This window comes from Malaya genurostris, chromosome 2, assembly GCF_030247185.1.
Source record: "Malaya genurostris strain Urasoe2022 chromosome 2, Malgen_1.1, whole genome shotgun sequence".
Lineage (NCBI taxonomy): Eukaryota > Metazoa > Arthropoda > Insecta > Diptera > Culicidae > Malaya > Malaya genurostris.
Window position 1 is genome coordinate 347,533,934 of NC_080571.1, and position 60,948 is coordinate 347,594,881.

A 60,948-nucleotide genomic window follows, 5' to 3' on the forward strand; every position below is an offset into this window, starting at 1 on the left:
ACCTCATGAAGGCTGCGTGAAAGGCAGCTCCTTCCTTTCACGAATAAATCTGGTGTTCCTCAGGGTAGTAACCGAGAACCATTACTGTTTGTGCTGTTCTTTAACGACGCTACTTTACTACTTGGCGTTGGATGCAGACTGGTTTACGCTGATGACCCGAAGCTGTATCTGGCAGTCCGGTATATTGAGAATGGTGCTCGTCTCCAGAAACTTTTAGATATTTTCGTTGGCTGGTGTAGCAGAAACTTTTTTATTATTATTAATACCGTGAAATGTCAAGTTATAACATTTCATCGCCAAACCAACCCCATAATATTCGACTATCAAATCGATGGACAAACGGCATTGGCAGAGTCGATGTTGTCAATGACCAATGATTTCCGAAGCAACACGACAACTCGGATTTATAGTAAAAATTAACCGAGACTTCAAAGACCCGTACTGTCGAAAAGCGCTGTACTGTACGTGTACAGAAAAAGGTTCGTCCGGTTCGCTTTACCAACGTATCCTGACCGCTGTAGTTTGATTGGCCTGGAATCGTTAGAGCGACGAAGAAAGATGCAGCAAGCGTTACTTGTGGCTAACGTAATCAATGACGATATTGATTCCCCAAAAAAGTTATCTTTCCTTGACTTCCGTGCTTCTCAGCGGTCTCTACGCTTTGACGAATTAGACTACAACAACAGAATATTATTCTCAACATTTGCTACTTAGCCATTGTAGACTAGCGGGCGCACCTTCTTGCGAACGTTCCTCATTAAATTCCGTACAGACTTTTTTCCAATCTTTTTCGACCTGTTGAATGGTTTCGGCTGCCGAGACATGTTTCCTAAGATGTGCCTTCGTCAATGCTCAAAATTCCTCAATTGGTCGAAGTTGTGGGCATTCTACCGTTGATTTCGAGTAGTGGCAAGAAGCAAGATCTTACCAGAAGACAACAGGATCCTTGTGGCTTCGAATCATGGGTAGAAGTCGTTTTTGTAAACATTCCTTGATGTATATTTCGCTGTTCATTGCAGCAGTGGTGATGGAGGGTTACGAAATCTTACCGCAGCTACAAATTGCTTGCCAGACCATAGCTTTCATACCAAATTTTTCGACTTCAATCGATGTCTCGGACTGGGTTAACACTTGTCCTTCTCGCACCGTATAATATTGTGGTCCCGGCAAGGATTTGTAATCGACTTTCACGTAGGTTTCGTCGTCCATGATTATGCAGTTCAAATTTCCAGCAAGAATCGTATTGTACAGCTTTTGAACCCTGTTTCTGCTTCTTATAGGTTCGAGATTCAAACGTTCTTTAGTACGAAGAACATTTGACTTCGAAGTGTCCACTTTTTTGGCCACATCCCGAACTGAAACCTCCTTCTTTTGCTCCAACGCCTTCAGTATACGTTTATCCAACTGAGGGTTAGCAGGACCTTTTTTTCGACCCGTTTTCGGTTTATCCTCAGAGGTGTTATCCTCACCGAACTTCCTGATTGCATTTCGCACGGCTTTTTCACTTACTCCATCCATTTTTGCTATCTTTCTTGGTGACAGTCCGCGTTCTATGCACCATTTGTACACAATTTTTCGACGTTGTTCTGCTGAAAAACAAACTAATGAAAACGAATAAACAACTGCACAAGTGGTTAGAGAAGAGTGTAAACAACAGGACGCAGCCATAAAAATTGACAGATTCTGAACCATTGCGAAATGGTAGCGGTTTTTGGTTGCGTCCATGCTTTCTGGGACAGTCTTTACAGCATTAAAATCATCGTGAATCATCAACAGCCTGTACTGAAAAAGCTAATAAAGTTACAAAAATTCGTTCAAGACATGAGATGGGCGTCTTTTCATTAGCTTTCAAAAAAGCGATCCCAAAAAACTACCTTATTGTTAATTCAATAAAAAAAGTTAATAGCTCATAAACAAATTTAAAAAAATCAAATTTGGGTCTTTTTTTCGTTTTTTGGTTGAAAAAGCGCACCGCAGCGCTATTTGCTCGGACTTGAGCAGTTTTACGTTCCTTGGCATTCCGACTACCAAGCCTCAAAAACAGTCGGAACAGTATTGGTAATTTTGGGTAATTTTGATATAGATGGATTTTGTTGAAGAATTTAGATTAAAAGTGACTGACTTGGATTTAGGCATAGATCACTTTTGAAAACTCAAAATGTCTGAGTAAGTACTGTAAAACGACCTATGCATCGTAACAATTGTTGAGAAACTTAACATCCATCGTGATAACCTACGTTTTTTATTGATACTAGTGATATGTTATCAAATCGGATAATTTTGACAATGACTTCGCAACGACTCACTACTGCCTAACCACCTAGAACTGAGATAGTTTATTTGTTTATTTGATTCTACTATTTACTATGGAAAGGTTATCTTTAAATTCGTGAAGCGGTAGTGCCCAAAACATTGGGCCCCTTTAAAAAGTCCATGTGTACAGTTGAAGCTAAATCGGATATGAGTTAGTGGTGCTGCATGGCGATCATCAATAAGGGAGTAAAATGAAATTTTCGAAATAAAGAAAGGTGATGCAAAATATCCTAAGATTGTAATTGTAAGTACCTACCACAGGTATTGAGTCAGTAGTAGTGCAGTAAAAATGGCTGTTACTTACGGTTCCGATGATATAGTGGTATAAGTGGCATAAACGACAAAACTCATTACCGCTCATTTTTCTCGGATATGGATGAACCAATTGCAATAATTTTTGGCTCGTTCGGGGCAAATATTGAGTTTTAGATCGAGTTCGAAGATCATGTGGCTCGCGGAGATATAATCGTACAAATGACGTAACCGACAAGTTTTTTTTCTATCCGCACATTTTTTTCAGAAAGCGTTCAACTATCAAGTTCAAATGTATTATTGCTAATACATTTAGTTTGAGGAATGTTGTCGAATATGTAACGGAACCGTATGCTTTTTGAATTACCCGAAACAATCTGAATGTATTTGTATCAAAAATTTATGTCAGAAATTATCCTAATAAAAACGGTAAACAATGTTTTACTGAGACTATGTCAATAACAAGAGACATGCATTATCACACCACTAGGTAGATTAAGATTGGTTTTTTCCTGGTTTCACATTTCTCCGTCGAATTATTATCATTGCGTTGAATTCGAAATGTCAGTAAATACATTGCACTTTGGTGCAAAATAAGTGGTTTGTAATTGGTATTAACATTACGTCTGCTGAGCGGTTTAAATTTAATCGCGAAGTGGCATTAGCAGTTCAAAATAAACTGTTAATGCACTAGTGAATCCAAGACGAAACGTAGAAGTAAATAAATAATCATGTTTGCCAGACAGACAGACCAGTTTAAGAAAGATACCACTAGAAAAGTTTTGCAATACAAGAAAAGAATGGTAATCGTTTGCTTGCCAGGTCCGGTTCATATGCGTAAACAGTCATGCTCTAAGAGTTTTTGATGGGTCACGAATCATGATAAACGCTAGATCATTCTTCTGATATAACTTGAAACCTCTTTTGAACCAGAATCTCAGAGTTTCCAAAAGGCAAACGTTTTCCAGGCGTTGATAGGTTTGCATTTAGTGTTTGGCCATGGAAGTAACTCTTGATTAAAGATCTTTTTGCAATCCCACTGAATTCCAAGTAGAATCTTCACCGCGCAACGTTTTTGTACAATATCATCCGCATGAGAAATGGCTCGATTTTTTTCTGGTTGGTCAGGATTTCGCAAATAAAAATTTTACCTGTTTTGTGGCATTTTTGTTGTGATTGCTTTACGATTCATCCCTCCGTAGCCAGAAACGTGCGCGTTTTTCTTATTTCCAACGGTAAATCGGTCGAGTATGAAGAATAACTATTACTTGCAAAATTACCTGCAATAGATTGAGTACAGCCTAATACATTCTAGCATTGCATAAGGCAACTACGGCCTAGTTCAAATCTACAGTTTAGTTGACTTTGTTCGCCTTGCAAAGCTTTTCTCATTGAACTTTAGTATCAGTATTCTTTAGTATTTCAAATTAAATTGATCATTTTCATATGTTATTGAATTAACATAATTTAGAAGAATTTCCAGTGAAAGGTGTAAAAGAGTCGCAATTTGCAGCATCGAAGGGTTAAGTAGGTCAGGTCAGCGAAAAGATCACTCAAAACAATTACACACACACAGAAATATCTGTTTGTATTGACATAATGAACCGCAGCAGTGTGTGTGTAAGCGGCATAACTAGCGACCAAACAAACTGAGCCAGTGAATGAATCACTATTAGCGCTTAAATTATATGCCCTAGTGTTTGTTTTTGTACACCGAGCGTACTGCAGCCGGCAGCAGCATCCAAAACGTAACCATAAAGACAGCTGCTCGGTCCGTCCGTTCCAATGAAAAACGATCGCTGGATGAATCTCGCTTAAGTGTAGCATCTTTCCAGTGCATGAATGACGGTCGTGACACTGCTGTCTGGCCTGAATAGCTGTTGATGAGAGGAGTGAGGCAGATTACCATGCCATTTAGGCTAAAGTGGAGCATGTTTTCTGATATGCCTCCAATCGCACGAATAAAACTGGTGTGTGGTTTGGTTATACAGATCCAATTTACATAACCCCATTAAGACCGAAGCCGAACTAATGTGGCCGTGGATTTCACTCGCCCCTCCCGTGTGTCCGACATTTCAAGTGTGCGAGTGTTTCAACTTTTTCATCCGGTAATTCTCGTTTGTCTTCGAACTGATATTTCTTATCAAAATCCCGAAACCAGTAGCTTAGCATTTTCTTTTGACTGTTTGATGCTCAAGTGGCCTGAAAATCCCACTTTCCTCACTATTTAGTGTTTCAATATCTTTCATCATTCTATTTATACAATTTTATTTTCATGACCCAATTAAAGAAGAAGTGTTTGTCAGGTATATGCACGGGCCTTGCACACAAAGTCAGCAAACATTATTAAATAATCATCAATATTCACTCTGCAGGCCCACTCTTACGTTCCGAAATCACCGTTGACAATCGACTGCACTCTAAAGATTGCGTAATTAATTATGTATTTGACCGTATCTCTTTCTCTTTCTCTTCCTCTACTTTCAGATGGGTGACGTTGATCCGGAAACATTGCTAGAATGGCTTTCGATGGGCCAGGGCGACGAGCGGGACATGCAGCTGATCGCCCTGGAACAACTTTGCATGTTGCTGCTCATGTCCGACAACGTGGATCGGTGTTTCGAAAGGTAAGTGTTGCATGCGGTGCGATGTTGTTTGAACGGTAATGTAATGGAATCGGAATGTTCAGAAGAAGTGAACTAAATTATTCAATTAAATTTAAAGCTTTTTGTTTTGGAAAATACGCTTGTTTAAAGTTACACTAGACAAATAATTGTAACGATTTTACCTTTCTCATATAGTGACTGCATACTGTGAAAAATGACTTAGGTTCTTGTGATCCCATACAAAATTTCTGAATTTCGTTCAGATGCGATTTACGGCTCCGGAATTAAGGGTTAAAAATCGAATTTCAGAGATGCTTTTATAAGTAGCCATGCAAAATAAAACTGATTTCCAAAATTGGTTAGAAAAATATTATAATTTACAGATCTTGTTAGTTGATAGTGGTTCCGGGAAATTTGCTGGTTGTGCACTGAGTATATCTGATTCTGCACGGAGAACTCTTAGATCACAAAATTACAATATTGCAATTGTTGTTTTACGCCCTGGTTGTTTCAACTAAAATGTTTCATATTGAAAATTTTCAATGGAAAATGAACGTCATTTATGTCAGTTACGTAGTTGCCATTTCATATAGGTGAAAGTATGCAGAAGAACATAAGAGTTAATTGTAAAACAAGTTTTTCCTGTACTGAACAGACTGTACTACAGTATAAATGTTTTAATTTCATCTGCGGGTATTGCATTTTCGGACAGTTCGTGTCAATGTAATTGAAAATGCGTAACGCTTAAAAATTGCTGCTAAAGTGATATTATTTGTATTTTCTTGAAAGTGCATCTATTGCGCAAGGCTTATCAGCAACTTTCTTGAAACCGGAATCCAGAAACCTCTTCTGGCGAACTATTCTGCAAGTGGAGGAAAAATTTCCTAATGCTATGTGAACATTTTGGTGGTGAACTCCTTCTTGGGAATTATAATAATTGTTACATTTCTATATCGGTCGGTTGCACGAGTGACACCTCATTGAAGCGTTTCATTTCCCGATTAGAGAACTCATTTGTAGTGCGTGTCTTCGCTAAACTGCCAGCACGATAAATCAAAAATTACAGTTTAGCTAAATGAACAATCGATTAGTTGTACCAAATTTCAACCAATCAAATCAGAAAAACAACTATTATTTTAGTTGTTTTGCGATCGCTGGCTTTTCCGTGTGAACAGTTCGTTGTAAGAGAAAACTAAAGATTAAGAAATTGATATTCGCTTGTGCCTTTCAATACAATGAAATATCGATATACTTTTGGATGATATTCTTCTATTAAAATAATTTCGTATCATTGATACAACAAAAGAAATCTGTGCGCTGCACGTCAAGCAAATCTGTCAATAATATCATTAATAAAACCGCTTCCCTAGCATTTTGAAAACTTTTAGGGGCTCATTGTCAGTTTATGATTGATTTCAGAGATCTGTGAAAATCTGTGTCATTTTTTAAATTCTGTGCAGCATATTCAAAATCTGTGAAACTAAAATTAATCTGTGAACCTGACATCTCTGGAGAGAGCAATTTGTTTTCAACTGCCATAAACATAAGTCACTGAAGCCTCTCCTGAAAGTGTGCATACAAGTTCTCACAGAGCCAAATGTAGCAGAGAACAACAAATCTCAGAGCTGAGCAATTCCCTCTCTTCTTGAATCTGTGTAGAAACAAATGTGCATGGACACAACGACTAGGGATACTTGAGTTGGACGCAGAGTTGCACTGAGTCGTGATCATCATCCACACGTCAAATCATACGAAGTAGTTCCGTCACGAACCAAAATGATCGTCATTCAACGTTGATCGAATTCATGCCATGGGTAGCGTACGGCGAACACAAACAACAGTGACGCGAGAGTGGCAACACGCAGAGAGTAAAATATTTCGAATGAGAGAACAGATCGGTCATTCTCTGTTTGTTTTTAAAATGGTCTGTTTATAGTTTTATAGTGAATTGAAAATGATAATACTTTGATTTTCATTATCATTTTCTGACATCACATCATTGCGAATGCACTTTTATTTTCCTTCTAAGAACTAAGTCAAACCGAGAAAACGTTGTCCTTGCAATTGATGATCACCACGGAAATTTTAAAAATTGATCGTCATTCTAAGATTTCAGTCATGTTGATTCGTCTCCAAGTGAGCATCAGTCTCAATTATATTGAGGTATGCGAGAAAAAAAAAGTGAGCATCAGACTGAACTGACGGAATATCTCTCTCAGTGAAACTCATACATTATTAATGACAGTACATGCAGCTTCTTAGTGAGAGAGCTTGCAAGAGAAACGATGCCTGTTGGAACGCTTGTGTCCGTCAGTGAATATTCTCTGTTTACGGATACTGGATGCAACACTGGTTGGACGTATAAGAGATGTTTGTAATTACACGTAATTTCGGAGCACAAGACAAAGTGCTCGAGTTCAAAGCGCCACGTGTTGGCTACGGCAATGTGATATGGAAAGATCGTTTGCCTTTCATTGACCAGCAAACGGAAGCAACTTATAATTAATTTGAGCATATTGTGCTGTGATCAAAATCGCTGATTATTTTCTATTCGACCTGATTTCATCGAATAAATAAAGAGTAACAATAATAGAATGCGGATTAGGAAGCAGTTATTATTTTCAATTGGACCGAGGCAGTGCATGAGGTGCACAAAAGGACCAGATGTCATGTACTCCGATTTTCACTAAGATTCAAATTAAAGACCAATCAACAATCTAACAGCTATAGGCTTGGGGTGTCCTTTGCTGTATCAAGCATACGTCTCCACATAACTCGGTCCATGGCTGCTCGTCGCCAGCCACTCAAGGCACGGACGCTTCTGAGATCACCCTCCACTTGATCGATCCACCTTGCTCGCTGCGCTCCTCTTCTTGTACCAGTCGGATTAGATTCAAGAACTATTTTCACTGGGCTGTCGTCCGACATCCTTATGACATGCCCAGCCCATCGTAGACGTCCGATTTTAGCTGTCCGTACGATAGGTGGTTCTCCTAGCAGCTGTTGTAATTCGTGATTCATACGCCGCACAGTGGTTCGAATCAATAAAAACGTGGACATAAATCAGTAGCTGCCAAACCGTTCTTTTAATGCATATAGTTGCTTTGAAGAAATTATTTACAAATATATACCGCGTAATTTGATCCTATCAATAATTGTTCATGGCCTACTTTGACAAAAAATGTAACCATAACTTTTTTTTCTGAAGAGATAGAAATTTTTTTTCTTCTGCAAAGTTTTAGAACTATTAAAAATAATTTACTTTGTCAAATATACCAAAAGTCTAGGTCGCACCGTTTCGGATATACAAAGCGTTTTTATGGCAACCCCCTTAAAATCAGTTTTTTATTTATAACTTGTTTCGAGTTAGTTTTTTATGCATACTTTCTTTGGAATAATTGAAGAAAATAAAAAATCCCATATTTTTGTTGAAGGTAGTGCATAGGTTTCTTGTTTCCTGGCAAAGTTATACAACATTTTACCTTTTTTTCACCTATCATAAAACCTTACACAGAAGCGAAATATGCAACTTTATGCAGCTGATTTTTACAAAATTTGTAGGAAAAGATGTGCCCAATATCATAAAAAAAAATCTAAGTGGAACTCGGTGGAACTTTTTTTTTAGGTCTTTTCAAAGTTAGTTTTAATTACTGAATTATGGCAACCCCCTTAAAACTAGTTTTCTAGTCATAACTAGTTTCGTGTTATTTTTTTATGCATACTTCGTTTGGATTAATTGTAGAAAATATAAAATTTCATAATTTTGTAGAAACTAATACATAAGTTTATTCTTTTCTGGAAAATTTATGCATAATTTTACTTCTTACCTAGAAAACCTTGTGCCGAAGCGAAATATGCAACTTAATGCAGCAAACTTTTATAATACTTATAGGAGAACATGTACCTTATCCAATTTATTTTCCAATGAGAATATCTTGAGTACTCTTCGTGTGACTCATTTTCACTATGGCCATGCTGAAACCATGAATGGTTAAGAAACAGAGGGCGTCACGCGTCTGCTATTTCTGTAACTCACTTTTGCAGTCGCCCGATAAACATCTCGTCTTAAAAATCGTGTTGCTTCGCGATAACTCAATTTATTTACACGTTTAAACATGAAATCTCTTCGTAAAGGTTTGTACTTTAACAATACTTTATCATATTTAGTCTAGAAAATATTTTTCCATTTTTGAAATATGTTTTGAAGTTTTGATAATTTTTCGGATTTTCAATAATTAAAACTAAATTTGAAAAGGCCTAAAATTGCATCTAGTTCCACTTAGATTTATTCTAATATTGTCAATTGTAAAAAGTAACAAAAAATTCAATTGTAAAAAGTAACAAAGTAATAATCCATGGGGTATTTCACACAAAGCCTTTTTTCAACAGCCTGTAAAATATAACAAAGATACAAAAATTCGTCCAAGGCATGAATGTACGGTTTTTTCTTAGGTTTCAAATAAGCCATTCCATAAAACAACCTTTATAGTTTATTGAATGAAAAAAGTTAAAAATTAATAAACAAATAAAAAAAATCCAAACTTGGGCACGAGGAAAAACAGCCGTGAAAAAACGATGACAAATTTTTTTTCGACTCCTAGTAGCGTCTGACCTACTGATTTCGAATATTTATTACAAACCTATCAAAACTGGAAAGAAATTGTCACTGGAAGCAATTGATATGCTAGAACTTACAACAGAACAAGAAATTAGCGATATGGAAAACTCGGACGATAGCGTGACTGATACTGATTGATCGAATGCAATGCGACTAAGTGACATATTGTAATAATTTATTAGGTAACATTAACTACCTAGTTGATTGATTAGGTTGTGAAAAGTATTGGGAAAAGTTACTCATTTAAATGCTAACTTTGAAGTAGATACTTAGGTAATGGAGATAAATTCTGTTTTTGAAATAAAGCGAATATCTCAAAAAATATTTTTTTTATATTATTCATATCTTCAGCAAAAATACTTGAAATGTTTTTTTCTTTGAAATGAGATAGAAAAAAAAAATTTTTTCGTCAAAAACAAAATTATTTTTTTTCGAAATCGGTATTACCCCCTTAACAAAAATTAAGGTGCTACTTTCAAAAGAAGCGTTATATAATTTTGTAAAACTTCTTCGAAGACACGTTAGCTCTTAAAAATCAGTGAAAGGTACAGACTTGTGACCGTCTTTTTCCAGTTTTGGACCACTGTGCGCCCTCTGTTTCTTAACCATTTATGGTTTCAGCATGGCCATAGTGAAAATGAGTCACACGAAGAGTACTCAAGATATTCTCATTGGAAAATAAATTGGATAAGGTACATGTTCTCCTATAAGTATTATAAAAGTTTGCTGCATTAAGTTGCATATTTCGTTTCGGCACAAGGTATTCTAGGTAAGAAGTAAAATTATGCATAAAATTTCCAGAAAAGAATAAACTTATGCATTAGTTTCTACAAAATTATGAAATTTTATATTTTTTACAATTAATCCAAACGAAGTATGCATAAAAAATAACATGAAACAAGTTATGACTAGGAAACTAGTTTTAAGGGGGTTGCCATAATTCAGTAATTAAAACTAACTTTGAAAAGACCTAAAAAAAAAGTTCCACCGAGTTCCACTTAGATTTTTTTTATGATATTGGGCACATCTTTTCCTACAAATTTTGTAAAAATCAGCTGCATAAAGTTGCATATTTCGCTTCTGTGTAAGGTTTTATGAGAGGTGAAAAAAAGGTAAAATGTTGTATAACTTTGCCAGGAAACAAGAAACCTATGCACTACCTTCAACAAAAATATGGGATTTTTTATTTTCTTCAATTATTCCAAAGAAAGTATGCATAAAAAACTAACTCGAAACAAGTTATAAATAAAAAACTGATTTTAAGGGGGTTGCCATAAAAACGCTTTGTATATCCGAAACGGTGCGACCTAGACTTTTGGATATTTGACAAAGTAAATTATTTTTAATAGTTCTAAAACTTTGCAGAAGAAAAAAAATTTCTATCTCTTCAGAAAAAAAAGTTATGGTTACATTTTTTGTCAAAGTAGGCCATGAACAATTATTGATAGGATCAAATTACGCGGTATATATTTGTAAATAATTTCTTCAAAGCAACTATATGCATTAAAAGAACGGTTTGGCAGCTACTGATTTATGTCCACGTTTTTATTGATTCGAACCACTGTGCGCCGTCTCCACGTTCCGCCTTCCATCTGCACTCCGCCATAGATGGTCCTCAGTACCTTTCTTTCGAAAACACTGAGTACCTTTCTTTCGAAAACACTGACGTCTCCGTCTATCAATATTCGTGGTGGTAGGCGTAGTGTTTCTTCTCTAGAGCCTCTTCCTCTCATGTATTTTGTTTTCGACGCATTCATGGCCAGTCCGATACGCCTAGCTTCAGCTTTCAGTCCGATGTAGGTTTCCGTCATCTTCTCAAGGTTACGTGTTACAATATCAATATCGTCAGCGAAGCCAAAAAGTTGTACGGACTTTCGGAAGATCGTGCCACTCGTGTCGATCCTCGCTCTTCGAATCACACCTTACAAGGCAATATTGAACAAGATACAAGAGAGTCCATCACCTTGCCGTAGCCCTCTCCGAGATTCGAAGGGACTCGAGAGCGTCCCAGATACTCGGACGTAGCACATCACTCTATCCATCGTTGCTTTGACCAATCGCGTCAGTTTATCCGGGAAACCGCATTCGTGCATGATCTGCCATAGCTGTTCTCGATCGATTGTGTCGTATGCCGCTTTGAAGTCAATGCATAGGTGATGCGTGGGTACGTTGTATTCATGACACTTCTGGAGTACTTGTCTTATTGCGAATATGTGATCCGTAGTGGCGCGGGCTCTAGTAAATTCCGCTTGGTACGGCCCTACGAATTCCTTAGCTATTGGTGATAGTCGACGGCAAAGGATTTGGGAGAGTACCTTGTATGCGGCGTTCAGCAATGTGATTGCGCGGTAATTGCAACAGTCTAGCTTATCGCCCTTTTTGTAGACGGGACATACCACTCCATCCATCCATTCCTGCGGTAGAATCTCCTCCTCCCAAATCTTGGAAATCATCCAGTGCAGCGCTTTAGCCAGTGCCTCACCTCCATGTTTGAGCAGCTCGCCTGGTAACTGGTCATTGCCCGCTGCTTTGTTGTTCCTCAGCTTGCCGATCTCCTCACTTATCTCCGACAGATCAGGGGCTGGGAATCTGTCGTCGACTGAGCGTGCACCCAGATTGATTCCTGTACCGTTCTCTGTATCTTGTGCTTCGCCATTCAGATCCTCGTCATAGTACTGCTTCCACCTGTCGATCGAAGTTTACCACTGATATCTCTGCACATTTCGGCCTGTGGCGTGAAGCCTCTACGTGAGCGGTTCAACTTCTCATAGAATTTCCGTGTATCATTTACGCGGTATAGCTGTTCCATCGCTTCGCGATCTTGGTCTTCCTGGTGGCGCTTTTTCCTCCGGAAAACCGTGTTCTGTCTGTTCCGTGCCTGTCTGTATCGTTCCTCGTTCGCTCTAGTGAGGTGTTGCAGCATCCTCGCTCTTGCTGCATTCTTCTCTTCGACCAACTGCTGACATTCGCCGTCAAACCAGTCATTTCCTCGATTCAATAACCTCGTACCTAGTACGGTTGAAGCAGTGCTACTCACGGCGGATCTAATATTCCTCCAGCCGTCTTCAAGAGTCGCCGCGCCAAGCTGCTCTTCCGTTAGTAGCACTTGCTCCAGTTGTTGCGCGTATTCCTCTGCAGTACGAATGCTACGTAGCTGCTTGAGATTGAGTCCCGGCGTTCCTGTGCGACGAGTATTGTGCACCGTCGATAGTTTTGAGCGCATACAAACCGCGACAAGGTAGTGGTCAGAATCAATGTTGGCACTGCGGTAAGTGCGGACATTGATGACGTCGGAGAAAAATCGCCCGTCGATGAGAACGTGGTCGATTTGATTTTCCGTATGTTGATCAGGTGATCTCCAGGTGGCTTTGTGGATATCTTTGCGGGGGAAGAAGGTGCTTCGAACTACCATTCCTCGGGAGGCTGCAAAGTTTACGCATCGTTGACCGTTATCGTTTGTTACCGCGTGCAGGCTCTCCAGCCCGATCAAGGGCCTGTACATTGCCTCCCGGCCTACCTGAGCATTCATGTCGCCGATGACGAGTTTTACATCCCTCCGTGTACAGCTGTCGTAGGTTCGTTCCAGCTGAGCGTAAAATGCTCCCTTCTCGTCATCGGGTTTCGTCTCATGTGGGCAGTGCACGTTGATGATGCTGTAATTGAAGAAACGGCCCTTGATCTTCAATACGCACATTCTATCACTGATTGGCTGCCACCCAATCACGCGCTGGCGCATCTTGCCCAACACTACAAATCCCGTTCCCAGAACGTTGGTTGTGCCACAGCTCTGATAGAAGGTAGCCGCTCGATGCCCACTTTTCCACACCTTCTGTCCCGTCCAACAAAGTTCCTGCAGTGCTACGACATCGAAGCCGCGGATTTGAAGCTCATCATGCAGCATTCGGTCGTATCCTGGGAAGCCAAGCAATTTGCAGTTCCATGTTGCCTAGTTGAGTTGAGTTACGTTGCAACAATGATCTCATCGAATTGCATATAATTTAAATCATATCAAGTTTCGTTTTTTCAGCAAATAGCTTTTAACTTCACATCTGCTTAGCGGTTCATGTTGAACCGTTCGGTGGCATTATCAGTTCAATATAAACTGCTAATGCACAGATAAGTCGAAAACGACATAAGAAGACATGTGTTGATGAGTTAATGAAAGATACTTAGGGAATAGAAATGGTAAATACTTTAGATTTAACTTATGTCAAATCAAGATCCTATCGAACCACTCTTCATTTTTATAACATAAGGTTAGAAAAGTAGACACAACCAAATCTCATATAGAATAGAAAGTATATAATACCGTTTTCGTTTTTGAACCTAGACTCGGGCTACTCTGACTCCGAGTAAAACGAACACGTGGTACGCGCCCTAAACAACAACTCATGAAAAAAAGGAAAAATAAACAAACTCGACTGGATGCGTGGTGCGACCCGAGAAAATTTTCAGAGCGAAACTACGCGATTGGAGTCCGATCTAGAGCGACCTCAGGTTGCTAAAACAAACATATCAAACGTTGTTTGGGCGACTCTGGGCCTGCTCTCGGGCTGCTCTGATCAATAAACGAAAACGGTATAAGATTGGTGTAGGGAAACGACGAGCTTGATTAGTTCAATTGACAAAACGGTTTTTATTTTTCATTTCAACAGTCATTTTTCTTCTCGATGAGTAATGCTGAAGTCTAGCATTCGGTGTGTTTTTTTTCGCAAAGCTCGCCATACTCAAAAATGTATATTTTTTCTGAATACATAAGTGATCAGTTGAGATAGTTTTTATACAGGGCTTGATCTAGAAAGGCTGACAGTATACAACACTTCAAAACATGATGAAGATGAATGAAAACTTGTCATAATTATTAATTGTGTTCTAAATACGCATAGAGAAAACGAAAATATTTTTTTCGGTCTACTGAAAGAAACAAATTGTTCAATGAAACGTCTCAAACAATTATTCTTTCAAAACCAACGAACTTTCATCTGTAGTAACAATCGCTAAGACCCTGAACTCTCCAGAACTTGAAGAATATTAAACTTGTTACACTGACAATTCTTTGCAGTGAAATGAGATCAGAGTATTCTCTTTCATTAGCAAATTTCTGCACCGTATTCCAGACTAACATTTTTGCGATTCTCGGCTGAATACAGTCATCTCTCCATCTAGCTGTAATGAACGAATTTAGTTCTGTTCGGAAAACCAGGCAGTTTAAAAGCACTTATCTAGTAATTACTTGCAATAGTGATCACTTTTTAACTCAAATCGAAGAATTTGCAAACCACCTTGATTCACCCAGTTCGAAGGACAGGATCTGGAGTTCTGGGAAAATAAGTGAGAATCTTTCATTTCTAAGTCTAAGTCTATTTGTTCAAAACGAATAAAGTAGGTCACATAAAATTCGATGTTGCTTAATATGGATGCGACGTATAAAAAAAACATTATCCAAAATGAAGATATTTTATTGTACTTTCATTAAAAAAATAGAAAAATTACTCCGAATGTGTTCGGATTATTTCTCGAAGGTTCTTTATTGTTCCGTTCCGGTCATCATCTACCGCAAATTGAACTGGTCAATCTCAGGTCACCGAGTCATCAACTTGCCCAAGTAACAATTAGAACTTGTTATAATTGGCATGTTGCACAATTGCTTCATATCGGTTATTTTTGTTAGGTATGCTACACAGCTGATTCAACACGTTTTTGTAAGGGATGCAAAATTCAATAAAATTACTGCTTGTAAAACCAACTCCGAAACCTGAATGGATTAAGTTCCACATCCGGTTTTCAACTGACTGTATGACAAGATCATTTGAGCAGTTTCAAATCCGATTTCCACTTAGCAAATATTACTGTTATGAAACATATGAAACAAGAAACTTGTTGCACATCATACAAGAAAAGTGCGCTTTACCATTCGCATAATCGTTGCGATAAGAGTTAATAAATTCAGTACTAGAACAATGTTTGCTACTTGGGTACTAAGTCATCTATTTAATTCCGATTTCTTCGCGTTTCGCCTTCGGCTCATCAGTGCTTAAAGCATTTCAAATTGAACCGCCATCTCCGGCTAACAGTTCAATTTGAGCCGCTAAGCAGACGCAAAGTCAGTACTTTAAGCACTGATGAGCCGAAGGCGAAACGCGAAGGGATCGAAACTAAATGTGTACTTTTTGTACAAACCAAAAAACCTCTAAATGTTCGAATCTATTTAATTGTTGTTAACTTACGTTTCATAGTTAGTAAATATTTTTAGTTTGGACGATAGTACGGGTTGGTTGAAAATCTTATCTACGAAATGCACCGATAGCTTCGAGCAGTAAAATAATTCTTGTTTAACACTCCAAATACCAAGCCCGAAAAAAAGTTGGAACGGTAACTTTGAGCATTTATAGCTCAGCTGTTTTTCAAAGGAAATCAATAAATTTTACACCCTCGAATTTTGTACAGTTCGTAGATTATTTTAAGTATATCATTATTGACAATCGGTTAGAAAAAATCAATGAAAATGTGATGTTTCCCGTTCCAGGTTTTTTTCAGGCGCAAAAAATGCCCTATCTGCTATCTAATTTTGTTCCCTTTGGCATCAACGTCGCGACTGAATATTGAGAGCTCCAACTTTATCGAGTCATAACTTTGTTGATAGTCAACCAATTTTCAAAATTTGTTCACCATGGGAATGGTACTAGTTTCAGAAATAAAATTCACTAAAACATACGTAAAATAGAGTTGTCTACCTAAAGTTATAGAGAAAACTGTAAACAGAAGACCACAAAAAAGATTGGATTTTTTATAATGGCAGTAAATATCTCTGAATTCAAAGCGATGACCTATATATTACAAATACGGCTAAAATAGCATTTTTTCTATATTCAAAAACATCTAAAAATAAATGACAAACACTAAAAAATGTCAAATTTTAGTTATTTTTACAAAATGCTTAGAAATTAAAGCGGTGACATACACTTTTTATACACTTAATTATTGTTATTAATACTCACGATTATTTATAACAAATTAAAATCAATGTTCTTAAGAAGAATCTAAAAACAAACGACATAAATACAGAAATTTTCAAAACTTTTTGCCTTTCTCATATGAAAAGTTTATGCAATCACTGTGAAAACCGACTTTTGAACCGACTGTAACCCCGTATAAAGTTCCTGAATTTTATTCGAATCCGACTTCCGGTTCCGGAATTACAGGATGATATGTGCAAAAAAATGAAAATAAGTGCACTAACTTTTCTCAGAGATAGCTGAACCGATTCTTACAAACTTAGATTCAAATGAATGGTATGAATGTCTTATACAAAGTTCCTGAATTTCATTTCGATTCAACTTCCGGTTCCGGAATTACAAGGTGATTAGTATAAAAATTACAATTTATTTCAAAATTATTTCATCACTTTGCTCAGAAATGGCGTGGCTGATTTAAAATTAGGTTCAAATGAAAGGTCTCATAGTCCTATATAAAACTCCAAAGTTTCATCAGAATGCGACTTCCGGTTCTTGAATTATAGGGTGTAGTCTGTTGGGAATTAATACAGTTACTCAAAGTGGCGAATCAATAAAACATAAATAAAATTCTAGACTAACCGCGTGACTATTCCAATCGGTAGTAATTATCATTGGACAAATAAAATAAACCGGTTCTGGCTATCCCGGTTTCCGATTCCGAAAGCACCGGAAAAAGTGTTCATTTATTTCAAAATGGATCTCACTCACTTTCCTCAGCTATGGATTGACAAATTTTCACAAATGAATATAAGTTCAAATGAAAAGTCTCGTGGTCCCATATTGAATTCCTGAATTTCAGCCGACACCAATTCCGGACAACCGGTTGCGGAATTACAGGGTGAAGATTATTAAAATATTTATAATATTTGCTTTACTCTGTAGGTTATACTAGTTGATGATGAGAAAGGCATCATTACACCACGAGTTCAAGTTCTACTTTCTTATTGTACAAAGCCATCGCAAAAATTAAGAATTTCCGTTTTACCTAAAAACTAAAAATCTGTTGGTGGAATTCAAATGATAAGTCTCTAAGAATCATAGTTTCTATTGATTGCAAACGATAGAAGTATGAAAACATATTTTGATACAATAAAATCTCAATTTACGCAAAATTTAATTCACGCACCCACGACCTTGCGCGTAAATTGAGGTTAGAGTGTATACTGAAACGTTGAAGGCATAACAGAAATTTTAAAATTTCCGATCCTGCACCGTTGTTTTTTAGATTCTACGGAAATGTTGGACAAGTTCAAAATTGTAGATATCAATTGAGTTTGTTTTATATGTACATAAAAATTATTTGGATCTATGTGTTCATTCTTTAGTACAGCACAAAAATCGAAAAATAATCGAAGCCTCCATTTTTGAGTAAATTGTAAATAAATTGATTTCAAAATATAAAAAATTGTATATTATATTAATCAATAACGTAACTGTTCTGGCTTGAAATTTTTAGGCAAAATATTTCTACCAATTTTTTTAGTTGTTTTTAGAGAATATATAATTTTATTCATCAAAACAATCTTTACGATAATGATTCTAACAATTTAGAGCAAAAATGTCATGGCTTTCATTTTTTATACATATATTAAAAAAAAATTTTGTAATATTTGTCAATATTTACATTTACACTGTATATTTTCAGGTTGTTTTTGATGGTGCAAAAACGTCAGCTTAGCATAAATTGTAGCTTATGGTTGACTAGCAATCGAATAATGTATAAAAACATATAGGTCATCGCTTTGAATTCAGAGATATTTACGACCATTGTAAAAAATCCCATCTCTTTTGTGGTCTTCTGTTTACAGTTTTCTCTATAACTTTAGGTAGACAACTCTATTTTGCGTATATTTTAGTGCATTTTATTTCTGAAACTAGTACCATTCCAATGGTGAACAAATTTCGAAGATCGGTTGACTAACAACAAAGTTATGACGCGAGAAAGTTGAAGTTCTCCAAATTCTATTCACAATGCTGGTGCCGCATAAATGCAGATAGGGCATATTTTGTGCGTGAAAAAAAACTTGGAACGGGAAAAATCACATTTTCATTGATTTTTCCTAACCGATTGTCAATAATGATATTCTTAAAATAATCTGCGAACTGTACAAAATTCGAGGGTGTATAATTTATTGAGATTCGTTGAAAAACAGCTGAGCTATGACAGCTCAAAGTTACCGTTCCAACTTTTTTTGAGGCTTGGTGCTTCGCGTAACTTTTTGAGGCTTGGTATTAGGAGTGTTAATAAATGTATGCTACAATAATAATTTATAATTTGATGAAATAAAAATGTTTGAAGGTGAAGACTTCTCATTCGTGAACATTTCCTTTCCAGCTGCCCCCCGCGGACGTTTCTGCCTGCGCTATGTAAAATCTTCCTGGACGAGCTCGCGCCGGAAAACGTGTTGGAAGTGACGGCCCGTGCCATAACCTACTATCTGGACGTATCATCGGAGTGCACGCGGCGTATCGTAGCGATCGATGGTGCTATCAAAGCGATCTGCAACCGGCTGGTGGTGGCGGACCTTGAAAGTCGTACCAGTCGGGATCTGGCGGAACAGTGCATCAAAGTGCTGGAACTAATATGCACCCGCGAAGCCGGAGCCGTGTTCGAAGGTGGTGGACTGAACTGTGTCCTTTCGTTCATCCGCGATAACGGATCTCAAATTCACAAGGACACACTACACTCGGCGATGGCCGTGGTGTCAAGGCTGTGTACCAAGGTTGAACCGCAAGGAGTGAATGTGCAAACATGTGTAGAAAGTTTGAGTACGCTGCTTCAACACGAAGACCCACTGGTGGCAGATGGAGCACTTAAATGTTTTGCTTCGGTAGCAGATCGCTTCACCAGAAAGGGAGTAGATCCAGCACCTTTGGCAGAGTACGGTCTAGTTACGGAACTTCTGAATCGTTTAAGTAATGCCGCAGGAACACAAGCAGCCATGGCTAATGCGGGTTCAAGTTCCGCACCTACTCCGGCTAACCAGTTGAACAGTCAAGATGTCACATCGACAACACAACTCTCGTCATCAGCTCCAAAGACACAGGGTGCAGCAGAGGCTGGTCGCTCCAGTCAGTCGATTGCTACGACTATTTCCCTGCTGTCAACGTTATGTCGAGGGTCACCTTCCATCACCCATGATTTGCTAAGGTCTAATCTACCGGAAGCAATGGAACGGGCTTTTAAAGGAGACGAACGATGCGTACTGGATTGTATGAGGCTAGCGGATCTCATTTTGTTGCTGCTGTTCGAAGGCCGTCAGGCACTTGGTAAAGTTGGTGGATCCAGTGGTCAGTTGGCACCACGTGTACGGAGAGCTGATTCCAGTACGGAGCGAACACATCGGCAGCTGATCGACTGCATCAGAAGTAAGGACACGGAAGCACTCATCGAAGCTATCGAGTCGGGTGGAATCGACGTCAACTGTATGGACGACGTTGGACAAACCCTACTGAATTGGGCTTCAGCTTTCGGTACTTTAGAAATGGTAGAATTCTTATGTGATAAAGGTGCTGACGTAAACAAGGGCCAGCGAAGTTCCTCTCTGCATTACGCAGCATGTTTTGGCCGACCTGGTATTGCCAAAGTACTGCTCAAACACGGGGCTAACCCAGATCTACGTGATGAAGACGGTAAAACACCGCTGGATAAGGCACGCGAACGACCGGACGAAGGACATCGTGAAGTGGCAACAATTCTACAGTCCCCTGGCGAGTGGATGACCGCCGCTACACGGTCAGATCTGAAGAGTGACGCCGATAATGGTGATAGCGAACCACGAGGTGATCCAGAGATGGCTCCAGTGTATTTGAAATTCTTTCTGCCAATATTCTGTAAAACGTTCCAAAGCACAATGCTGGCTAGTGTTCGGCGATCTAGTTTAGGTGAGACAATATTCATCGGTGTTTTCTTTTTTTTGTGATGCACGATTTTTAATTACTTTTTATCGCTTTTAGGTCTGATAAAGAAAATGATACAATATGTTCAGCCTGATATGCTTTCGAGGCTTTGCTCTTCCGAGGGCCTCCAAAGTCACGAACAAAGCCTCGGAACCCTACTAGTCGAAGTCGTCGCTAGCGTTCTAGACAATGAGGTAAGAGCTAGTATTTCAGCTGAATTTCTGCCGCACACTAACAACCTTTCACAGCAACAAAATTGGTATTTTTCGCTCTGTTTTCAAAACAATGCCTTTACACATTGATCTATACAATTAGATTCACGCGAATGTAGTTGTCTCACTATTTATCGATTCCAATACTAAAGTGATTTCAATACGGCTTGCAGATTAGCTACAGCTGGCCATCGCAGCCAACACCGTCTCTACTGCCCTTAACCGTTCCTCCTCCTCCAAACACTAGTAGCAATAGCATTCTAGTCAAGTTTAGTTGTGCAAACAAAGTGAGCAAGTATGTCCAGAATTTGAGGCTGCAACAACAGCAGCAACAAGAGCAACAACAACAACAACAACAACAGCACCATCTGCCGCGTCGCAATTCTAGCTCTTACATAATACCTCCGCCGCCGCCAATGTTACCATTGACTTCGTCTCCAACGGCGGCACAGGCACAGGTGCTTTCGTCCTTGTCCGGTGGCGATATCTGCCAGCACCATCACTGTCGTCGGGATAATGGCAAAAGCAATAACAACGCCAGCAAAAGTTGTACTCAAAGCAATTGGTCTGACCTTAGCATAGCGGTAATGAAGCTTGATGAATTTTGATTCATGTTCTTATTTTGTTTATATGCTACGTTTCGTTACTATCTGACCTCTCGCTCATATTTGAATAACATGTTATCATCTGATTTAGGTCCATTCAATTAAACCAAATGCATCTCATTTCATTTGGTCGTGCGTGCGAAAGAACTTGCGGAAAGCTGTGACCCTTATCCCGAACAAAGAACAGTTAATTGCATGAATTTATTCATTTCAATGTTGTTGTCCGGTTATTTGTGGTGACGTGAAAGGAAAAGATCGGTTGTATTGCTGCAACTGATTCATGTGTGTGAAAAGATTTATTTAATTTTAAGCAATACGTGATTGTGAATATGTTCATCCCAGCAATGCGGGAAGCTACTTGGAAGAACTGCACATTGAAAAGTTCCCTGATTATTAATCTACTCGCGTACTAGGTCTACCTTTTTGTGTTAATTCTGTCGTTCAAGTCAACGATTACATTTTGTTGGTGATATCTCAAGCTATACTGGAAAGTCCGCTTGCATTTATTGACACATGATTATTTGCAATAGAAGCCCAATTATCTACTGACCAAAATCGTCTTTCGCACATTTTTATTGTCATTTTCCAGTCTGTTATCGATAAGCCACGTATATCTCCCTCTCACGTCTGAAATCTATAAATTTCATATTGTGGGTACACCACTTAGTTATGGTGGTCATTGTGTCTTTTATTTCACCTGGTTGGCCTCATAGTTTGGCCCTGATAAATGCGCACACTGAATCCTTGAAGATTTGTTTATCGATCCTGTTCAATCATTCTCACCTATCAAGCGACCTGACAAAAACCAAAAGAACTTCCACACAAACTATCAGCATGTGAATGTATACATTTATTAAAGTCGTTGATTGAAGTTTAGTTTGCTGACATTCGCAACATCGGATAAGAGTTGGTATTGCATCGAGAACTAACCTGGGGCATTTTGATTCGTTGTTCTACACTTCCAACCACCAAGAGAAGATACATTTTCAGTGTCATCAACTGTCGGTTAACGATTCGGTACTAAACAGCGCTCTAATGATTCGAGTGACTCAAATCAAATTTCTACATTCTGCATGAAGATAAATTTCAAATAGCGTTATTCCAAGAAACATATTTCCCAAAAATAAATTTGTTTTAGATGTGCTCCCACCGATTTGTTTATTTTTAATTTAAAACTTTTTGTGAAAAAAATATTTGAAGACTTGTTACTACCCGTTGCTAGCCAATCCAAAGGGTGTAGCCGGGTTTCCATATAAAAACTGCCTCCAAACAGAACCAAAATTGATATACGTTGTTTGAAAGGGTTTATAATGGACATGATTATTCTGCCATATTGGTGGAGTTAGGGTGGTTCATCTGATTTTCATTTTATTTATTTTTTTCAAAAACCTCTTTAGCAAAAAAAAATTGAAAAAATCAGGAATATTTTTGGAATTATGGGGAACCTTTCTGATTTTTTTCAGAATTTTTCAAAATGTATTCCATGTGAAAAAAAAAATGTTCAAAATTTTCGAATATTTTTTAATCGCACTTACAATTTTGGTACCATACTAGATTTTACATCAAAAATAAATCATTTATGAGTACAATACGCTGTATTTTTTTCAGATTTTTAAAAAATGTGGACGGGTATAATATCAGATTTAAAAAAAAATAAATCATTCGGAAAGCCATGCGTCTCCATAAAATTGTCATCATCCGATGGAGACGCATGGTAGTTAGTTCTAAAGTCATATATCACATGCCCTTAGAACTAAATGCCATGCGTTTCCATCTACAAATTGAGTTCATGTTCACTAACGCATTCCCACATCATTGCTTGGTAAATCGACCCAGGCATGCGGGCGTGTGTAAATAACATAAGGAATAAAATTCTTTTATCATTATTAATTACGTCAATACTCAAGCCCTGAGCTCAAGTTTTAGATGGAAACACATAAATGATTTATTTTTTATGTAAAATCAAGAGTGGTACCAAAATTGTAAGTGCGATTAAAAAAATCGAAAATTTTGAACATTTTTTTTTACAGAAAGGTTCCCCATAATTACTAAAATATTCCTGATTTTTTTCAATTTGCAGAAGAGGTTTTTGAAAAAAATAAATAAAATGAAAATCAGATGAACCACCCTAACTCCACCAATATGGCAGTGAAAGGGTTAAAATTTTGGAAAAATCATCTCCAATATCAACTTTTTCAAACTGCGTATATCAATTTTGTTTGAGGGCAGTTTTTATCTGAAAACCCGGCAACACCCTTTATCTATTAAATTTCCGACTTCATCATAGGAGAATTCTTTGGTAGATTGACTGATGCCATCGAACCGCACAAATTCTAATCAGATGTATCTACATCTGGAGAGTTCATTCGGTGTATTTTTTACCTTTAGCATTACTAGAAAATCCGACTTTAGATCGAAGACCCGACAGCCCCTAGCGTTTTATACCATTCGACTCAGTTCGACTAGTTCCAAGAAATTTTTTCTCTTTGTTCAATTTTCTTGAAGATGACTGGAACGATTTCAACAAACTTAGGGTACAGTCAGAATGAGCGCGAAACGCGAAGCGATTCAATGTCACGTACTGTTAGCACTGCACATTAGTTCTGACAGTATAAAGGTGATGACTTTATTGTAGGCTGAGGCTCAAACGCATCTATTGCGCTTGGTGTGGAGCTTCTGTGGTTTAACTGCAGCAGCCCATAATAATATGTCACACTAAAGACAAGCTAATCTCGTCTGTTGATCAGTCGTTGATCTCATTTTTGGGAACCACGCTCTATAATGGTAATTATTCTGTACGTCGTATGATTTTGCATCACTCCTCACTGCATACGGCTAAGGCTCAACTCACATATTTAAACTCTATGCGGAATTTTTTTTTTTGAGATAGCACAAAACCATGACATGTTATGCAATTCTATAACTTTCGGCATCAAAAAAATTTCGGTTTCGGACCATGTACCCTTAAAAATGCCCATCTTGCAACATAAGGAATCATTATCTATATTGGAAAAAAAATCATTCAAATAAAGAAAAGAAAGAATAATGTATAAAGAATGGTGTTTTTTGTGATTTGACTTTAAATTTTTAAGATCGATTTTTTTAGTGTAGAATTAGAAATAAGTCATTTAGGGGTTAGCCAAATTTTGTGCTAGGGCAAATCTAGATAAATTTCGAGAAAACAAATTATGCAAAGTGGCTTTTTGTGACAAAGTCTACATATCCAGTGTATATTATTTAAGAGGTTGTTTTGCCATCTGAGCAATTCCAGAAATGCTTAGCAGATCATCAGACTCGACCTTCTCCGATTTGGATGAAACTTTGCACATGGCTTCAGTATTGCAAACCATAAGTTTTGAATCGATGGAGTTGTCAATCCGACTCACGATTGATTTTTAAAAAGGGCGTATGTATTTTGGCATTTTACAAAAACGTCCTTTTTCAAATCGTTGTAACTCGGAAACCGATAATTGTACAAAAATGGCGTTCAGGAAGGAGTTGTAGGGAATCGATTGGACACTCTAAAAAATATACACTGAAAAAAAAATTTCTAAATAATTACAAAATAATTCGAAAAAGTTAAATAAAAAAGCATGGTTTTAATTTTTTTATAACTTTTATTTTAAAGCTGTTATTAAAACCTACAGATTGGTTGCTATCCCATCCGTGCCTTTTGAAAAATGAAGAAGTTACACCTAAAACAGTTTACGGATCTCGTTGTAATTCGGAAACCGTTCATCGTACAAAAATGGCGTCCAGGAAGAAGTTGTACACTCAAAATAATAATCATGTTATAGTTACGTGAAAAGTTATGTGAATATTTTCCACCCTACTTTTCACGTAGATTTCATTTGACTGGCATTTAAAAGCTATTTAATGCATAATCTAGTAAAAGTTACGTGTTTCATAGGTAGAATGTAATGTATTGTTCATATCCCATTTACCTATCAGTTCATATCAAATTTAGATACCAGAGAATTACTATTATATATATATTGGTTGAAGTCAAAAGGGAGATTTCAGATGTTTATATAAATCTATGAAATGAGAAATACCATGAAAAATAAAACATTTATTTCAGAAAATTAACATATAATTTCAATAGCTTAAAAAGAAACTAATAATGGTATCTCAAATCGACAAGCCTCCAAAAATCGATTTTGTTGTCACTGACATTCAACCGAAGCCGCAGTCGAGAGTCGAAAACTCCCACAACACAACCGAAGCAGGTTAAAGTCGCATTACAGTAGTCAAAAACTGCAACTAATTAACATTTTTCGCAAATATTTACACTACTAACACTTTAGCCCTGTTCGCCATTTTCAAAATTGAGTTTTTCACACTGGAAATTCACGTAGATTGTTTGACGTTTGGTCAATTCACGTAAACCTTATGTGATGACTCTATTCATTTTAGGGGATGTTCGTATAACATTCATTTTCGTCACGTAAAATATTCAATTTATCATTTAAAACAATTTTACGCGATTTTTCAAGTAAATCGAACGTGAATTTTTATTTGAGTGTAAGGAATCAATAGGGCACTCTAAAAAAAACATACACTGAAAAAAAATTTTGATTTTTTTTCTCAATAATTTCAAAATGAACCAAAAAATTAAAAAAATGAGGGTTTCAATTTTTTTTGATAATTATTATTTTAAAGCCCTTACTAAAACCTACAGAATGATGGCTATCCCATCCGTGCCTTTTGAAAAATGAAGAAGTTACAGCTAAAACAATTTAGAGATATATTCTCGTTGAAAGATAATCATTTAAACAGTAGAATATTATTCTACAGGTTAAAGGCAATAAATTTGTGCATGATATCCTTTCTTCTAAAAGTAGCTGTTCTTGAGATACTTGGATATTTAATTATAACACCATTTTTTAGTGCCCAATCGATTCCCTACAACTTCATTCTGAACGCCATTTTTGTACAATTAACGGTTTCCGAGTTACAACGATTTGAAAAAGGCAATTTTTGTGAAATGCAAAAATACATACGCCCTTTTTAAAAATCAGTCGTGAGTCGGATTGACCTCTCAATCGGTTCAAAACTTATGGTTTGCCATACTGAAGCCATGTGCAAAGTTTCATCCAAATCGGAGAAGATCGATTCTGATTTGGTCACTTTTTCGTCTACTCATTATTCCTGGAATTGCTCAACTGCGAATACGATTTGGCGCGAAATTCGCCTAAAGATTGTCTAAATTTATCCTCTCTAGGCCGCTCTGGAGCACTTGTGTTGACTTCAATCCAATACCGGACTCTTAATCTTTTTTGATCCCAGTGGCAGGGCTGAAGACCACTACAAGAGAGAATAAATAAAAACCTGTTTTAATCCACCTAGTGGTGTAATGATGCCTTTCTCATGTATAATATTGTGGTATTGTATTCAAAAATGTTTTCTTCGATTTTTGAAAGAAACCAAGAGATTAGTTGTGCATTAACTAGTACAACATACAGAATAAAACAGTGCTTTGATTGCGTAGGTCAACCTTAAGGAAACGAAGTGGGTTCACCATTATATGCTTTTCCGGCACCGGAACCCGAGAACCGGTATAATCAAAGTCGGTTCGTACGGCCACCAACTAACATGACATACAAACTTTACTAGTACGCACTCTAAATTACGATTTAAATGTTTGTTGCATCCGAAAATATGCAGTAATTTTTGGTAGGACCATAAGAACTTTCAATTGACTCTAAGATTGGGAATAACGGTTTACAGTCCAGTTTATAACATTTTTTACGTTTTTTGTCTCGCCGGTTTAAGTGACGGTGTACAATATTGAACACACTTTACCCTATAACTCCGGAACCGGAAGTCGGATCCGGATGAAATTCAGGAATTCCGTATGGTACTACGAGACCTTTCATTTGAATCTTAGTTTGTGAAAATCGGTTCAGCCATCTCCGAAAAAACCTAGTGAGATTATTTGACACACACACACACACACAGAGAGAGAGAGAGAGAGAGAGAGAGAGAGAGAGAGAGAGAGAGAGAGAGAGAGAGAGAGAGAGAGAGAGAGAGAGAGAGAGAGAGAGAGAGAGAGAGAGAGAGAGAGAGAGAGAGAGAGAGAGAGAGAGAGAGAGAGAGAGAGAGAGAGAGAGATTGCTCAGCTCGATGAACTGAGTCGAATGGTATATGATACTTGGCCCTCCCACCTTTCTATATGAGAAAGGCAAAAAGATTTTCAAGTTCATTAGATTGCACTTTCATTATGTGATTTTATATGTTCCTGAGGAGCTCAACAGGAGTGGAGAGGTTGGTTGCAGGTTCGAGTATCGCAAAGTTTCAATGTTTTGTTATTGCATTCATGTAAAGGTTTTGTTCTTTTTGTCGTCGAATTTATGAAATGTTCAGCAGCTTTTCGCAGTTCTATGACAATTTCGTGTAGAATCATCATTGACAAGTTGAGTTGTACAAATCAATGTCCATCATCAATGTTCATTCACTCAGTCAAACATTGAGCGTTGACAACATTATTACTTCTACTACTATCAATTGTTATTACTGTTTAAATAAAAATTAGATATTTCACTGTTGTTCTACACAACCTGTGTGAGAGGAAATATTGTAACTATTGTTGTCAGATATTTACTCGTATTTCATTTACGATTGATACTATACTAATAAAGCAAAATACCAATAATCATCGAGTAGAGAAAAGTTGTATCCCGTTTTTTTTTGTTCAATTAAACACTTGTTATTTCCCTCCCCCCTCTATTGGCACCACCTGCGATAGCGCATTCGTGGAAGAGCAAACGACATCGCGGTTGTTATTGCTTTTCCTTCCGTTCATCTTCTGATCTATTGTTAATTACATTGTTATATCCCTGCTAGTACTACCAGCTAAGAACTAAAATCGAAAGAGTGATCGTGTGTATTTTGCTAACTCCTTTAAAACACATTACAAACATATACTCTTCCGCAAAGCTATCACCATCACAGCACTAATGGATCAATTTATCTTGTTTACTTCCGGTTCACTCTAGGACGACGAAGATGGCCACTTGGTGGTGCTGACCATCATCGAGGAATTGATGTCGAAGACGCAAAACGATTTCCTCGATCACTTTGCCCGGTTGGGGGTGTTTTCCAAGGTGCAAGCTTTGATGGGTGACACGAGCTTCAGCGGTGAAGGGGACAGCACCGATGTGATTAAATCCGAAGACTCCAAACCAACAGTCAGTACCCCGGACCAGTCGTCGATTGTTGTTCCGACCAACAACATAACTGGGACAAGTGCTGTCACTGTGGCAACCAGCACAGTCGAAGATGCCAAAGAAATCCTGCCCGGCAAAGCGTATCACTGGCGGGATTGGAGTATTTGTCGTGGAAGAGACTGTCTGTACGTGTGGTCCGATTCGGCTGCATTGGAACTATCAAACGGATCGAACGGTTGGTTCCGCTTCATTTTGGACGGGAAACTGGCAACTATGTACTCGAGTGGCAGTCCGGAAAATGGAAGCGATAGTTCAGGTAATGTAATAGCACTTATGCATTTTTATGTGTTGTACGTGTGTTTGCATGATCTACTCTCTTACTGGACAGATTAATTTGCATGAGAATTGGGCTTTTGCATATGGCGCGCACTCATCTTGGCATTTAAATAATGTTCTTCTCATTCATGTTACCGCAGGAACATTTTCGTTCAGTGTTGTGTTGCATTCCAATCGATCGTTTTGTTGATTTAAATTTCCGTTTGTTCTCAATCCCAATGTTCTTATTTCTAGGCAAAGGTAGGAGTGCGGATTCTTTAGCCGGCGAAGGTGAGACTTGAACAAAGTTCAACGTAATAATATCAACCACAGACACATATGCACACACAACACATTTTATTCAATAATATGCGAGCCAAATTTTAGTCCCAACTGATTTGTCCTGTTCGATCTGTAGTTCTGCTATTCGGCACTTTTATCTACCGAAAAATTGAACAACCAAAAATCGTTCTACGTTCACAGAGAATCGTGGTGAATTTCTGGAAAAGTTACAACGTGCTCGCGGTGCTGTCCGTCAAGGAACCGTGTCGCAGCCGATCCTGTCAATACCCAGTCTCTCACGGATCGTCGTTGGCAATTGGGTACTGCAGAGCCAGAAGGAACATCAGCTACATATCAACAACTCAGAAGGCCACCAGGTCACAATACTGCAGGACGAACTACCGGGATTCATTTTCGAAAGTAATCGTGGCACAAAACATACCTTCACGGCGGAAACTACACTCGGTCCGGACTTTGCTGCCGGTTGGATCAACACCAAAAAGAAGAAGATGCGCTCGAAAGCCGAGGCACAGAAGTACCAAGTAAGTGTTTTTTTTATCCTAAATTATCCGTTCATTTGCGCTCTTGCAAAGAGCGGATGGTTCATAGTTTGGTTTGTAATTGTATTGTAATATGAATTGTATTGCAATAGTCATGCTGCTACAAAAAGGATTAGCAATTTTTATCACATCGCCGTACTCTCCAGATCTAGTCCTGTCTGACTATCACATCTATGCAGAGCAGCGCTTCGTCAGTTGCAGAATGATTAGCAGGGTAGAAAGTGACCGGGAAAATCAGGAAAACCCAGGAAAAATCGGGAATTTGGTTTCACCGAGAAAAAATTTACTAGCCCTAATCCTAATAACGATTATCAGCATCATGATTTTCCTGATACAACAAATGAAAAGTTGGAGGTAATACTCAATTTTGTGTTTGAACGAGAAGTTCAGTACAAGTTTTGAAATATCTTATTGTCCCACACAGGTTCAATGGTGCACAATCCATTGGAAATGGGGCCAGCACCCCATGTCTCATTCAACGGTTTTTGTATGGGTTTGACAGAAATTTACCTTAGAAAGGTTTAGAAGATGGTTTGATTTGGTCAGTGAATTTATGTTTGATTTTTTAAAGGTTATCAGCTATGATGAGGGTATTGATGTCGACGAAAAGCAGTTGAAGATTGTCGATGATAGGAGAATCAAATTTAGATCATTCCAATCACTAGCGACATAGATTGTTGTTTTTTTTTAAAGTGAGAAGTGTACAGTTTAAGAATTCTAGAAGAATTTTGTTCTGTCTCGCTAAAATTCAACTTTGAAAATGAATCGGTTTTACGGGAGGAGAGTTAGTTCAGTTAGTTCATTCATTTGTAACGTTACACTTTTTTTCTAGACTATACTAGGCTAAAATAGTATTGGAATACACCAGAACTAGCTCTCCTTGAGAAGTGAGTAAACTGGAGTTCTTTATTGAAGAAAGATAGTTCTCTATTCTTCTCAATAGAAATGGAAGTCATCGAATTCTTTGAGTATGTATACAAAAGAGTTGCGTCTTTTGGAACGTTTGCTGGTTCGAGGAACCTATTATTGAATCTGTTTACTACAAAATATAATATATAGCTCTCATATTATTTTCGACGAAACATGCAAAGTTCCAGAAAAAAACGATAGGACGGTTCAATAGAACTAATTCTTTCGGTAAAACTATTAAGTTTTCGACGGTTCTAGCCAATCTCTAGAATACACTCCTAAATTGAATAAGTTTAAAGAAGGACTGATTTTTCAGATAGCATTAAAAATACTGATTCAGTAGTAGTCTTGCAAAAGATTGAATAGTTCGGAAAATAATTATTTTAATTTGAATTGTAAGGCTTTAAATTTAATTTTTCATTATTAGGCTTTAAAATTTCTGATGGTATTTCTGGTAACCTACAAAACACCAACAATAATCGAATTTGATGTGAAAGCTGCGCTTAAGAGCATTATTGGAAAAAGCATGAAGTCTGACTCAAATGTGTTGGTTTTTCGAGAAACTGCAAGAAATTTCATGCTTCATTGCTTCGTGAAATGCAGGACTGATCACTTTCATCAATGTTTCTTGTTTTAATCCTATTGTTACATCGAAGTTACTGGTGAAGTAAAAGACAAAATAAAGATGGAATACATTGAGCTGGGTGGTACGGCCTGTTCAGAAGGTAAACGTTTAGACAAACTGTGATGAGATGTTTAAACGTAGTTCCAAGGAGATACCCAAAAAATACTTCATTTCTCAACTCTCGATGTTCTTTTGCACATAGGGTTTCTTCTTAAAGCTTGAATGAGAGAAATAAAAATATTGAACATAGGCTGTTTAGGCCTGTTATTAAAACCGGGAATTTTTATCTCGCGCACCGGGAAATTGAAATGGCTAATTCACTTGCCACCCTGGACAGTCTCTGGGAAATCGGCAGTATCGGTACTATCTTAGCTCCGAACAAGACCAGTCTAGAGAGTTCTCTGACTTCCTGCTTCCATGTTGCGAATAACGACAATAGCAAGAGTTTAATTTTTCCTACTTTAAGTTAAAAATTTGATCAGTATCTTACGGGGATAACACAAACCACATATTTTTCTTGTTTTAATCTTGCTGTTGCCTAGAATTCCTTTAAAAAATCTAGAAAGGCTGATACTAGCTCTTCAAGATAAATATCTTGAAGAGCTAGTGGATGCGAATAGCATTAGTGACGAAGTAAAAGACAGTAAAGAAGGAATACATTAAGCTGAGTGGCATAGTCAGTTCAGACTACAACAACAGAATATTATTCTCAACATTTGCTACTTAGCCATTGTAGACTTGCTGGCGCACCTTCTTGCGAACGTTCCTCATTAAATTCCGTAGAGACTTCTTGGCGACAAGTTTTGACACTTTTTTTCCAATCTTTTCGAACTGTTGAATGGTTTCGGCTGCCGAGACATATTTCCTAAGATGTGCCTTCGTTAATGCCCAAAATTCCTCAATTGGTCGAAGTTGTGGGCAATTTGGTGGATTCATGTCTTTTGAGACGAAAGTGACATTTTTGGTAGTATACCATTCTACCGTTGATTTCGGGTAGTGGCAAGAAGCAAGATCCGACCAGAAGACAACAGGATCCTTGTGGCTTCGAATCATGGGTAGAAGTCGTTTTTGTAAACATTCCTTGATGTATATTTCGCTGTTCATTGAAGCAGTAGTGATGAAGGGTTTCGGAATCTTACGGCAGCTACAAATTGCTCGCCAGACCATAGCTTTCATACCAAATTTTTCGACTTCAATCGATGTCTCGGACTGGTTTAGCACTTGCCCTTCTCGCACCGTATAATATTGTGGTTCACGTAGGTTTCGTCGTCCATGATTATGCAGTTCAAATTTCCAGCAAGAATCGTATTGTACAGCTTTCGAACCCTCGGCCTGATCGATGCTTCTTGTTTCGGACTACGTTTTGGTTGTTTCTGCTTCTTATAGGTTTTAAGATTCAAACGTTCTTTAGCACGAAGAACATTTGACTTCGAAGTGCCCACTTTTTTGGCCACATCCCGAACGGAAACCTCCTTCTTTTGCCTTCAGTATACTGCCAACTGAGGATTAGTTATCCTCATCGAACTTCCTGATTGCATTTCGCACGGCTTTTTCGCTTACTCCTTCCATTTTTGCTATCTTTCTCAGTGACAGTTCGCGTTCTGTGCACCATTTGTACACAATTTTTCGACCTTGTTCTGCTGAAATTTCACTCATTCCGAAACAAACTAGTGAAAACAAATAAACAACTGCACAAGTGGTTAGAGAAAACAACAGGACGCAGTCATAAAAATTGACAGATTCTGAACCATTGCGAAGGGTCCGCAGGTCGTCCTCAATTTGATCGATCCATCTTGCCCGCTGCGCTCCTCTTCTTCTTGTACCGATCGGATCATTATCGAGAATCATTTTAAGCGGGCTGTTCTCCGACATTCTAACAACATGCCCGGCCCACCGTAACCGCCCGACCTTGGCCGTTTGGACGAGGGTTGGTCCTCCCAGCAACTGGTGCAGTTCATGGTTCATTCGCCTTCTCCACGTACCGTCTTCCATCCGCACTCCGCCGAAGATGGTTTGCAACACATTCCGTTCAAAAACACCTAGTGCGCGTTGATCCTCCGCAAGCCCAGGACTCGTGCCCGTAGAGGATAACCGGTCTAATAAGCGTTTTGTAGATAGTTAACTTCGTACGACGGCGAATTTTGCTCGATCGAAGCGTCCTGCGCAGTCCAAAGTAAGCACGATTTCCTGACAATATGCGTCTCTGAATCTCTCTGCTGGTGTCATTATCGGCAGTCACCAGTGAGCCCAAGTACACGAACTCGTCGACCATTTCGATTTCATCACCACCAATCAGAACTCGTAATGGGTGGCTGACGTTATCTTCTCTCGAGCCCCTGCCTTTCATGTACTTTATCTTTGACACATTGATGTCTAGTCCGATCCGCTTGGCCTCAGCTTTTAGTCCGATGTACGTATCTTCCATCTTCTCAAAGTTGCGTACTATAATATCAATATCATCAGCGAAACCAAGTAGCTGGACGGACTTTCTGAAAATCGTGCCACTCATGTCTATCCTACCTCTTCTTATCACACTTTCCAAAGCAATGTTGAATAGCAGACACGAAAGGCCATCACCTTGCCGTAGCCTTCTGCGAGTTTCGTAGGGACTCGAGTTTATCCCCGATACTCGAACAACGCACATCACTCGATCCATCGTAGCCTTGACCAATCGTATCAGTTTGTCCGGGAATCCGTAGTCGTGCATGATTTTCCATAGCTGTTCTCGATCGATTGTGTCGTAGGCTGATTTGAAATCGATGATTAAGTGATGTGGGCACATTGTATTCCGCCACATCGCCATTGAGGTGCTCGTCGAAATACTGCCGCCACCTCTCGATCACCTCACAGTCGTTCGTGAGAAGATCCCAATTGGTGTCCTTGCACATATCGGCCTGTGGCACGTGGCCTCTGCGCGAACGGTTCACCTTCTCGTAGAACTTCCTTGTGTCATTAGCACGGAACAGCTGTTCCATCGCTTCGCAATCTCGGTCTTCCTGTTGGCGCTTTTTTTCTACGGGATACCGAGCTTAGTCTGTTCCGCGCCTGTCTGTATCGCTCCTCGTTTGCCCTCTTCCGGTGTTGCAGCTTGCTCGCCCAAGCTACATTCTTCTCGGCCACTAACTGTTCACATTCGTCGTCGAACCAGTCGTTCCTTACGTTCCGAGCCGTACCTAGCGTTGCTGATGCAGTGCTACCCAAGTAGCAATTTTTGTTACGCTAGCTTGTTTGTGACTAGTTTGCAACCAGATATTTGAGTGATTGTTACTAACATCTAACCACTTGCATGACTCAAAAAGCGCAGTTTCTACTAGTTGTTAAATCGGCTAAAAATATGTTGTCGTTACGTTGTAATGCCATACTGTAATAACTTATCTTTTCATAACTTGAAAATATCTTGTTTCCAAGTAAACTAGTTGAAACTTAGTCACCATCGACATCATAAACATTGAATGAATCCAGAATACTTTTCTATCATCAATAAAAAAGCAGAAGAGTACTTTAAGTCACAAACTTGATACAAGGTACAAATTTCACAACGATTTTGAAACTGTCGAACGGAATCAAATTTTACTTAATTGTTTTTTATGCGCCTTCAATCAAAATCTGTTTATAAAGATAGAAAAAATAAACAACAAAATAACCCTATGTTCAGAATGCTCAAAATTATTCCAAGTAGAGTGATTTCTCATCATTTTAAATTCATATATCATGAGAATTATAATATTATCACAATCGAAGTTCAATCCCTATATTATTTTCTTCGTGTTTATGACAGTGCATAGAACAAAAATGACTATTCTGCCTTTCACTATTTTCGGCAAAAAGTAGTTTTGAAACAAGTAATATCCTGGTTTTATTTATGTTTCATACACTTCTTGAGACTCCATATTGTGTTCGCCATATTCAAGCCAAGAAAGGTTGTTTTGTTTGCATTTTCGTTATCATAACGTTGGGAAAACCTACCGATACCTATCTGAATCAATGAAGATATTATATGTTATAATCTTATAATATCTAAGTTATTACTACATCAATTCACAGTAACGATTTACATATACGCTTACGTATTTATAATGGTTTCGTAACGGAAAATAAACCTTTTTTCAACTAGTAGCTAAAAGCATAGCTGTGATTTAAAATATTTAATTTAAAATAGAATCAAGTAACGATACAAATGATAGTTAGTTCAATGTTTACGTTATAAGGAAACACTGCTGTCACCTTGTTTTAACCAGTATAACATAAAAAACATGTTCGTGCTCTTGTTGTAACACAGTTGGGTTAAGTGGTATCAAAACTAGTTACGAGTTGCTACTATTGAAGTCAAATAAACTTATTTTTAACTAGTAGCTAGAAGCATTGTTGTGATTAAAGATATGTTTGGATTAAGTAACGATAGCTTATAAATTATATTCAATATGATACAAAGATGTTATTATTGGAAACCTAAATAACTATTTCGTAACTAGTTATGTTATGATGAAACATTGCTGTCATCATGTTTTCACCAGTATAACATAAAAAACATATTCGTGCTCTTGTTGCAACATAGTTTGGACTTTGTCGTATCAGAACTAGTTGCGGATTGCTACTTGGGTACCTATGGCAGAACAGATGTCTCTCCAGCCATCTTCAAGAGTAGCTGCACCAAGCTGCTCTTCCGTTGGTAGTGCCACTGCCAACTGCTGCGCGTAATCTTGGGCTACTCCAGCATCCCGGAGCCGCGCGATGTTAAACCGCGACGGTCGGATTCGACGTTGGGTAGCCACCGTCGAAAGTTTTGAGCGCATGCATACAGAAACCAAGTAGTGGACCGAATCTATATTCGCACTGAGGTAGGTGCGAACATTGTTGATGTCCGAGAAAAATTTTCGTCGATTAAAACGTGGTCGATTTGATTTTCGGTCTGTTGGTCAGGTGATCTTCAGGTAGCTTTGTGGATATCCTTGCGGGGAAAGAAGGTGCTTCTGACTACCATTCCTCGGGAGGCCGCAAAGTTAACACACCGTTTGCCGTTGTTATTCAATGCGGCAAGCAGGCTGTTCGGCCCGATTACCGGTCGGTACATTGCCTCCATTCCTACCTGGGCATTCATGTCACCGATGACAATTTTTACGTCTTTGCGTGGGCAGCCGTCATAGGCTTGTTCCAGCTGCACGTAGAACGCTTCTTTCTCGTCATCGGGTCTCCCTTCATGTGGGTAGTGCACGTTAATGATGCTGTAATTGAAAAAACGGTCTTTAATTCTCAACTTGAACATCCTAGCGTTGATCGGTTGCCACCCAATCACTCGCTGACGCATCTTGCCCAGCACTATGAAGCCAGTTCCCAGCTCGTTGGTTGTGCCACAGCTTTGGTAGAAGGTAGCCGCTCGATGTCCGCTTTTCAACACCTTCTGTCCCATCCAACAAAGCTCCTGCAGCGCAGTTCGTCGTATATTATCCTGTCGTAGCCTGCGAAACCTAGCGACTTGCAGTTCCATGTTCCAAGTTTCCAATCGTAGTCCTTATTTCGTCGCGTGGGTTTATGCCGATTGTTCCGGGTCGTATTATGTCCTGTATTATGCCACCTTGGATTTAGCTGGACGGGATGCAGCATTTCATACTCAGCCGCTGGATACCAGAACAGACGCTGTTTGAAGCCGCTCCTAACATGGAGTACAGACGCTCCGACATCCTCTAAAGAGGACCCCTTCCCTGTCAGCATACGACCAAGGTCCCACCGGGGTTGGTTACCCGATCTTTCCTATGGTTGCTCGTACCCCAGCCGGCACCGCGGGGAGGTAGGGATAGGAGTTACTGGACAAGAGGCTATGAACCACACTGGGGCCTGAATTACGCATTGTCTAGTCGTTTACCAAACAAATTTACATTCTACAGATGTTATATCTGAAAATATGTTTTAATCCACTTATTGTTGTTGTGATGCCTCTCACATATCACTCATATTCTTATACATAATATTGTGGTCTTCTAGTTTTCTTAGATTCTTGAGAGAAAACATGAAGTTTGTTTATGAAACAGTTCTCGTTTTTGGAAATCGGTTTGACCATCTCCGAGAACATCAACTGCACAAAAATGTTACATACCGAACGAACTAATTCGAACCTTTCTATATGAGAAAAGTAAAAAGCCTATTCTAAAGAGCGGGATTTTTTATCTCGCAAACCGGGAAACAACAGGAAATTGAAATCGGCAATCGATTTGTCACACCCTGGTATTGGCACGCTGACCATAGAGTTTATTCCAAGTCTCTGCTGGGCCGCCATGTTCTTGTGACCATCATCTTTTCCGCAAAGACGAAAACAACGAAGAAGTTTGTAAACATAAATAAAAGTTTGCTTATGCTAAATACCTGTAATTTGTTGAAACAAAGTTGATTTTTATATGCTTGATTATAAATGTGATATCGTTAGGAAACGTGCGGTGCCAAATTGTAATACTGACTTTCACAATCGATGATGTGTTGTATTTTGGAAACCCCGAAGGACCGAGATGTTGGTTACGATAGCACTGGCTAGAGCGCCTTATCCATGACACTGGGCTGGTTTATTCGATTCAACGTAGAATAATTATTATTTCGTTTTGCTCTTCGGCGTTTGAAATGGACCAATTCTTGCCAACTGATCGATTCCGTTTCATTAAATTTAAGCACATTACGTTCAACTTTTAACTAAGGAAAACTTTATTTTTTATATTATTATGCCAAATGTATGATATCAAACTTCTTGACAATTAATTCTTAGGAATTGATTTCTAGAAAGGAGTATACAACCAAACAACAAGCGAACCGTATATCCGTTCACGAACAAAAGCGTCAGATCTTCTGAAACAAAAAAAAACCCTTCCACACACTATAATAATCAGTGTTGGTGATTACCGAAAATTTGACAGAAGCTGCTATATTGCTATCTATATTGTATACACCATTTTCAATCCGGTAGAAGATGTTACTAGAACTCGAGTTTCTCAATGCATGAACCGTGAGCGAATTTTGCTACATTTCTTCGCTCCACTTCATACTCTGAGTATTTCACGCCCTTAAAAAAAATTTACAGTCTGATTGACATATTGTCGCAAAACTGAAATGTAGAGGCGCTGCTTGTTTAGAGATAATGCCTTCAGCAAGAGCTGTCAAATCGGTAGGAAAATTGCTAATTACTCCACCTTTTCAACGATTTCTTATGAAAACGGGCAAATTCATTTGAAAAATCATAGTAGAAGTTGAAGAAAAAGTTTTCACTCTGAGGCGGTAATGTTGATCTTAGTTCATTGTTCGAAATCTACCGTTTATTCAGAATAGAGCATTAAACTTGGTTTGATACCATTTTCAAATGCCTGGAAATAACAAATAAAGTATTCAAAATAAATAGTACTCGATCGCTATACATTCTAGTACTCGAGAAATCCAAGGTTGCTGATCCTATCAATGAAACATTACTCGTGAACTATTCTCTTCACCGGCGATGCTCTACCCGTGCGGCGAGCAGTTTGTATATATTCCGTGTCTGCTTTATTCATTCTTTCCTTCCACTCAGAGAATTGAACCGCTTGGCAAAGCAAGCAAGCATCTTATATGCACTCTGTTGGCTCACCGTGAGTTCGTTTCGAAGCATTTAGGTAGAAAGCTATTCGGTGCTGATGACTCGCGTTGAGTCGAATTTTCTACTCACGGTGATTCGTTCTCTGCGACGTATGGCGGTACAACTGAATGACCGCCCAGGATAAAACTTTATTCCTGTATAAAGCTTATAAGAAAGATGTCGAATCTTTTTGAATTGTCTTCACTGCACATTTCTTCGGTGTTTGCTATACTTCAATCGTGATTTGTAGCGTTAGGGACAACTTTGATACCTGCCAGAATATGTTATTGATTAATCATCAAACTGTAAAGGGTTATTAATGGAGCGTTTTTGTGTGTCGTAAATATGTAACTTTCACTCCTATTCCGTAGTTCTATAATAAATTCATTTTGTGTTTCGATCAAGTTCGACTTTTCCAAACAAATTATACCTCATTCGAAATGCCAAATTGGTATTTTTCATTCGGTCGAATGTAGGGTTGTTTATTATGCCTGAGAAGTAATAGTCCCAAATTTTTGTCAATTATTATTGTTTCTCATGATCGTGAAACTATTTATATACCGATTACAAAGCCATTCGACGATCGTTACCTTAATAATTATAAACATATGTGATGACACTAATAATTGCTTTAAATTTCATGTTAATCATTCATAATAAACTAATAGTATTTGTATTGACTCCGAGACAAGTTGTATCGAACCAAGTCAACTACCAAAAAGATTGAGACCAACTTTGATGATAAACACTATCAGTTCGTACAAATACAAGAAGAACCATAAACACCAAATAAATCGGTCACATTCAATATACAGGGTGTTAGAGCTACAATATAATAGAAACTAAAACCGAAATAGAACTTCTATAATTTTGTATAAGGCACTAATTTGGAGGCCAACATAAGATTTTACTGAAGAATGATATTTCTATTATTATCAAAAACAAACAAACTCTCTACAGTTACTTGTTGGAAACTGTGCCATGGATAATCGTGCAATGAAGGCCTTCCGCAGTTTCCAATAACGAAATAAATATCTAAAAATCAAGTATCATTGAGTATCATACACAACAAAATTATCTGTCTCGTGACATTTTTTTGTTTCAATTATAGAGGCTTTTTTAACATTAATGTCATTCGCCTCTTCGGGCCAGAAAAACTTTCTGACCCTATGTGCGGGGTTGGGAATCGAACCCAGGCGGGCTGCGTGAAAGGCATCGACTTACCCATCACGCTATACCCGTCCCCCACATTCTCGTGACATTAGTGACGTTAAATAAAGTGGAATTAAATGCATATTTTTTTTCTTGATCCTATATTCTCCTACTATCTCCTGATTATGTGATAACAGAATTATATTTCATTTGGACTCTTTGTATGTGATCCTTGAAGTATTCACGTAAAAATTTTTTTGCTCAACATAGTTTTAAGGTAAATAATACAATGAGTAGTTTCAAAACTGAATGTGTGATATGAGTAACAAAAATTCTAGATCGCACTATCTGACAAATCGATAAACCACGCGGATTGTGTTATTTTTCAAATTGAAATCGTTTCCTCTGTAATACGAATATTGTAAAATGTTATGAAATTGAATTTACAATTTCTTCTAGCGGAGGTTCTTTTTAAAAAAAAAAAGCTAAACCGATCCCTTCGGGAGTCAATTGTAGAACATTTTATTTTCAATAAATTTTTGACAGCAATATCAGATTGTAATCTTAATTTGATTTCAGCTCATCAATTTCTCAACTGATATCACATTACGTTATTATTTTGCTGTTTGCTTTTGGAAAAAAAAAAACTTACGAGGCAATAGTTTTGTGAAACTCCAAAAATGATAATATTAAATGCAAAAATTTAATGAATGCATTAAAATAGGACTAAGTTAATAAGGCGATACAAAAATGCAAAAGTAAATTTCAATGGAACATCTATTCCTCCAATTTTATGTTGCGTTTTACAAAATGCTTCGACATCCTGTGGCAGTTGGCCGGAACCACAACCGTGATTCTCAATTTAAAAGTCTTAATTTCCTGATCGTAGTACAGTTATTCTAATCGATAATTTGCGTAGATGTATGGTAAAAGATGCTGAATGAGTATTTAGTTAGTAATGACTATTTCTTTGTTAGCCATTCTTCTTAATTGCTTTGATTTTTGCAGAGCAAGCAGTTACATGGCGTCTCAGTAGGTTCAAACGTTGTGGAAAACCATGCACTCCTATTACTTCTATAAATCAAATCTATGCGAAGAAGCGTTAAATTGTGTTTAATATAATAAAAACATGAGAAAATAAATCATCCCTGGAATTAAAAGATTAGACTTGCCTCTATAATCAATATTCAGAATATATTTTTGTCACTCGATTTGCATTGCATATTGATATTGCGTATTGGACTTGATCATTCATAATCATATGTGATTTTAAAAAATATCACTGTAGATATTTCAGTCCATTTTCAAAATCATAAATAAAATAAATATCAAACCAACCCGAAAGAGAATCAAAAGTGGTGCTACAGTTATATGTTCCAGTTATAATTCCTTTTATTTTATTTCTTATATAAGCCATATAAACTGCAAAATTTTTACTTTACAAAAGTGATTGTCCTCAGATGATTCAACTCCAGCTTTTTTAAAATCTATCTGCCATTACTTGCCGCAAAATGTCAACAGCACGGAGTACGACGTGAGAATAGTATTCGGTGAAATCTGAATAAACTGTTTCATTAGTTTTATTGCAGTAGGAAGTACATTATATGTACATTAGTATACGATTTTAAACGACGTTTTGTCGTGTAGTGGACTATCAGTTTTATTTATCAGTTTAATTTTTATCCAACCCAATCGTTTCGCCATCTTCCAATGATAAGTAATGATATTACGTTTAAAGTTTTCCAAGCTAATTTGTGATGTTCAACGCATACTTTTTATCAGGGCAATATCTACGAGACAATTGAACTAAGCAAAATATAAAATTGCTTCCATCGCATCGCTAATTTTTGTCTTCAATTTTTTTCGTACACTTGCATTCATGATTGCTGGCATTTTGACTCGCAGTGAGTCAAAAATTGACTCAATGTAAGCGCTATTCGTGCCTGATGATACCTGCTCTTGAAATGGTAGAGAATGGCTCACGGCGGAATAGCAACAAGCATGAAAAAGCAAAATCTCTTCTCTCTTGCGAGTCGCTCAGGCAGTCACATATTAAGCATAGCTTTTGCCTCGTCCGGCATTACATGCTTTGCTGTCTCCGTTCTTGAATCGTTCGCAGGCGATGAACGTTAATGAGTTGCGTGAGGCGAATTTCAGCAACCCTGGAGAAATCAATATGACACTGGTTTCTGTTCAAAAAAATGTTGATCAGAAAAAACCTAACCTTACCCAATTTCACACATTTCTGAAGATTTTCCATGTTTAATCGTAGTTTACACTAAAATAAGTAGTAGTAATCACTTTGAAATCGATTTTTTTCTACTCCGAGTGTACTTTTATTGCTGATATCTTTTATACTATTGAATAAACGATAAAAATGTTGCAAATCACTACTGCCGATATGAAAATTTCCGAAAGAATCCTCCTTTTCTTGGTTCCATTTTTCATTGGCAGGTGTCGCTACCGGAAAATCAGTTTTGTGACAATGTGCCAATAGAATCGGATCGCGAAACGAAAATAAGCGACCGTTTGTTGCTTCAGAGAGGATCCTCACAGCAGCGTGCTAACCTTTGATTCTCTGAAATGTCATCGAGAAAAATTCGCTCTCGCACTTGTGTCGGTACTCGAAAATTCTATGTTAAATTAGCCATGCCGGGTTTTTGTTGTTGCGATGATATCCGTCTCTCTTTGATGGTACTGATTCAATCGTGTGAAGAGTTGCCAGTGAGCATTCTTTGATACGATAAAAGCCATCCTTGATAATAATTGTTTGTCTTTTTTTTATCTTTTGCAACAGGTGAAAAATATTGCCCGCGATTTGTACAACCGTTACTTCAAAGCAGCTCAAGCAGTCCCTCGTGGTGCGGTCGCGAAACTGTGCTCGATCGTTCGGCAAATCGAACACGGCCTAGAGGAACAGTGCGCTCCGCGACCAACCACATTACAAGTTCGAGCTCAACAGCAGCAACAACCAGGAAGTAGCACCTGGCAGGAGAAGTTGTACAACGCTTTGAACGATCTGGTGCAATTGCTCAACGAGGATGGCGTAATAAGTGCTTATGAAATGCACAGCTCCGGTTTGGTTCAAGCGTTGGTGGCAGTTCTCTCGAAGAACTACTGGGAACTAGGGATGAATCGTAGTCGGGCTAACAAGTACCAGAAACAACGAATATCCATCTTTAAAAAGTGCATGTACGGAGACTCGAAGAACGGCAAAAATACGGCAAGCATTCTGGTTCAGAAACTAGTATCTGTTCTGGAGAGTATCGAGAAGCTTCCGGTTCATATGTATGACTCACCGGGTGGAAGTTACGGTTTGCAAATTCTGACAAAAAGACTCAGCTTCCGTTTGGAACGAGCTGCTTGCGAACAAACCCTTTTTGACAGAACCGGTAGAAACCTGAAAATGGAACCACTGGCCACCGTTGGACAGTTGAATAAATACCTACTGAAGATGGTTGCAAAACAGTGGTACGACATGGAGCGGACTTCGTTCCTGTATCTGAAAAAACTGAAGGATTCGAAGGCCGGAAGTATTCAGTTCAAGCATCAACATGACTTCGATGAGAACGGTATTATCTACTACATTGGAACTAACGGTAAATCGACGGAATGGGTAAATCCTGCTCAGTACGGATTAGTCACTGTTACCAGCAGCGAAGGTAAACAGCTGCCCTATGGTAAATTGGAGGACATTCTGTCGCGAGACAGTGTGAGTGTCAATTGTCACACCAAGGATAACAAAAAATCTTGGTTCGCAATCGACTTAGGAATGCATGTCGTCCCAACTGCGTACACGTTGCGACACGCTCGAGGTTACGGTCGATCTGCACTGAGAAACTGGATGTTCCAAATGTCCAAGGATGGAACCAATTGGGTAACAATGCTCACTCACACGGATGATAAAAGTTTGGCAGAACCGGGAAGTACCTGCACGTGGCCTATCGAGTGCACATCGGAAGAACATCAAGGGTTCCGTCATGCCCGAATTCATCAGAACGGTAGAAATGCTTCCGGTCAAACGCATTATTTGAGTTTGAGTGGTTTCGAAATCTACGGCAAAGTAGTTTCCGTGTGCGATGATATGGGCAAAGCCGCGGCCAAAGAGAACGAAGCAAAGCTCAGAAAAGAGCGGCGTCAGATTCGTGCTCAACTCAAATACATAACGCAGGGGGCTCGAGTCGTACGGGGAGTTGATTGGCATTGGGATGATCAGGATGGAAGCCCTGCCGGAGAGGGAACAGTTACCGGCGAAATTCATAACGGTTGGATCGATGTCAAGTGGGACCATGGCCTACGCAATTCTTACCGGATGGGAGCAGAAGGCAAATATGACCTGAAGCTAGCGAACAGCGACAATCTTGTGGTGCCGTATGATATCACTAATACCGGCAGTGGACTCCCGATAAGTTCAACGACAACATCGACCAACAAAAAGGCATACGACAAGTCACTCAATGTTCTAACTAGTCGTAAATCCAGCTCTACCCCTAGTCTACCGGATGCAACGGAGAACAAATCGTCCGTAGCGTCAACCGAACAGGCCACATCAGTGGACAATCTTGCCTGGAAACAGGCCGTCGAAGTTATTGCCGAAAATGTTCTGTCTTGTGCACGTTCGGATTTAGCCAATACCGGCGCCGGGAACAGCAGTAATGACCTGTCCGCACCGGGTATGAATAACAACAATCTGAACAATCAAGAAGTTTCGGTTATCGTACATTCACTCGGCGAACGAGGAAATATTCCCGATTTATCGCAAATCAATAATAGTACATCGACGCTAGTCTCAGATCTGGCCACAATTACGGAAAATTTGACTCTATCCGACAATATTAAGAACAACATTGGAGCTGGAAATGGGCCGCCATTTGTCAGTAACTTCAGTACCCAACTAACTGCTAGTTCTTCATCTTCATCGGAGGAAAACAATAAAACCAACAATATCAACGAAACAAACAATAAAATCAATCTGAACAACAGCGGCAGCGGCAGTAGCGGCTCTGGAAAAACTGCGTATCTGCCGACAAAATTAGACGTTCTGGATAAGATGCGAGAGGGTGTCGATATGCTTCGAAACAACACAAACAATTTACTCTCTTCGGAACTGTTGACTCAGTCGAATTTGCTTTCCTCGGTCAAAATAGCCCTACCGACACCACAGCCTCAGGCTAACATCGTTCCCAGTGGAACCATATTTGTGGCAAGCACAAGCACCAGCAGTACCAGTACGCTTCCGATTGATAAGACGACCGGCGATGTGAAGTTCAACAATACCATCAATAACAACTCCGTAACCGGGGGAGGAGTTACCAAAAAAGTTCTGAACGAAGTAAAACAGCTGGAATCGGACGACCGCGATGTTGCCAACAATCTACGGAACAATATCATTGTGGTCGATTCGGAGGCTGGTACCTCAAAGGAAACAACTCCGAACCTCGACTCGCCATCGGTTGGTGTCGTAAATCCGATGAGTGTCAGCGTTCCAAACTTGACAAGCAACGATAACAACGCCCAGCAGGAATCACAGACTCCTCCTGGCTTGCTGGAAACATTCGCTGCTATCGCCCGGAGACGAACGTCCGGAAGCTCAGGTTCTCCTAATAACCATCTCAATAATCAACAAACTGTATCCGGTACGCCGGGAAGCAGCGGTGCGAATCAAACCCAACCGAACAACCAGTTGAGCAGTGTCGTGTCGAACATTCAAGCCAGTACGGGATTTTTCCCTAGAGGGCCCAACTCGGTCACTAGTCTGGTGAAATTAGCCTTATCTAGCAACTTCCACAGTGGACTACTCAGTACTGCACAAAGTTATCCGAGTTTGTCAAGTTCATCCAATAATGCTAATAATATTTCGGTTGGTAGTGGAAATACAGCTACGATTAGTAACAACAATTCCAACAGCGGAACAGGCTCAACTGGGGTACAAGCTGGAACAGGACAAGCCGTTTTGAATCCGGCTTTAACGATGAGCCTGACATCGACCAGCAGTGATAGCGAACAAGTTTCTCTGGAGGATTTCCTCGAACAGTGTCGTGCTCCGACCTTACTCGGGGATCTGGAAGACGATGAAGATATGGAAGACGAAAACGATGATGACGAAAATGAGGATGAGTACGAGGAAGTGGGAAACACATTGTTGCAAGTCATGGTTTCGCGAAATCTGCTTTCCTTCATGGATGAAGAAACGCTGGAGAATCGTTTGGCGGCAGCCGGGAAACGGAAATCATGGGATGATGAGTTTGTGTTGAAACGACAGTTTTCCGCACTGATTCCGGCTTTCGATCCCCGTCCTGGTAGAACAAATGTCAACCAAACCAGTGATTTGGAGATACCGGCTCCGGGTTCCTCGACCGAAAGCAGTCATTCCAGTGGCCATTCCGACCATACCCCTCTGCCACAACCATCTCTGGCGCTGCTGCTTCGTGGGCCAAACATCAACGGTGTTACGGATGTAGAAATTCCGCTTACTCAACCCGACTGGACTATTTTCCGAGCTGTTCAGGAATTGGTCCTACAAACAAACATGACCAAACAGGATAAATTTCGCAAAATATGGCAACCGACTTATACAATCGTTTACCGAGAGGCCGGTAACAGCACATCATGCCGCGAAGATTTCAGCAGCGGCGAAGAAGGACGCACAACTCCAGTGGTTTCGATGTTCACCATGAGAAGTGGCGGTTCCACGCTTTCCCCAAGCTCACCTATCCCGGGAACACCCTCGCATACCTCTGGAAACCATTGTACCGTGGAAGATGTTTTACAACTTCTCGGTCAACTGAATGCCATTAATCGAACACTGGCATCGTCTCCATCTAATAACGACAAGAATCTCATTCCGGACGTGGAGAGCAACAACCTGAACCCGGAAATCTTCATGAGCAAAAAGATTACAAATAAGCTGCAACAGCAAATTCAAGATCCTTTGGTGCTAGCCAGTGGCAGTCTACCTAAATGGTGCGAAGATTTCAACCAGGGATGTCCATTCTTGTTTCCCTTCGAGACACGCCAGCTATACTTCAATTGTACCGCGTTCGGTGCCTCCCGGAGTATCGTGTGGTTACAGTCGCAACGAGATGTGAATCTAGAACGACAGCGAGCACCGGGACTTAGTCCAAGACACGCGGAACAGCATGAATTCCGTGTTGGCAGGCTGAAGCACGAACGAGTCAAAGTACCGCGTGGTGAAAATTTACTGGAATGGGCTCAACAGGTAGGTTCTTTATTCTACTGTCCCTGGGATACGGATAACTGATAATTCTTTTTTTTTTTTGTTATTCTATTCTGCAGGTGATGAAAGGTCACTGCAATCGCAAATCAGTACTAGAAGTCGAATTTGTTGGAGAGGAAGGTACCGGTCTTGGACCAACATTGGAATTCTACGCTCTGGTTGCTGCCGAACTACAGCGTAGTGACCTTGGAATGTGGCTGTGTGACGACGAACCAAAACTAATTGAAAACGAAATTGACCTGGGTGAAGGCAGTAAACCCATCGGGTACTACGTGAGACGATCAACCGGTCTGTTTCCGGCTCCACTCCCACAGGAGTCCGAGATTTGTGATTTCGTGTCCAACTATTTCTGGTTCCTGGGTGTGTTCCTAGCTAAGGTGCTCCAAGATGATCGTCTGGTCGATCTTCCGTTGTCAAACAGTTTCTTGCAATTGCTGTGTCACAACAGATCGATTGCTCCGGATTCACTCAGTGGAGTCCCGTGCAAACCTGGCCTAAATGATGATATTATGATTTCATCTCTCATGTCAGAAGATAGTGATCGCGATTTGGTCGATTCATATCAATCCAAACTAGCCAACGATGGTTGTTGGTACGATGGAATTCTATCACAGGAAAATCTGCAGGAAATCGATCCGATTCGGTATGAATTTCTAAAGGAACTACAGGAATTGGTGCAGCAAAAGCAAAATATTGAGCAAAATGACGATCTCAGCTCGGAGGAAAAACTACTCCAAATCAGTGAGTTGAAATTCAACACCAAAACCGGAAGCGTGGCACTGGAGGATCTGGCTCTTACTTTCACTTACTTGCCTAGTTCGAAAAATTACGGCTACCAGTCTGCCGATCTGATTCCTAACGGCTCTAATATTGATGTTACAATAAACAACGTCGAAGAGTATTGTAATTTGACGATAAACTTCTGCCTCCAGGAGGGCATTTCTAAGCAACTGGCCGCATTCCATCGTGGCTTTTGTGAAGTGTTTCCGTTGAGTAAGCTTGCCGCGTTTACACCCGAGGAAATTCGCAAGATGCTCTGCGGAGAACAAAATCCGGAATGGACTAGAGAAGACATTATCACCTACACCGAACCGAAGCTAGGATATACTAAGGAAAGGTAAGAGCATCATTTTGTTATGTACATAGAACGTAGACATGATCATTATATTTTTCATTTGTCATTTTGTTTTCAGCCCCGGCTTCTTGCGATTCGTCAACGTATTAATGGGCATGAGTGCCAGCGAAAGGAAAGCATTTTTGCAGTTCACTACCGGCTGCAGTAGTTTGCCACCAGGTGGTCTAGCTAATTTACATCCTCGCCTCACGGTGGTCCGAAAGGTAGATGCCGGAGAGGGTTCCTATCCATCCGTCAACACCTGCGTCCATTATCTGAAACTACCCGATTATCCAAATGAGGAAATTCTAAGGGAGCGACTGCTAACCGCTACGAAGGAAAAAGGATTCCATCTGAACTAAGATCAGGTGACTGATTGAATGTGGGTTACAACATCGTATAAAAACTTGAAATGACTTTTCCTCTTGAAACTAGATATGCTGAATTGAGACGCTACTTCAGAAACAAGAAATATTACTAGTGAAAATTGAATAATATTTTTAGATAAAGAACTCATCACCTTTAAACAAAATTTAAAAAATAAATATAACAAAAAATGACATGTTGACGATTACTTAAAGTTATCGATTTGTTGTGGTTTTAAGTTTTAAAACGCTAAAAAAAATAATTGCAATTCCTTTTAGAGAAGCGTACACAGTAAGCTAATAAAGAAGTGAAAATAAGAATTAAACGAACAGAGTTTAGATTACTGCTCTAATAGCCCCACACTGAGTTTGCTGTGAATACAACCAACTAGGATTAATTTGAGGAAAGGTAAACGTGACAACATTCTGAGAAGAAGTTATGTTATATCTACCGTTTATATTGTAAATAAAATCCTACTACTTACACGCGCGCAGCTAGAACAACAAACATTACGTGATGAAATTTCATTTGTAGACCAAGTCAATCGACAATTACAACTCAACTAAAAATGAATGACATATGCTTGTTTCAAATACAAAAAGGCATTATTTTTAGGAAAATTTTCGCTATCCACCAATGAAAATAATAATAATAAAAACAGCTGATAGATTGCTATAATGTCTCTAAAGGTTAACTCAACGTTGATGATATAGTAGCCAAGCGCAGAAAGTTTACCATTTATATTATGCATCCTTCAGTAAATTTGAACAATGTGCTGTCTGTTAGACCCATATGTCAACGCATTGCAACAGGAGAAGCATATGTCAATGAATCGTGAAATATGTGCATTCAAATATTCAGAGTATGAGTTTCATTTTCATCCGAACAATCAACAACCAGCTAAACCCCGCCACAATGAAATTTTCGCATCAAATAGATTCAAACTTTCGAGAAAGACATTCGATTCCTTGCAAATGGCAGGCAATCGACGCGTATTTAGTTTATGTTCTTCAGTTTTGTATAAACAGTTACCAATATCAGATCTTACCAATACTCCAGTTTGCATCCATTGCCATATTTCTCACCAATCGTATCCAAATATTCAGTCCTCGGAACCATTCCACTACACTCTTAGGACATAGTGGCCCTTATTACCGGTGTCACTTCACGGTGGAAATCAAATGAAGTGAATGTAGGTCCTTATTACGGAAGTCGCATCAGAGACAAAAGTAATTACTTGTATGAACTTGACGTCATTATGAACATCATGCCACCAACATTTTGTTGAACAAATTAGTTTTCTCCGCCACAGTGATCACTTTACTATGCGTGATACTGGTAATAGGTAAAATCAAGTGTAGTGAATGTAAAAAGTGGAAGAGAGAACGGTAATAACGGCCGAAAATGCTAAACTATGGACAATGCAAGGAAAATTACGAACGGTTTTTAAAAAATCAAGTTTAAAAAAGATATATTAACGTCAATAAAACCACATTAAGGAGTTCAAATTCACATCACCAACAGGACGTCAAGCCGAAATAGGTGATACATTTGAAGGATTTAAAATATTTTTTGCATTTCATAGAAGTCCTTAAGACAAATCTGCATCTAATTTTATCGTCTCATTTATTATTTTCAGTAGTGAAAACACATTTATTTACAACACACATTTATTAACACTTTTGCCCTTCCTTTCTAGCAATCGTAGTATCGCCCTGTTTGTTGGCATGGAGCACGGAGGGCGAATCCAGATGAGCCAAGTAAAAATTTCAAATATCTTCAGACAGGATTGCAAAAGCTGGTGAGTCCGAAAAAAATGTCTGCGGGTTGTTATTTCACAAAACCGGTTTAGCGAGCAAAAAAAGAACATCGCGAAAAGAACAAGTCTAAAAATTTTGACAAGTCTGCGAAAAATTCGATCTTCAAAAGAAATCTGCAGTTTTGCAGACAAATCTACATCTCACATTGTGCGAAATTTCTATGACAAACACAACTTCTCTCATACACTGTGGAAATCATAAGTTGTTCGTATGAAAACTATACTAGTGATAGATGAGATGTATATTGCGGAGGTATATTTTTCATATTAATCTTATGAAATGGTGATTTTTTATGTATCATAAGATTTGCCTTATGATTTTCGCTAGTCAAGATATACCTGGCATCTCTGGGCGAAACTTCCGAAAACAAATGGAATGACAGTTTCACCCTATACAATTATTTGTACTAGAATCAGAATTTCATGTCAAAATTGCAGGATTTTTAAGCATTTGTCTATCTGTTTACTTTCATAAAATTCGCCCTTATGATTTAAAATATCGATTATTCATAATTCATACTGATATATGCCTATTTTCGTACGAAGTCCTTTTTGTTGCTCAATCCAGATTTGAATCCTTGTTCATAAGTTCCCAGAGCAAATGTAGTATATATTTTAGAACAGATGTAATATACAGATTTTTGCACATATTTTTGTGAAAATGTTACAAAACCTTCCACAATTTTACTTTGATCATTGAAAAATATTTTAATGTTTTGTTATACACCATTCAATTAATTGTGAACATGGTTTTTGCATGAAATTGGCACATTGTCGCAAAACTGATTTTCCGGTAGCGACACCTGCCAATGAAAAATGGAGCCAAGAAAAGGAGGATTCTTTCGGAAATTTTCATATCGGCAGTAGTGATTTGCAACATTTTTTATCGTTTATTCAATAGTACAAATAGATATCAGCAATAAAAGTACACTCGGAGTAGTAGAAAATCGATTTCAAAGTGATTACTGTTACTTTTTTTTAGTGTAAACTACGATTAAACATGGAAAATCTTCAGAAATGTGTGAAATTGTGTGAGGTTAGGTTTTTTCGGATCAACATTTTTTAAAGAGAAACCAGTGTAACGTCGATTTCTCGAGTACTAGAATGTATAGCGATCGAGTACTATTTATATCGGATACTTTATTTGTTATTTCCAGACATTTTAAGAATGGTATCAAACCAAGTTTAATGCTCTATTCTGAATAAACGGTAGATTTCGCACAATGAACTAAGATCAACATTACCGCCTCAGAGTGAAAACTTTTTCTTCAACTTCTACTATGATTTTTCAAATGAATTTGCCCGTTTTCATAAGAAATCGTTGAAAAGGTGGAGTAATTAGAAATTTTCCTACCGATTTGACAGCTCTTTCTGAAAGTATCATCTCTAAACATATATTGTTTGAAACACCACGTGTACAATAAATTCAATTGTGAATCGTAGAAAAAATACATTGAATCATTAGAAATGAAAAAAATGTCAAGATACAATAAAAGGACGGGTGCGTAATGTCAAAGACATAACTGGATGACGTGAATACGAAAAAAACTGACTCCTATTGACGACCGAAGTCTGAATGAGAACACGACTTGAGCGTTTCACTCTATATACTTGGTTCTTACTGATGGTGGGAGAACCTCACCTCGACATCCAGTTCCGTCTGAACCACTAGAAGAAATGAACGATTTTCAACCAAAATTTACCTTTTATACTCGTCCAGTAGATAAATAGAATTGATATGTGCCATACTACCTCAAAACCGTCGTCCGGGAGCGAAAAAGCAAGCAAGTGTGATGAATTTTCCTTATTATTTCCAAAAGTTTCAAAAAACATTGTTTTTCAGTTATTTATGCTTATCTCACGCTGTCGAAAATTTAATACAAAATTCTTGATCATATTTCCGATAGCTTGTAGAAAAAATTATGTTGTTGGGTTAAGTACATCAAGAGATATTCGCGATAAAGTTCTGCCCATTCTTGTACAGGGTAAATTTTGAAAAGGCGCCCCATAGTAAAGTAAGTCGTATTCACGACAAAATGTATTGTAACCCATATATCTAATTGTGAATCAATTGTTTATGCTGTAAAATCAATGATTTATTTAATTACGGGTAGAGTGCCCATAACCAGCGTAACGACTTCTCATCTGTAATGATGGCAACAATTCAAAATTTTTAATTCGAGATGTTGGCAGTTTCGATAGCTTTACATTGTAGATGATAGGTCGTTTGCATGTTTGGAACAAAGCTGTCGTTCCAAACGAACAGCTGTCGTCGCTCTAAGCACTAAGTTTTACCACTCCAACGATATCAGATCTACGGAAGTATTCATAGATCTACGTATTCAGAGATTTTCTATGGATATACGGATTCGTAGATATGATCTACGGAAACTGGAATATTTCTACGGATATCTACAGGAGTTGGTATTTTTATACGGAAGACTACGGGATCTGTTGTCCTTGTATATATGTATTAATATAGGGTTCGTAAGTGGAGGTTTGGGTGTACATCGAAACAACGTATTGAGTACATTACATCTCCCTAACTGAGGCCAACGTCATCTGGAAGACTCATGATATATTCCACCCACCGGCCGGTGCCGATCGCCAGCTGAAGGTTGGATCTGCCAAAGTCGACCACTGCGACCCCAATACAACATTATCCAATCATACTATCCTAGTTTTAAGTTAGTCGTTAATAAAATTAGAAAAAGTCCTTGGCACCTTAGAGCTAAAGCAGTGTGCCTTAAAAATAATTATATTATTGAATAAAAAAAAAAAAAAAAATCTCCCTAACTGAATACTGTATATGATTCTGATATGAAATATGTATATTTTCATGTAATATTACAACCTTTAGAACAACAAGATTGTTGTGATATTTTATCATAATCGCTGCACATCAGTAGTGAGTAGTGATGTGCAGCAATTTTGATGTAAGATCACAAATGTGCTGGTGTCGTTCTAAAGGTTGTATTATTACACGAAAAGATGCATAATTTCCTATCAGAATCGTATAAACACTCAGCCAAGCTGATGTAATCTACTCAATACGTTGTTTCGATGTAATAACGTGTGATTTATCTGTAATACTTCTTGAACACAGAAAATTAGCATTTGAAGTTCTGAACGTCAAATTATTTTCACATCAATTAATAATCACATTGAGATTGTTACAATTCTTTTTAAGCTGTTCAGCAACACATACCTAGCCGAATAAATTGCCAGTCGGCCAAATACAGCTTGGGAAATTGAAAAAGTGCCGTTATTTTTCGATCATGCCAGTATTGACAGAATGACGACAATTTTAGATCTTTTGACAAAATTTTCGTCAAAACGGAAAGGTTTCAATTACGCTATCAATAATTTTGGCAATACTTCTTCATCAGCTTGTGCCCAGCAGCGCTGCCAACTATACCGATTTCTCGGTATTTATACCGATTTTTGGACTCGATACAGGAATACAGATATGCTCTCTCAAAATACCGATTTTTCAATTTTCGTACAGATAAATACAGATTTTCAGTTTTTGTGTTGGATTCCATAGGGGTAAACCAGGTCGAGTGACCTTTTTTTGTCGCAAAATCAGTTTCCGCACTATCGATGTTTGATTTTTCGAGAAACATATTGTACAGATAAATTTTTTCGCCAAATACAGATTTTTCGAAAAAACAGTTGACAGCACTGGTGCCCAGTCCCCAACACATGCGTCGGACTATCAGCAGAGCTGCCATATCTGTGTTTCAAAATAAAAAAATCCTTTCATCATCTAAGACGCATGAATTACATCACAATCTGTGAAAACCTTGGTGGAATAACTAAAAAGTTCGTTAGTTTTTCGGAATAATTATAAAAATCTTTGGAAATTGATAAGTTTTTCTAAAATGTGAAAAAATCTGTGATCTATGACAAAGGATCTATGTAGCAAAAATAAAAAATCTGTGAATATGGTAACCCTGACTATCAGTGTAACATTTGTTCTATCGTGCAAGAACTGTTGTACGGTTCATGCTACAAGCGTATAGAGTATTATGTAAATCAAAATTGTCGCACGGCGGATCTGCCAAAAGTTTTGTTATCTCATATAAAATGGTTCTTTATTCCTGAATATTTCTGTCTGTTTGGTGGAGAGCCTGAAACAGGCGACAGATTTGCCAAGTTAGTGAGACAAAATCAGTTTTCTGGAAAAAGTTACAACTTATCAAATTCAGCTTGCTTGAAAACAATTTCCATGACCCAAAATCAACCATATTAATTTAGTTTTTCTTCCGCAGTACCGTTAGTTACGACTGTTGTTTTCTGAATGATGGGTTTATTCCGGTCTACGTCTTATACAGCTTTCATAAACCTATGCTTTCCGTTTCTCTTTCTCTGGTAATAAACTCAATACAAGTATTCCCTAGGATTGTTGATTACCGTGTGCAACAAATACCAGATAAAAAAAATCAATTTAAAATTTCTTGCACAAGGAGTAATTATTGGCGTATTCGATTTACATACTTGTTTCATATATTCTTTTCAGATAACTCAATAAAAACAAAAACAAACAATCTCACATTAATTTTATGTTCCATTATTTTCCAATGAACAAAACTACAATTAATAATAGGGTAGCAGAGGTATTTTAGCTACTTCATATATTTTGGCCCATCTAACAAATTTTATGGATTTAACCGATGTTAAGAAACCAATGTTGCATAAATTTGAAGCTAATCATATTAAATTACCTATTGATGAAGGGTTTTTCAAAGATATTACAACATTTGGTGGATATTTTTACAAAGTGGGCCAAAGTGAAATTAATCCTAAGTAGGCCAAATAACCTCTGTTACCCTAGTTTTGCCATCTTATTTCTAAATATGAAGCAGACAAATTGAGTCACTACTTTAAAATATTGAAAAAATGACTATGAAAAATATGACTATGTTCAATAGAGATCAAAGCAATCAATCAATTTCATTTTTGAAATTATACACTTTCTCTAATGGCGTTTTCGTTTTTAATTTGCACTACACCGGTGCAGTGCTACACTGAGGCATGAATAAACGAACAAAAATGACGAAAACATAAACAGTAACCATTGACTACAATAAACGATTCCATTGCACAGAGCTACACCAAACTTTTGACGAGTGCTACACCAGTGGTATCGGTGCAGAAAAAGTGTAGCACTGGTGTAGTGCAATTGATAAAAACGAACGGTTTCAGTGCAGCTTTCGCTACACCAGTGTAGTGCAATTTAAAAACGAAAACGACATAAGTTTACTTTTCACGTTAAATAAAAATTCAGTTTTATGTTCAACCGAACAACTCGAGTTTGTTTCCCAGCGGCCCGCAGAGGCACACAACTAATATTGACGGTAACTGAGATTGGCTTTGACGGACCGTTTGAGTCGAACTTAAAAGGACCTGCCCAGAGAAACCACCCAGCTTTCATTCCACCGATTCGCGGCATGAAAGAAAACAGTGCAGCGCTCGAAACCACAGAGCTCTCTCTCGTCAGCGTAGGCCATGAAAACTTAACCTAAATTTTGTTGAGATTGAATCCCAACGCGAACCTACCGACAACTCTACATTAAAATTCCAACGAACAAGCACATTAAAATAACCGTCACCGCATTGGAAGTAAGTTTGAATACTTCCCTAGACTGCCTAACTTCAACGAGCTTTTGCTAATGTTGTTGCCTTTCACGATCTCGTTTGATTGTCGATGCATAATCACGCTACATGCTTATGTTGCAGAGTTATCTTACACTCAGAAAAATGAAATGGTAACAGCTACCATATGGGAGGTTAGTTTAACCATACGAGTATAGTGGTTTTCAGCACACAATAAAATCAGATGATGTTAACAATATGTCAACTGTATATGGTATGAATAACTACTACAATTCGAATGTGAAAGCATCTTATTTTTACATTGTACTTATTGTTTTAACTAGTGCCATGGTATTTTTGACATTTCACCTCTGGTTCTTTCGAGACACGGAAATCTGGTTAATTTGACAATGGTGAAGATTATTCGAACATGCAAAAATGTTCAAAAGTTATATTAATTGAAATTTCGATGCAAAAATAACAAGAATACATAAAAATCTGCTTTATTTTTTCAATACATTTTTCACTGATTTAACATTATATATAAACATTACCTATAAAATTAAAAAAAATATTCATAGTTGAAGCTTGTTTTTTAACGCTTGTAGGTATTCAAAATTATCAACTCGTTGCTCTCTTTAACATTTTAATGTTTCTGTTATGAAATCGTTCGTGTTTTTTACCACAAATTTCTTGGGGAATAATACTGTTCCTATAAAGGTGTAGAAAAAACGTTATATAAAAATTTCTAATAAAAGTATTTACACAGAAGCTTAACGGAAAACTCAGAAAATTTTTCGGATATTATTTCCGAAAAACCTTCCATATCCGCTAGAGATATTCATGTGTCGAGTGCTTACGATGCTCCGAATCGAGCTCTCCGTGTTTTGAAACAATTTGTAACATTTTTTCCTTTATCATTATTTCTTATGAAAATTACTCACCTGCAATACCAATACTGAAGTACAACTCGCACTATTACAAAATTAAACACTAATTCAAGATATCGCAATTTCATCGTTGGAATATGAAATCTGCCACTGTAATGAAGCTGAGATGTGACACTAAAAAAGCAGACGCATTGATTGACAATTTGTATGGTCGCACTAAGAGAATACATAGTCGGTCGAAAAACATATAAATTATGTTGATATGAACAATATGTATAGTGCTTTCAAACTTGACAATCTCTACCCAACTATATGTTTATTCATGGTAACATTATTATATTCTGAAGAAGAACTTAATCATATGGTAGTCATAACTATATCACTTCTCAACATTATGGTGACCGAAAGTTCAATTGCACCTTACTTGTAATTGTCATTGGGACTTTTTCGTTCTTATTTTAATGATTGTCAGAATTACCACGCCAGAAAAGTCATAAAGACAAATAGTATAGTCAAGTAGTACAATTTTTGTCCTAGTGCTTACTGCTTATTACAATACAGATGGTGAATAATCTGATATCATGGTCGTTACTATTATTTGAGTACATAGTTGAAATGACCATGAGGAACAGATTGCGGTTACTGTAATATTTTTCTGAGTGTATGTATTGTTACCAGAATTGCCAATGTGCCACATTTATTTTCCTGCATATGAAATATTATTTATATTTCTGCATATGAAATACGAGTTTATTTTAAATTTATTTCAAATAAATTACGTGAAACCGTCTAATAAGTCGAAAAAACGAAAATAGTTGTTAAAAAGTTTAGCTCGTTAGAATAAACTTTTACGTCTATGCATGGCTTCATGTTGCTATGTACGAGCTCCTCATATATTAGCAGTGATAACAATTTCTAGGTATAACTTCAAGATTTGGAAAATGCTATCTAAAAAACGTAAAAAAATTGGTTAAAAAAATCGATCATGAAGTTTTTATGACTGCTGTCAAATGTTTGTCTACTTGTGTAACATCCCTCAAAGCTCGAATTATGAGCTTTATGCCGGTCTGGAGTTTCGTCGTCGCTTTCAAGAACAAAAAGTTGACACACACACTGGCAGAGTTCAGTCATAATTTTGCTCCACGAACTGTTGGACGTGTTTTCTCCGAGTTTCCGATTTGTGGCATTTTTTTTATTTATAAAGTGAAACTTTATTATTTCATTCTCAATTTTCCAAGTTATTACTCTGAAGTTGTATAAACATGGTAAGTGACATTAAACAATGTGTCGAGAATATGCGAACAAAAAAAAAAATGAATGGAAAACTATGCACATATGCAAAAGAGCGCTATCAAAAGATAATAGCGAAGGCTAGCACCGGTCAATCGCTTTGACATAGTTCTTATAACAAGCTTTCCGGATTGGTTTCTCGAAAACAATGCCATCATTTCTTGATTACTTCTTCCAGCACCGGCACATTTATTTTTCCAAAAATTTTCCACCGCAGTTATGATCCGCCATTATTCCAACTTCATTGAGATATTTATACTGATAAGAATTACAATTACTCTTTCCGAGTTGCCTATCACCCAAAGATTAGGAAATCCATCCAACCAAAATATAGGAAATAATAAGTTTTATGTAACATCACTTTCTGGTGACCTTTGTTGCCCTCTCAGTGTTCCTTCGCACTCCATCCGCATCCACCGTTCTCTTTGATGAATCGTACTTGTGCGTGTGTGTGTGTGTTTGTGCGCTCATAGATGTTTCCTATCAATTTACTGATGTCTAAAATATAATCAGTCTGTGCGAAAAAAGTTGGTTTATTTTCGTATCTTGTTTTCACTTTTTCCATGTTCCGCGATTCTTCTCACCTACAAATCTGATTGTTTGACGGAATTATGCGCGAAGTCTGAACCAATTCGTGTAGTAGTGACTGGTGCTGCCGGCCAAATCGCCTACTCGCTGCTGTATATGATTGCCAAGGGAGATGTTTTCGGGCCAAACCAAAAGCTGATACTGCATTTACTGGACATTCCGCCTATGATGGGTGTGCTCGAGGGTGTCGTTATGGAATTAGCCGATTGTGCACTACCACTGCTGGCCGGCGTGATCCCAACTGCCGATCCTGCTGTTGGATTTAAAGATGTTTCTGCCGCGTTCCTGGTTGGAGCCATGCCTCGTAAACAGGGCATGGAACGCAAGGATCTGTTGTCGGCTAACGTGAAGATCTTCAAGGTTCAGGGTGAAGCACTCAACAACAATGCAAAAAAGGTAAAAAAGACAAAAAAAAAATGTGTGCATCCGATTTTAAACTATTCATTATTTCAGGATGTCAAAGTACTGGTTGTTGGTAATCCAGCTAACACCAATGCACTGGTTTGCTCTCATTATGCACCGTCGATCCCTAAGGAAAATTTCACCGCCATGACTCGGTTGGATCAGAATCGGGCACAGTCACAGATCGCCGCTCGTTTGGGAGTTGGTATTTCCAAAGTAAAAAATATCATCATTTGGGGCAACCATTCCTCTACGCAGTTTCCCGATGCCAAGAATGGTACCGTTGAGCTGACTGGTGGTGTGAAAAGCGTTGTCGAAGCCATCGCTAATGATGATTACTTGAATGCGGAGTTTGTGGAGACCGTACAGAAACGTGGAGCAGCGGTTATCAATGCCCGAAAAATGTCATCGGCCATGTCTGCAGCCAAGGCAGCCAGCGATCACATGCGTGATTGGTTCGCCGGTACAAAGGATGGTGAATACGTTTCGATGGGTGTTGTGTCCGACGGAAGCTACGGTATTCCCAAGGACATTGTATTCTCGTTCCCGGTCCAGATTAAGAGCGGCCAGTGGAAGATCGTACAGGGCTTGAGCATTGACAACTTTGCTCGTGGCAAGCTGGACCTCACCGCCAAGGAGCTGCTGGAAGAAAAGGAGGAAGCAATGGCCGTTTGTGCCTCAGATTGACTAACTAAACTGTAAAACGAAACACTTGTAGAAATTTTGATAATCAAAGAGACCAGTTTGCTGCACTTTTTAATTTCATTTCTTCAAATGTTCTGTTTTACGTTGATCCATAAACTTGTTTCCGAATGTACTGAAAGTATAATAGCATTACTCAAAGGCAAAATTTTAGTTATATTTCACCTAGTGAAGAGCCTATAAAATACTATTCATTCACTAAAGAATATATAATGGAACTCACAAAATGTTTTGTTTACTCAAATATTGCAAAAAAACATGTTATAGAAAAAGATTGAGCTATTATTAAACAAAAACATGTAGTTTTAATTATCTTTAGTCGGACTATAAATGTTCCCTGTAAAAAACAACTCGTTACAGTTAGACGTTTGTCGTTATATCAGACCACATCGTTGAAGGACTCAATTTGGAAGTGCCAACATTGTTTAAGAAGTGCGGAAGAACAGACACTAATTCAAATTTTAATTGGTGACGCCCATTACGTTTCATTTAGTTTTAATTTTATGATGATCTTTTAAATTGAATCTGCTATGAAAAATATGCTGAACTTTTGAATCAATAGTTTTTTTTAACTATTTAACGAGAGTGAAACTCGAAACGCTTTTTATAAGTAACCCAAGTTTGACTGCAAATTCTGGTATGGATTGGAATGTGCTAATCACCAACTGACCCAAACTTTCAAGAGTACAAATAAATTGAAAGAGATGTTTCGCAGAAACAAGAGAAGCGATTATTGGAGGGCAATTCAATCACACGACGATAGTAGAAACATCAGCGGGGGTGAACGGTATTCGGTATTCGTTACCTGCAATTAAATTAACCT

The 60,948-nt window shown here is 38.3% G+C and overlaps 2 protein-coding genes across 6 annotated transcripts; both read left to right on the plus strand.

Annotated features, from left to right (window-relative positions):
- The first annotated feature begins 5,052 nt into the window (after positions 1 to 5,052).
- LOC131432025 (E3 ubiquitin-protein ligase Ufd4) lies at positions 5,053 to 49,696 on the plus strand. Of its 5 annotated transcripts, XM_058598062.1 has the most exons (11): positions 5,053 to 5,192; positions 19,141 to 20,690; positions 20,763 to 20,899; positions 21,091 to 21,501; positions 28,521 to 29,007; positions 29,262 to 29,297; positions 29,490 to 29,830; positions 42,917 to 47,338; positions 47,416 to 48,473; positions 48,550 to 48,838; positions 48,906 to 49,696. In XM_058598062.1, exons 1-10 carry the CDS (start codon positions 5,053 to 5,055, stop codon positions 48,830 to 48,832), a joined length of 8,865 nt encoding a protein of 2,954 aa, XP_058454045.1. In that variant the 3' UTR covers positions 48,833 to 48,838; positions 48,906 to 49,696. The 5 variants fall into 5 exon arrangements, with proteins under 5 accessions (XP_058454045.1, XP_058454044.1, XP_058454046.1 ...); XM_058598061.1 differs by having other exon boundaries at positions 48,550 to 49,696; XM_058598063.1 differs by lacking the exon at positions 29,262 to 29,297 and having other exon boundaries at positions 48,550 to 49,696.
- An 8,554-nt stretch (positions 49,697 to 58,250) lies between these two features.
- LOC131432027 (malate dehydrogenase, cytoplasmic) lies at positions 58,251 to 60,352 on the plus strand. Its single transcript, XM_058598066.1, has 3 exons — positions 58,251 to 58,408; positions 59,055 to 59,417; positions 59,475 to 60,352. The coding sequence occupies exons 1-3, from the start codon at positions 58,406 to 58,408 to the stop codon at positions 60,108 to 60,110; spliced, it is 1,002 nt and encodes a 333-aa protein (XP_058454049.1). The 5' UTR covers positions 58,251 to 58,405; the 3' UTR covers positions 60,111 to 60,352.
- The last annotated feature ends 596 nt before the right edge of the window (positions 60,353 to 60,948 follow it).

Excerpts from the sequence above, each read along its gene's own strand:
- LOC131432025 (XM_058598061.1), top strand. The coding sequence starts at position 5,053 with ATGGGTGACGTTGATCCGGAAACATTGCTAGAATGGCTTTCGATGGGC. Across the intron at positions 21,502-28,520 it reads GGTCTGACCTTAGCATAGCG|GACGACGAAGATGGCCACTT; the intron begins GTAATGAAGCTT and ends GGTTCACTCTAG. Across the intron at positions 29,831-42,916 it reads CCGAGGCACAGAAGTACCAA|GTGAAAAATATTGCCCGCGA; the intron begins GTAAGTGTTTTT and ends CTTTTGCAACAG.
- LOC131432027 (XM_058598066.1), top strand. Across the intron at positions 59,418-59,474 it reads TCAACAACAATGCAAAAAAG|GATGTCAAAGTACTGGTTGT; the intron begins GTAAAAAAGACA and ends TCATTATTTCAG.